This window comes from Dromiciops gliroides, chromosome 2 (assembly GCF_019393635.1).
Source record: "Dromiciops gliroides isolate mDroGli1 chromosome 2, mDroGli1.pri, whole genome shotgun sequence".
Taxonomy (NCBI): Eukaryota; Metazoa; Chordata; class Mammalia; order Microbiotheria; family Microbiotheriidae; genus Dromiciops; species Dromiciops gliroides.
The window spans coordinates 412,745,178-412,816,686 of record NC_057862.1 but is presented as its reverse complement, the minus strand read 5'-3'; the positions used below and the strand labels follow the sequence as shown (position 1 = coordinate 412,816,686).

General features: G+C 46.0%; 1 protein-coding gene and 2 long non-coding RNA genes across 4 annotated transcripts in view; all 3 read right to left on the bottom strand.

The window, feature by feature from the left end:
- URI1 (URI1 prefoldin like chaperone) overlaps positions 1 to 1,405 on the bottom strand; it is a 67,283-nt gene extending 65,878 nt beyond the window's left edge. For both annotated transcript variants that reach the window (XM_043985512.1, XM_043985513.1), the window contains exon 1: positions 985 to 1,405. In XM_043985512.1, the coding sequence (XP_043841447.1) occupies positions 985 to 1,083 (99 nt within the window). In that variant the 5' untranslated portion in view covers positions 1,084 to 1,405. The remainder of the gene's footprint in view (positions 1 to 984) is intronic.
- A 17,251-nt stretch (positions 1,406 to 18,656) lies between these two features.
- On the bottom strand, positions 18,657 to 47,150 carry LOC122744181. Its single transcript, XR_006355058.1, has 2 exons — positions 43,714 to 47,150; positions 18,657 to 36,872 (listed from the first exon to the last, which is right to left on the bottom strand). It is a non-coding gene; the product is annotated as an uncharacterized LOC122744181 (long non-coding RNA).
- A 3,768-nt stretch (positions 47,151 to 50,918) lies between these two features.
- LOC122743743 lies at positions 50,919 to 64,810 on the bottom strand. The gene is made up of 3 exons (XR_006355014.1): positions 64,533 to 64,810; positions 62,962 to 63,128; positions 50,919 to 57,180 (listed from the first exon to the last, which is right to left on the bottom strand). It is a non-coding gene; the product is annotated as an uncharacterized LOC122743743 (long non-coding RNA).
- Positions 64,811 to 71,509: the final 6,699 nt, after the last annotated feature.

Sequence of the window (71,509 nt, the reverse complement as noted above, 5' to 3'; positions counted from 1 at the left end):
AATGTTTAATTATTCAAATACTAATGTTAAAATATTTAATTAAAAACATTTAAAACTACATTTGAGCAATGACATTACTACATAAACTAAGAAAAACTACAACAGGAATTTTCATAGTAACAGGAAAAAAAGCTATAATTTCTTAACCAATTGTCAAACTTTAAAGCTACATCAAACTACCAAAAAAATGCTTAAAAGGGCCCTTTCCCTTAAATTCAAAACAATTTTACAAGGTGATAAAATGTTTTAACTATTCCCTGACCCTTTCATCGGATTAGGATTAAGGCTATAGCCCGGCCCCCTCGTACTTTCCTTCACACACCAGGGTCACCAAACTCTGAAGAGATGAAAACAGAAGCACGTGACACAAGTGAGTCCCACACTTTCTCTTTCCAAACTAAGCGCAGCAGTACAGAGGCCCGGGAGGTGGGGAGGAGGAACTTTGAAGCTGCGGCAAGGAAGCAAGTAAAAAGTTCTTTGACACCTCCACCCCACCCCACCCCCCGAAAAGGAGTCAGAAGTGGATCAACTGTGTTGGGGGAAAGAGAGAATCTACCTAGAGAATAACAAGGGAAGCCTAGGAATCAGACAAGGGAGGAGGGCAGGGGCTGGGGTGCAGCACGGCCCCGAGATTTCCCTAACCACGTGCAAAATGGCACGGACAAAAGAAAGCAGGTGGTTACAACTCCCACCTTCTTTTCACCAGGTTAAAATTGGGTGTGAGGGGAGAAAGGGGTAATCGAGTGCAGGCGTGACCTCCAATTTCTAGGGTTAAAAGGAAGGGGCGGGGCTGCCCCAGCTTCCCCTAGGGGCAGGGGAGGAAGGCGGAAGTAGGGAAACGGGCCACACTGGGTCATGGGTAAATAGACAAGGGGGTACCTGAGGAGTGACTAAGGGGGTGCGGCGGGGGGGGGACTGACTAGGGGCGTGACGGGGGGTGCAGGGAGAGGCCTGGGGAAGGAGAAAGGGCATTTGGTTTTTTACCTTTTCCTGCTCCTCACGGAGCCTCGCCACATGCTCCGAGCGGAGCGGCTGCGTGGAGGAGGCGGCGGCGGTGAGGCTGGGCCGAGGCTGGGCCTCCATGGCCGTGCAGGGGGCGGCTGGGGCTCGGGGAGGACGCGTTAGGAGTGGAGTGGGGGAAGGCCACCGAGGGTCTCCAAGAGGCTACTGAGTCCTAAAGCAGTGTTTATGGAGGCGGCGGCTGCTCCTCGGGGCGCGCGTCCTGCCCCGGCCTCTGCCGCTTCTCCACCTGCAGCCCCGCACGGGCCCCCACGCTGCGCCCGCCGCCGAGGCCGGGGCTGAGGCGGAAGCAGAGGCCGAGTCTGAGGGAGAGAGCGCTTGGGACGGGTTTAGGGCTGCGGCGACCGCTGCTCCTGTCCGAGGTGCCCAGGCCCGCATTTCACACTCTCATTATCGGCCGCGTCGCCACCAGCTCGGGGAAGTCGAGCAGGAGGCGTGGAGTGGGACAGGCCCGAGGGCAGGAGTCGCGGAGGCGGGCAGCAGCCACAGCGGCGTCCACAGCTCCTAGACCCAGGCCCCTCCCTCCTAGCCCCGCCCCGCCCCAAGGCCCCGCCCAAGCACCCGCGCTGCAGGCTGGGTAGCGGCTGCGAGGGCCTGCCTCTGTAGGTCTGGAGCCCGACTCGCCGCCTGGGCTTCCCACTGCGCCTGCGCATTAGCTTTGCTCGCGCAGGCGTCACCAATGACATGCTTTTTTTCGGTCCTGCTTTCCTCTCCAAGTGTTTGTCAGATGGCTGGGAGGAGGGCCTCTCTTGGGCTGTCCTGGAGTGGAGCAACGTTAGCTAATTAATACCTCTGTTTTATGTTAGAGGTAGAGGTGGGAAAACAGACTTTAGATCAAAGGTTCATAACTTGGCTTCACCAGACTCCCAAAGTGGGCCAGGACAAAAAGGTTTTCAGAGCTAAGGAGGAACCTTCTGCTATAACACCCTCCTTTCCCAACAAACACGTTTTACAGCTGGGGAAACTGAGACCCAGAGAGGGACCATAACTCCCCCAAGATGTGTTGTGGATTGGACATATGATGTGGAATGAGAGTGAGGAGTCAGAAGATGACACTGAAGTTGTGGATTTAGGTGACCAGGAGCACTGAGCCCTAGACAGAAATGGGAAGTTTTGAGGAGAGCAAGATAATGTAGTTTGCAACATGGTCCAATTTATATTTGTTCCTAGAGACAATAGAAAAAATATTTAAGTGCTTACTCTATGCAAAATGGTAAATCAACTCATAAATTCTCCAACTCTTCAAATCATTCCTTCCTCTCAGAAATCTTCCATAACACTCCTTTGGTAAAGTCAGATTCACTGGAATAATGAGGTTAGCCAGATAACAGAGGGTTATGAGAAGCCTGTAAGACAAAAGAAAGTAGAAGCAATAATTATGGACAGCTCTTTCTTGGAATTTGGCTGTGAGAGAAAGATAAAAAAAAATATCTTGTGGGATCACAGGGTCTAGTGAGGATTTTTTTAAGAAGGGGAAAACTTGGGTATATTTGTAGGAAGTAGGAAAGGGGCCAATACCTAGGGAGGGATTGGAGAATAGGGAGAGGAAGGATTGTGGAAGCAATCTACTAGAGATGATGGAAAAGAATAGAAGCAGTGGAAGATAGAGAGGGGTTGGCCTTAGAGAGGAAAAGGGCCACCTCTCTGTCAGACTGGAGTTAAAAAGGAGAGAATGAGAGATGACAAAAGATTGAGTAGTCAAGGGGCGATTCCATCGATAAATCAAAAGGCATTTATTAAGTATTTACTAGGTGCTAAGCACTAGAAATACAAATGGAAAAGCAAGACTACCCTGCTCTCAAGGAACTCACATTCTAATTGGGGGAGATAACACAAGTAAGGAGAGAAAACTTCTATTTTTTTAATAAAATATGAGACAAGATCCTCCACTCTAAGGCTGGGGTTTGGTGAACAGTATAGAGGTTTGCTGAGAAAGGAGGTTTGAAAACAGTCGGTATGGGGAGTAGAATTGAGACTCAAATGGAGAAAAATAGAAGGATTTCCTTGCTGCAATGAAGACCCAGCTGAGAGTGTATGATATTAAATTTGTAATGGATCTAATCAACATAGTTCTTTTACTGGATAGTCAGTAATCAGAGGAATCAAAGATTGGGGTTTGACAAGGTGGAAACTGATAACAAAAGGGAATAAGCAAGAGATTTGAAAATAGGATAGTGTAGAGGTTAATTGGTTGAAGGGTTGAGATTTGGTAAAAAGCAAAGTTAAGCCATCGCTAGGGGACTGTCTGAGGGGTATAGGGGTTGGAGGTCAAAGTGTGGATGAAGAGTAGGGTTAGCAGGAGAAAGGCATAGGGAGAGATGGAATGACTGGATGTTATGATTGGATAAAGGAATTTTAGAGTTCTTGATCGGCATAGTAGAAAACTTGGGGGTGGTTTCAGTGCCAAGGATATGTCCATTCTTGTGTGTAACTGAGATAAAATGGAGTAGGTCATGGGAGTTGAGCAAATTAAGGAAATGGGAGATAAAGATGGTAAACTCATTATTCTCTGCCCTCCCCCAAAAAAAATCTATTCCTCTTCTGAACTTCCCTGTGCTGTAAAGGATACCACATCTGGTATTATGCTTGACTTCTCACTCTTACTCCACATATCTAATAATTTGCCAAATCTTGTTAATTCTACTTACAATTTAATTGATAGACCAATCAATAAGTATTTATTAAGTGCCTACTATGTGCCCAACCCTGTGGTAGGTGCTAGAGATACAAATAAAAAGTACCCATTATCTTTCCTTCCTAAACCCTTCTGTCTTTCTAACTTCCCTATTCCTTATTCCCATCATCCTTTGCATATGCCCCTTCTCTTCTCTGACACTACCACACCCTGTTGAAGGCCCTCATTAACTAGACTGTTGGTTGGTCTGTGTGCCTGTTTTAAGTCTCTCCCTGCTGCAGTCCAACCTCTGCCAAAGTGATCTTCCTAAAGCATCGTTCTGAACATACTACATAGCTCTACTCCATTAAACTCCAGTGACTCCCTTCAGGATGCCTCTTTTTGGCATGCAAAGTCCTTCATAGCTTCTCTCCTTTCCCCTCACTCTTGAGTCTTCTTTTTGATCTGGTCACAGTGACCTCCTTGTTATAAATTGAACAAGACACTTTCATCTCTGGACTCCCAGCATTTTCTCTAGCTGTCCCCCATATTTAAAATGCTCTCCTTCCTCATCTTCATACCCTGGCTTCCCTAGACTCTTTCAGAAAAGTCCCTGCTAAAACCCTACCTTCTATGAGACACCTTTCCTAATCCTTCTTAAGTGTAGTGCCTCTCTCTCTGAAATTACCTCCCTTTTATCCTGTTTGTTTGTACATAGTTATCTGCATGTGGTCTCCCCCATTAGACTACAAGTTCCTTGAGAGTAGAGACTGTCTTTTTCAAATCCCCAGTGCTCAGCACAGGGTCTAGCATATAGTAGGTACTTAATAAATGTTTACTGACTGACTAACACAAAACAATTCCTACTTTCAAGGTGCATACCCAACTGGAGGGGAGGAGAGCAAAAAGCAAGTAAGTATATATATATATATATATATATATATATATATATATATATATATATATATATATATATATATAATAAACATAATGAGAATAAATATAAGTGAATACAAGGTAGTTAAATACAGAGTAGCTAAGAAAACCATCAGTTGCTGGAAGGATCAGAAGAGTATTATGTAGAAGGTGGTGCTTATGCTGCATCTTGAAGGAAGAGACATTCTCTGAGGCAGAAGTAAGGAGAGAATATAATCTGGGTATGGGAGACAGCCAGGGCGAAGGCAGAGAGAAAGAGGAAGGAATACTATATATGAAAAACAAAGCTTGGCTTGATGATAGAGTATGGAATGAGGGATAATGTATGGTGAGACTGGAAAAATAGGTTGGGAACAGGCCCGAGGACTTTAAAAGCTAAACTGAGGAGTTCATATTTTATCTTAAAGGCAACAGGAAGCCATGGGACTTTAATAGGTAGTGGAGTGACAGAGATGTTATGGTTAGACATGCACTTCAGGAAAATCACTTTGTCAGCTGTGAGGAAAATAATAGAATGAAGAAAACAGAGATTTGAGGTAGGAAGAAGGCCATCACAATAGTCCAGGTAAAAGATGGTGAAGGGATACCAGTTTGGTAGCCCTGTGAGTAGAGAAAAAGAGAGGGGTAATGTTGTGTTCATACTGGATATCTTAGAGACAACTCAAACTCAACATGTCCAAAACAGAACACATTATCTTTCCTCAAAAAAATATTTCTTTCCTCTTTGAGACTTCCCTGTTTCTGGCAAAAACACTGAAATTTTTCCAATTTTCCAGTGTTGCAACTTCAAAATGATCTTCAATTCCATATTCTCCCTCACCCCATGTAGCTAGTAAGTTGGCAAGTCTTGCTGTTTCTACCTCCATGACATTTGATTGTTTCTTTAATAAATTTATTTTATTCTGAACTTAAGAAATAAAACTATAATTTCCATAACAAAGTGGGATAGAAAAACAGAGTATTGCCCTGAGATTGCCAATTCACTACACACAACTTGCTATTCGTTGCAAATATACTACCCAGTTATGCAACTTTCTTTTTTCCCCCCAAACTTCAAGATGACTACCATTAGACATCAATCTGTATGTGTATACATACACACATATATATGAACCGACACATACATATATATACATATGTGTGTATATACACATCTATATATATGTATGTTTATATATATATATATGTATGTATGTATATATATATAAGAACCCCAGTTAATGGGCATCCCCGTGATCTCTAGGTCATTGCCATTGCAAAGAGAGTGGCTAAAAATATTTTAGAACATGTAGGTTCTTTTACTTTTTCTCTAATCATCTTGGGAAACAATCCTAAGAGTGATATTGCTGGGTCAAAGGGTATAGGCATTTGAAAAACTCTTTGGACATAATTCCATAGCTCTCTCCAAAATGGTTGGATCCACTCACAGATCCACCAACAATGAATTAAGGTCCCAGTTTTTCCACATGAACATTTGTCACTTCCCCCTTCTATCATTTTAGCTAATCTAATAGGTGTAAAATGATATCTCAAGGTTGTTTTAATTTGCATTTCTCTAATCAGTAATGATTTAGAACTTTTTAAAATATGGCTATAAATTGTTTTGATTTCTTTGTTGTTAAACTACCTGTTCATATTCTTTGACCACTTATCAATTGGGGAATGACTCCCATTCTTATAGATTTGACATAGCTCTTTATATATTTGAGATATGAGACTTTTATTTGAGGAACTGTTTACATTTTTTCCAGTTTTCTGCTTTCTTTTTGATCTTGGCTACATTTGTTTTATTTGTACAAAACCTTTTTAATTTAATGTAATCAAAATTATCCATTTTATATCTCATAATACTTTCTATCTCTTATTTGTTCATAAATTCTTCTCAGGTCCATAAGTCTGATAGGTAATATGTTCCATGTTCTTCCAATTTTCTTGTAATATCTCCCTTCATATCCAGGTCATGTATCCATTTTGACTTTATCTTGGTGAGTGGTGTCCTCCATGATATTTCCATCCTTGTCATAGCTACCACCTTAGTTCAAGTGCTCATGATTCGTCCCTAGGCTATTATAATGACCTTCTAATTGGTTTTCCTGCCTCCTTGTCTCTCCCTACTACAGACTATCTTCTACACAGACCCCGGGGTGTTTTTCTTTAAACTCATATCTGACCGTGTCATTCCCCTACCCAATAAACTATAGGTTTTTATGACATTCACTGAGGCAGGAGTATTCTCTCCTAGTTATCCTCCTAACCACTCTTCAATCTCCTTTGCTGGACCTTTATCTAGGTCATACCCACCATCTATGGGTGTTCCCAAGACTTGTCCTAAACCTTCTTCTTTCTCTATACTGTTTCCTTTCTTGATCTTATCAGTTCCCATAGATTCATTCCCCATTGTACTGCTACATGGTGCAATGGATAAAGTACCAGGCCTGGAGTCAGGAAGACTCATTTTCCTGAGTTCAAATCTGGCCTCAGACACTAGCTCTGTAACCCTGGGCAAGTCACTTAATCCTGTTTGCCTCAATTTCCTCATCTGTAAAATGAGTTAGAGAAGGAAATGACAAACCACTCCAGTATCTTTGCCAAGAAAACCCCAAATGGGATCACAAAGAAATGGACACAACCGAAATGACTAAACAGAATTGTATATATCAAGTTGAATATCCTGTAAACATATCAAAATATGGGTTTTTAATAGCACATCAAAAACTGAACTCCTCATCTTCTCCCCTAAACCCTCTCTCCTTTCTGTTATTATAAAAGACATTGCCATACTCCCAGACATTCAGTCACAGAAAATCTAGGTATCATCCTTGACTCCTCATGCTTGAAAACATGGAGGAAGCCCAGTGAAAATGCTTGGAATCAAGAGATAGAATGTCCCCAAATCCAATCTGTTGTGAAGGCCTTTTAATTTTTACCTTTGTAACCTTTCTCACATACCACTCTCCCTCCTCTTACCCTGCAACCACTCTAATGTAGGGCCTCATACACCTAATGGAGTAGCCTGCTGGTGGGTCTTCTTACCCCAAGTCTCTCCCCATTCCAATCCATCTTCCATATAGCTGCTAAAGTGATCATCCTAAAGCATGAGTTTGACCATATAGCCCCCTATCAAGTAAACTACAGTGGTTCCCTATCACTTCCTGTATCAAATATACAATCCTCTGTTTAGTGTTGAAAACTTCAAAACTTGCCCACACACACACACACACACACACACACACACACACACACTACCTTTCTGATTTTCTTACACTTTTTTACTCCCTTCCACATACTTTGTGATCCAGTGACACTGTACTCCTTACTGTTCCTTACATAAGACATTCCATGTCTCCTGATTCTAGCATTTTCACTGGCTTTCCCCCATGCCTTCAATTTTTTTCTTTCTTCATCTCTCTCTCTTGCTCTCCCTAATATCCTTCCAGTCCAAGCTAAAATCTCACCTTTTACAGGAAGCCTTTTCAAATCCCTATTCATGGTTATCTCCAATTTATCCTGTATATGTCTTGTTTGTACTTAGTTGTTTGCATGTTGTCTCCCACATTATAAGAAATGCCTTTTGTACAAGGTGTTCACCTGTTCCTGGAATGTATTGTATTTTTACCCCAGCCTCCTAGGAGCCTTTGTCTCCTTCAGAACTCTACTCAAGTGCCACTTTCTACTTGAAATATTTTCTGATCCTCCCATCTGCTAGTGCCTTCCCTCAAATTGTTTACTTTATATGTATCATATATGTGTGTGTCTGTTATATATAGTTATTTGGGTACAATCTGTCTCCCAGATTGAAAGGAAGCCCCTTGGCTGCAGTGATTGGAATGCAAATCCTTTGAAGGAAGAGCCTATTTGTGTCTTTGGATTCCCAGTGCCTAGCCACAGTGCCAGCATATAGTTAGCATTTAATACATACTTGTTCATTGATTTATTTGAGAGAGCATCAATGTGTTGGTGAAGTATTCCTGTATAAGGTCAGGATGGAGTCCAGGGAAAGACTGTGAATCCCAGGAAAGGAGGCAGATGACCTGGGGTCCGGTGGATAAGTAACCAGGAATTGGAACAAGTGATACACTTCTTAAAGGGGGACAGGTTGCTGAATAATGTCAAGTCTAAAGATGGCAGTGGGAAGCAAGGAGTGTCCCAACTCTCCTTGTAGGACAGAAGATTCAATCAATGCTGGAAATGATGGCCAGAGGTGCCACATCATTGCAGTTGCTGGGAGTCGGGAAGGGGGAGTGGGCCTCTAGCTGTGACAGAGATTGGAAGGAGTGTGAGAGGAAGAGGTCTAAGATGAGGATAGGTTTCTTGATGGAGGGTGGGGCACCATGGAAGGGAGAAAAAAGCTAGAGTGGGACTTGAAGTGGATGGGGATGAGAAAGTGGGCAGTGGGGATTGGGGAGTGGGAAGCTTTACTCTTGGGTAAGCAAGTATTTAGTATCCCCTGGACTGAGAGAGTACAAGGGAGTAGGACATTTGCTTTCTATCCATAAGGAAAGATTCTGGGGGAAGAGTAGCAGTAGATGGGAACTTAACTAACAATAACAGGTGACTAAGTATGTTGGGTGTCTTGGTTCCACCTCAGTAATCACATGGGCTCTACCTCTTTGATGGTGTTGACTTTCCATCTCTGCAATTTTTTTTTTAGTGAGGCAATTGGGGTTAAGTGACTTGCCCAGGGTCACACAGCTAGTAAGTGTTAAGTGTCTGAGGCCGAATTTGAACTCAGGTACTCCTGACTCCGGGGCCGGTGCTCTATCCACTGCGCCACCTAGCTGCCCCCATCTCTGCAATTTTTAAGGAACTGTTTCCTTAGAGTCAAAGGACTGGTTAAGGAGGGGGGGAAAAACTTCCTAATAATTAGACCTATGACAAAGTAGGAGTTACTTTGGGAAGTAGTAGCTTTCCTAATACTGAAGGGCTCTAGAGGATGTGCATTAACTTGTGAGAAGTGGTGATTACAGTTTAGGGAGTAGTTTCATTGATCTTTTCCTGTCCCTTCCACCTCTGAGATTTCCCCCTCTGTTTCCTCTTCTTTCCTTTTCACAGTCCCAAGGAATGAAGAAGCAGTGAAAAGTACTGCGAGTAAAGATAAAAGAAATACCTCAGCCCTGAATAATCCATTACTAGCTGAACAATCAATTCCTCAATAAAAATAAAGAGAAGTTATTTGATCCATTTGGTAAACTGGAAACAAAGAGGCTTCCTTAATCAGAATGTGGCCTAAATGGGAGCACACTAGAACCTTTGATCCAGGATGAGTTTGCCAAAGGAGAAACTGTGCCCCAGGGCTAGAGATTTAAAGGAGAACTGACTGCAATTTTACCTCTCCTAGGAAGGAGCCAGAGTAGAGATGTAGACAGACAGAGCTGGTGACAATGACAGAATGGTGACATGAAAAGCAAAAAAAAAAGCCCTTGTTGGGGGAGCAAGGAATATCTCTTAGGATTTAAGATTAGTGCTGACAGACCCCAACCTTTTGATATACCTTGGGTAGGGAGGGAGGCTAAGGGCCAGGGAAGCTATTCTCCCTACCCTCTCTTCTTAGCCCGTCCAGTGAGCTGCCCTACTCAGTGGCAGTACTCTGCCTTGTTTCTTCAGACATCTTGCTACATGAGGAGTTGGGCCAGCCCAGGGATCAACATCAGTCTTGGAAAAGTTCTCCCCTTCCTCCTCCTCCCTGCCCCTTCACCTCCACCCCACCCTGCCATGCTCATTATCTACTTAAAGAGTGGGGCTGTGACAAGCAACTTTCAGGTATGGGGGAAGGTGGGGAAAGGAAGACAGCACCACATTCCTGATATTAATAATAGCAGCTAAGCTTTATATAGTGCCTACTGTGTGCCCGGCATTGTGCCAAACACACATTTTCTATAATATTATCTCATTTGATCTTCACAACAACCTTTAGAAATAGGTGCTATAATTATTACCATTTTATAGTTAAGGAAACTGAGGCAAACAGAGGTTAAGTGACTTGCCAAGGGTCACACAGCTAGTAAGTGTTAGAGACTGTGCTCTATCTACTGTGCCACCTAATAGCCTTTTCTGCTGAATATGTCTGCCTTCCTAGGGATCACTTCTGCCTTCCTGTCCCAGGCCAGGAATATGTCTTTCCCCCATAGTTTTGCTCTCCAATGCAAATGATCCAAGTTCTACCAGTGGGTGCCTGGTTCAAAGTGTAGTCTGAAGCCCTGTGAGGGGAGAGGAAAGGAGGAGGGAAGACACTTCAAGGAACTTAGGCCCTATCAAAGAAGAAATGTGTCCCAAGGCTCAGGAGTTCTCCTACCTCTTTCAGCATGGTTTGTCCAGGGATGGGGCATTAAAGACCTAGGACAAGATAGGGAGGAAAAGCATCCCCTGAGTCCCAAATCCTTGGGGCATTTTCTTTCGTTCAAAACTTTAAACTTTCCTGGAGAGTGAAGGGGATAGGGCTTGAGCATCAGTCAGGGTGGCCTGGAAGGGTCTAGACATACCTCCCCCCCATCACCTGCCACCACTCTTAGCTGTTTGGACTCAGTGAAAAGTCTTACCATAGCTTCAAAAACTCAACTTCACAAGTTGTTATTGTTGTTGGTCCTTCATTCTCAAAAAGGATCATGACATCGGGGTGATGCCATGACTTTTACTGAATTGGATTTAAGTGAGGGAGGGCTTTGCAAGGTCACCAACCTTACTCTCTCCTCCAGAGCCATCTGGGTCCAGTGGCAAGATAGACATCAGGATGACTGGAGATGGCCCCAGATGTTTAAGACAATTGGGGTTAAGTGACTTGCCCAGGGTCACACAGCTAATAAGTGTCAGAGGTGAGATTTTTAACTCGGGTCCTCTTCACTCCAGGGCCGGTGCTCTATCTACTGTGCCATATAGGATAGGGAGATACGGTTGGATACTACTTTGTTTGAAAAAAGATCTGAGGGTTTTAGTGGACTGCAAGCTCAATATGAGTCAGCAGTGTGATATGGCAACAAAAAGACAAACCAAAGAACCAAAAACCAAATATGAGCTTGGGCTGCCTTAAAAGAGGCAAAGCTTCCCAAAAGGAAAATAATATAGTTCCTTTGTAATCTACCCTGGTCAGACCACATTCAGAGTATGAGGTTCTATTCTGGAGCCACAGTTTGATGAATAAATGAATGAAAATGCATTTATTTATTTATTCATTTGCTTGTTTGTTTATTTATTCATCCATTCGTTTATTTATTTTCCAGTCCACTAAGCACTGGGGGAATACAAATGGAAAAGTGAGACAGCCCCTGCTCTCTAAGAGCTCACATTTTAACCAGGAAGATAGCACAAAACAAGGTTTGGCATTAGTGCAGTTGGAAAGGCCCCAGAATCCTCAGGCTGGAGAGCAGAAAGCAGTGTGCAGGGTCGGGAAGTCACAGGGCATGGTAAGGCAAGGTGGTGCAGCATCTAACCAGAAGGATTTTAGTTGATGACCACCAGCTCAGCAGATTGGTGTATGCAGTCATTCTGCTCCTGAATCCAGGAAACACACAAGGGTGGGGGCAGACTGGTCCAGGGTGGAGTGTGGGGGGGGGGGGTGGAGATATGGACCAGTGCTCCAGTTTCCCTCTTGTGATGAGATGGGTATGGTCAGCATGCATCCAGAAAGGGGAAAAAGGAAAAGGATATTGGCAGCAAGGTGGTGGGGGTGGCAGGGGCAAAGGAAAGATTCCTCTGCCTCTTCTTCTCCCCTTATTCCTGGTGTCATCTATTCGTTGATATGCTGGAGAATATACAGAGGAAGTCAAGTGAGACTTCCATGTCATATGAGGAGTATCCAAAGGAATGAGGAATATTTAGACTGGAAAAGACCCAGGTCAGAGGTCATGAAAGCTGTGGTCAAGTAGTTGAAGGGCTTTCATGTAGAAATAAGATTAGACTTGTTCCGTTTATCCCCAAAGAACAGGAACAGGAGCAGTGGGTGGAATTAGTCTTGGATTGGGAGGATAGGGATAGAGTACATGTGTTTCAAGCCCTTTTTCAGCTTCCTCTCCCAAAGCATCTATCTGTTTGCCAAGGATTACCACTATACCCCTAGTCAGGCCTTGAATGAGGAAGTATGAGGAAGTAACCAACCTTAGCATAGTTCTTGAGAGTGATTAGTTTAAATAGGAAGCTACCAAATGGCCCCATTACTCTGGGAAGTGGAGAAGGAGGACTGTATCCCCAGCAGTAATTTCCTAAGATCCTGGGCTCCTCCTTCCCCCCACCCCATGGTAAGCTCAGATCTACTCAACGTCCAGATGAGGGTGCCTTTGGTGTGGTAGGATGCCTGTTCCAGCCAACTGACAGTATTGTTGCATTAAGAAACAGCCAGAGATGTTCTCACTTTGTGGCCCCCTCTTCAGAATGATGAGTCTCTGCCCTGGACCACTATTTCAAGACTTACCCATTCTGTGTTCACTTCATTCCCATCTGTTTTTCTCACCCTTCTGACTTCTCTGCCTGCCCAGAACCACCCCCACCTACTTTTATATGTTATCTTCCTCTGCTAGAATGAAAGAAGCTCAAACAAACTCCTTGAGGCTAGGCAATATCTTTTTTGCACTTAACACAGTACAAATAGTTCCTGCCTGAAACTAGTTAAGTGCTTAGTAAATGTGCTAAATAATAAATGTGTTTAATAAATGTGCTACCTGGAACTAGGAAAGTGCTAAATAAATCTGTTATTTGTCCATCCATCCATAAATTTCTAGGGTAAACCTTAGGCAAAAGACACGCAAAATGTGAATGATAGCAAGCAACAAGGAAAGTCACCCACAAATCAACTTTAAAAGACAAATGTAGTTGAGAAGAGACCAGTGGGATACGCTGAGGCCACTAGGGGATGAGAGAGGGTGTAGGTTGTCTGGCAAGGAGAGATGTAAGGGGAGGAGGAACCCACTTGAGAAGTAGATGGGTAGTCATTAGATTGTATGAGCAAGGACTGTCTTGCACCTCTCTTTGTATTCCCAGCCTTAGCGTATTGACCAGCATATTTGTTGAGTCATTTTCAGTCATGTCCAGCTCTTTGTGAACCTATTTGGTATTTTCTTGGCAAAGATTCTGTAGTGATTTGCCATTTCCTTTTCCATCTCATTTTACAGTTGAGGAAACTAAGGCAAAGAGGGTTAAGTGACTTGCCCAGGGTCACACAGCTAGTAAATGTCTGAGACCACATTTAAACTCACAAAAATGAATCTTCCTGATTCCAGGCCCTGTACTCTGTTCACTGACTGACTAGTCTGGTAGACTTAGTTTATCTCATTATTCTTGCTAACTAGGTACTAAGATGAGTTGTTTGTGGCTGCATACAAGTAGAGTCTGGGCCAATGAATTTCTGTGTCCCAGTGAAAAGCCCCACCCTAATCAGGACTTTGCCTTCAGGCTTCTTTAAATCAATTAAACAAACAAGGTTAAATTTTAATTTAATTTAGTTTTTATTGTGAACTTAACAGACACAACATCAAGTGAGCATTTCTTCATATATTGTAGAGCAGAAAGAAAAGATTGTATGTAAAATAGTGAATGTCCATTACATAAATTTTGCTTTTATTTTAAAACGTATAAATTCAACATGTAACTTTCAAAGCTGTCTAGCTTCTCTGTGCTCCCATCTGGTCTTCTTTCTATTTTCTTCCCTTATCCCAGCCCTACTGTCTCTCCTATCTACCCGAAAATTGAAATACAGAAAAAGAAAATCCTTAAACAATGCATAGATAAACAAAACTAATTGCCACATTGATGGATTTTGTCCAAAAGTATGTTTCCTTCCTCCTCTTGAGTCCATTACCTTTCTTTTGAGAAGTATGTAGCATGCTTCAGTGTTCTCTGCAAGGATGATTGGTCATTTCATTGATTGGAGTTCTTTAAGTCTTCCAAAGTTTAAACGAACATCTATTAAGCAAATACTATGTACAAAAATTATAGGATAAGAAATTTAGATTCAGATGGAAGAGACTTCAGGGATAACAGTTCAAGCCCCTCATTTTACAGATGAGGAAACTGAGGGACAGAAAGGTTAGGTGATTTTGCTGAGATTATATGGGTGGTATCAGAGGAGGGATATGAACCCAGTTCCTCTGATTTGAAAGCCACTTCTCCCTCCACTGCACCACTAGATGCTGGTATCCCTGCCCGTAAGAAGTTTATGTTCTAATAGTAGGGAAACAGATGACACATAGATATAAATTCAGGGTGAGATCCCCTGGATACCTCATCTCTGTCCTAGCACCTGTAACAACTGACATGGAAGTAACTTAGCCTGCATTTCAGAATCCTATGCTTGTTGTCTTCTTTAATGTGGCTGCTCTTTTTGGTTTTGACCCTCACTCTCTGTCTCTCCATCTAATAGTGAGCTCTGTCTGTGATAATGTTCCCTCCTTCTCCCTCCCCTCCTCTTTAAATCTCACTGCTGCTCCTATCTACTGGGACCCAACTGCTAACTGCAGAACTCCTCCCAATGACTCTAATACAGAAAAGATTCCAGATCCAGCTATCTCTCCATTTGTATTCTGGAGCTGCCTGTGAAGGTTATCCAGCCATTCTAGCCAATGTTTTTTACTTTGTTTTTCCTAGGGGCTCCGGGAGTAGATGTGACAGTTAATCAAAGTAGCTTCACCGGGGGCAGCTAGATAGCGCAGTGGTAAAGCACCGGCCCTGGATTCAGGAGTACCTGAGTTCAAATCCGGCCTCAGACACTTGACACTTACTAGCTGTGTGACCCTGGGCAAGTCACTTAACCCTCATTGCCCTGCAAAAAACAAAAACAAAAACAAAAACAAAAACAAAAAAAAGTAGCTTCACCACTATTCTAGATAATCTAGAACTGTCTTCAAAAAGCAAGCTAGTTAATGCATTGTTGGTGGAGTTATGAACTGATCCAACTATTCTGGAGAGCAATTTGGAACTATGCCTAAAGCCCTGGTTATAGAACTGTGCATATCCTTTGACCCAGCAATATCACTACTAGGTCTGTATCCCAAAGAGATCATAAAGAAGGGAAAAGGACCCACTTGTACAAAAATATTTACAGCTGCTCTTTTTTTGGTGGCAAAGAATTGGAAATTGAGAGCATGCCTATTAATTGGGGAATGGCTAAATAAGTTGTGGTATATGAATGTAATGGAATACTATTGTGCTATAAGAAATGATAAGCAGGCAGATTTCAGAAAAACCTGGAAAGACTTACATGAACTGATGCTGAGTGAAGTGAGCAGAACCAGGAGAACATTGTACACAGTAACAGCAGTATTGTGGGATGATCAACTGTGATATACTTGGCTCTTCTCAGCAATACAATGATCCAAGACAACTGCAAAAGACTCATGATAGAAAATGCTCTCCACATCCAGAAAAAGAACTATGGAGTCTGAATGCAGATTAAAACATACTCTTTTTACATCATTAGTTGTTTTTTTTCCCTTTCTTGTGGGTTTTTTTTTTCTGTTTTGTTCTGAATCTTCTTTCACAATATGACTAATGTGGAAATATGTTTAACATGATTGTACATATATAACCTATATCAGATTGTTTACTGTCTTGGGTAGGTGAGAGGGAAGGCAGGGAGGGAGGGAGAAAAATTTGGAACTCAAAATCTTACAAAATGAATGTTGAAAACTATCTTTACATGTAATTGGAAAAAACACTTCTAAGGAAAAAATAAAATATGTTGATATTATACCATTTTTTAAAAAGCAAGCCAGTTGCTAAAATTTAGGATTCTTAAATGTAGGCTATAATAGAGGCTTTTCCCCAGGGGAACAAAGACCCCCTAGCCTTGTATTCTATAATCTTAGGTTCTGAGGGAATCACATAATCTCAGAATTTGGAGAGACCTTAGACCCATGCAGAGATCCCCTCTATACCATCCCTGACAAGGTCATCCACCCCTTCCTCTCATACCTCCAAGGATAGTGCACCCCTATAGATGCAGCCAATTCCATCGTTGGACTCCTCTGTTAGGGAATTTTTCTCTTTATTGAACCAAATTCTGACACCCTATTACTTACCCCCTCCCCTCAATTGACCCTAGTCATGCTTCCTGGGGTCCAACAGAAAAAAAATTGCTTTATCTTTATAGAGTGTCATATTGGTTCAGTATAAAGATTGTTGTGTATGAAGTTATAGGACCTTGGTTTAATTCCTGGTTTGACCACTTATTACCTGTATGATCAAGGACAAGTCACTTAACATCTCTAGGCCTCAATCCCTCCTGTACAAAAGGAGAGGATTGGAATAGATGACCTCTAAGGTTAATACCAGCTCTCAAGTGTCATGTAATGCATAGGTGCTATTCTGGGGGGGCTGGAAGAGCTTATGTGTGAATCCCCTCTGAGATTCACTAGCTCTGTGACCCTGGGAAAAAGTACTTCTTTTCCTCTTCTGCAAAATGAAGCTAATAATAGTTATAGCACTTACCTTACAGGATTTTTTCAAGGATTAAATGGGACTAAGTATGTTAAACACATTGCAGACCCTCTTTCTCTTATTATCTTTGTGACCTTGGGTAAGTCATCTTGAGCTACAGTTTCTCCATCTGTAAAATGGGTGTCCCAGTTTCCTCATCTGTACATCTATGATCCTGTGGCCTCCTGCATGGTTTGCCTTTAAGTACATAAAGACAGTTATCATGTAACCCTTAAGTCTTCTCTTTTCCAGGCTAAATCTCCCCAGAGTTCCCTTCAGTGGATTCCTGAGTAGTGTCAGAAACAGCTGCAAGTCTGAAAGGGTACGTCTGGGCCACAGCAAAAGGATTTAGTGGCAGGAACTCTACTAATACCTATAACGGAAAAAGGCAACTTTGCCCTGTTCTTTGAGTTGGTTTCCTGGTCAGACCAGAGAAGCCTTTGCAAGCATCACAGTGTCCTGTGAGGGAGAGCAGGGATGTGACTGGCCAGGGTCAGGATGCTGCCAAAAGCTGGGTTATAGTGGTTGGTCCCATTTTTTCCCTCCTTTCTCCTTCAGGGTTATAGGGAGAAGCCCTGACTGGTTTGTCTCCTTAGAAAATAGGCAGAAGCTTTGGTGGTGCATATGTGTTTGCTTTGTTAAAGCTGACCTTGCATCATCTACGAAGCTAGACAAAATACATCTGCGAGAGGATCCAGCAGGTGATGATAGGTCTTCTTGGTTTGGCCTACAGACTGGATGTCAGTCTCAACATGCCCCACTCATTCTACTGGGAAAGAGGTAGGCTTCTCTGTGACCTATGGCATGATTCTGAATCTCATCTCCCATCCTGCTCACCCTTCTTTAGCTGCACTCCAATTTGCCATTGTCCTTCCTAATCTTAGTTCATAGAACTGAGCCCTGTAATCCAGATAGGGTCAACCCAGAGCAGATGGCAGAGGGACATTGTGCTTCCCTCCTTCTCAGTGCTGTCCTTCTACTTATGCTGCCTTGCTTTACATTAGCTTTTTCAGCTGCCCTCCCCCACAACCCCCCTCCCACTGCTGACTGACATCCAACTTTCAGCCAACTAAAACTCTCCCTCATTTGATAGAAGCCTGAGGACCCTTCTCCTCACACCCAGGCCCAGGCACAAACTCATGTTAACACTGAACACCTGGGAGATAGACCTGGAATGGGTTCCAGCCTCCTTTCTGCCACCCAAAGTTCTCTTTTTCAAATTCTGCAATGTCTCCAAATTCTGTAGAGACCCCCACCCTTTCCATCACTGACCACCTGCCTCTCTCTCCTGCTGCACCTGATCCAAGGTACATATATGGTCACTGTCTGACTCCCCACTCCCCAATACACTTCATAACCTTGGCCCCTCAGGTGAGTGTACTCTTGTACATTTCTTTACCAAAAAAAAAGTACTAATACTATATTGATTTCAAGAAGTTGACCGAGGTGATGTTGATTATTTTCCTTGTAAATACTTGAACAGGGAAGTAATGGGAAGATAACAAGAGATCACACCATGGGAAATTTATGCAAGCAAAGGACCATCCCTGTATTTCTTTAACCCCTGGGAGCAACAGGCTCACAGATTGCATGCTATTACCACGTGAAAAGGACTTGCACCTCTAAGAAAGGTGTTTTTATCTACTATCTGAGGCCCAATTCAAAGATGAATTCATTCAGCCAGATAATCATTCAATAAGCATTTATTGAGTATATGCTATTTGCAAGCTATACATAGCCACTGCCTACCTTATGCTTACAATCTACTTGGGAAAATAAGAAATACACACAAAATGACACTAGTAGATAACAAAACAGCATGATATCCTAATACAATAAAGTGCTAAATTATTATGACAAAAGCAACTAGAAAATAACAATGGTGATAATAATAATAATAGCACGCATACAGTCTTATAGTATATGAAGCTCTTTGCTTTTCTCAAAATAATGCTACAAGATATAACAGGATAATATATAGTAAGGTGCTAATCGTGCAGTACAGGCATCCTAACATGGTGATAGGATGCATCGACAAGGAAACAATTCTGCTCAAATCAAAATTTTAACATTGATTAAGTGATTACAGTAGTATTTATGTAGCAGATCAATTTGATGGGTAGATATTAAGATAGATAGTTCTTGCCCTCAAGGAGTTTACAATCTAATAAAAATATGATACATATGCAAATAACTATGATTAAAATAAGAGACAGCAAGAATTGTGAAAGAAGTGAAAACAAAGTGCGATGTGAGGTACTACGAGGGAAAGATCGATCATGGACGATGTTTTTCTCTCAATTTAACAAACACTGATTAAGCACCTACTCTGTGCAATTTATTAAATGCCTACAATGTGCAATATTTGAAAGCACCTACTCCGTGCAATATTGATTATTAAGTACCTACTATGTGCAAACCATTAAGCGCATACTACATTGCCACATGCAAAAGCTAGAAAGGTAGGCTTTCTCAACTATATTCCATATTGATCAGGCCTTATTCAGAGACGAAAATTACTTTTTGTGGGCCTTTATTTTAAAGGAGAATGAGAACATGAGGAGAACAGCACCGGGTTGAAAAAAGGTGATGGAACTTGCTTAATCTAGAAAACATGCTGAGGAATAACTTGCTAATGTAATTCAACTCTATGAAGATATGTTTCACAAATCTATACTTCCATTTTGGGGAACAATCTTATGGGAAATGGCTTGAAGTTATTTAGAACAAAAAGTGACATTATTAATAATCAAGGTTGTGAAACATTAGAGGATAAAAAAAGTTTTCCTGAGAGGTTGTAAAGCCTCATGCCCGATAAGATGGCAGAGGACTGGCATGGCTTAGGTGGTCTCTTGTCTGCAGGAAGGGCTACATAACATAGCTGAGCTCATAGAACTTAGATCTCAGGAAGTCTCCCAATTCCATTTTTCTAGGCTCCCAATGAAATGAATAACCCTCTAGCATTCTTTTATACCAGTCCAACCAAACTTTGGACCTGTCAACAATTGAATTTTATAATCTCTATAATGGGGGTTCCTGATAAAATTAACTAGGTGAGGTAAATATACTTTGTAGCAAAGAAATAGAAACAACCCAAGTGCCCTTTAAGATATGGTGAAATTAACCAGTGTGGGTACTATGATAGTGAAATTGTACTGAAATAAAGGATGTATTGCATTGAAATAAAGAAGTATGAAGACTTCTGAGTACCATGAAAAGATTTCTATGAGATGATATATGGTGAATTTAGCAGGAGCTGGGAAATAAGAAAAATGTAATGATCTGGGGAAAAACAAAAGACAGACTTAAATGAACAGAACTGAAAATGCCAAAAACAGAGTTCAAGATTAGAAAGAATAAAATGTACCCCCTGTATTGTCAGAAGACAAAGACCCTTCAAGTAAGGGGTTATTGAAATGACTTTAACATTGGGAGCAGATTAGAAAATTTGGATTATGAGACTATATGATGGTGAAATCAGTAAAGTACAAATCAGATGTTGTTTTATTATGCTAGCCAACAAGGAAAGTACCAAAGAAATGTGAAGAAGGAAAGATAAATATTTGATGTCCCCAATTTTCAAGGGTTTGTTTTTCTTTTGTTTTGTTTTTTTGAAGAAATTATGATTGCCTTCCCCACAGTCAAAAACCTGGTAAGAATCTGAGGCCAAATTAAAACATAGGATCTTCTGACTCAAGGGGCCATACTCAATATGGAAATTTATGTTTTTTAAGGACCATTTATTAGGGACTCACAAGAAAACATAAAATTTGAATCCATTGTTGAATCACCAGTCAAATAGTGACATAAAATAGGAAAATTAATCCCTGATTATATTTCTGTAAGAAAAGGCATGTTTCAATGTGACAGAAAGAGAAACCCAAATTATGATACTTATATATTACTTAAAGGATAAAAGATTTAAAAAAAACAACAGAAAATAATGTCTGAGAAAGAAGAAAGGAGATAACGTATACTTAAGATGATCATATAGAAAACTTAATTAATATCTGGGGAAAATGTGCAATATGAAAAGCACCTAGTAAACAAGATGAAGGTTAAGCAGCATGACTTGCAGGGAGGTTCCTTGGCTACAGAGAGCTGGCAAAGGAATCACATGCATTGGGCTACTGCCCAATGCAAATTTGCCCTTCCCCAAGCTGGACTGGAATCCCTGAGGGGCGCAGGATGGGAAAAGAACAAGGGGAACTGCCGCTGGTGAATGGATGACCAACACAGAAACATCCACTGCTGAAATCCCAGGCACTGACCAATGGAGAGAGGAGATCTGCCCTCTGACTAACTGTTAAGACCCAACTTGGCCTCAGAGAGCAGGTTTCCATGTTGGGCCCCAAATCTGTGCTCAGAGCTGGGACCATGTGGGTAAAAGGTGGTGCTTCCCCTAGCAGACAGGGATCCATGGTCTGCTCTTGGCTGGAGGGCCAATGCCAATTTGAACGTAAATGGAGTGGAGCCCCATGCCCATTTGCCCTTGAAGTAGTTGAATGGCCTATCCTCCCTAGCAAAGAATGAGAAACAACCTGGGACAGCCTTGGGATGGAGAATGGCAGACAACCCTTGTCCATATCTGTTAAAAGACTTGCCAGTGAGAAATGGTGGGAGAAACCCTGCCCTCTGACTAGGTATCACAACCCTGCTTGGTCTCCAGAGAGCAGGGTAGCAAGTGGGTAACTGTACTTAGGGGAGGCAGCTAGAGGTGAAATGGGCTGCCTCCCCGAGCAGACAGGCTCAGCTGGGAGCTGGTTCTGGACTCAGTGGGTTTTCTGATCTAGAAGACCAATGCTAGGGCAAACAGGTCGGAGAGAGCTCCATACCCATTTCACTTCCATGCTAGTTGAATGGAAACCCTCCCTGCTCAAGTACTGGTAAAGCACCTAGGGGCTAGTGTCAGAATAGAATGTCTAATACACCACAGTTTATGTAGGGGACTTTGTTTCTGTGTCACTCTGTGTGGAATAAATGTTCCCCAGGGGTGTGTGTGTGTGTGTGTGTGTGTGTGTGAGAGTGAGTGTGTATGTGTGTGTGTGTCTGTGTCTGTGTCTGTGTGTGTCTGTGTCTGTGTGTCTGTGTCTGTGAGTGTTTCTTCATGGCAGGGGAGAGCACTGATTATAGAGAAAGAAATCAGGAAGGCAAAACTGATGATTTAGGCCTGAGATTGAGTGAGCATTAAAGATAGGAAAATGTAGGGAAGAAAAGATTTCCCCTCCCTTGGGCTGCGAGGTGGGGTCTATAGGTGCATGATGGTGTTTACCCTGTCAGACAGAGTTCCATTTTGGCTAACTGTGGGAAGAGTGAATTTTCTTTGCCACAGGGCTGGGGAAAAGAGGATCACACAGCAGGGCAGACATCCATGTCGATTCCCCCTTGACCCTGCTGGAAGGCAAGCCCCTTGGAACAAAGAAGTGGGTACAAACCGGGGGGCCTGCAGATGCTGAATGGCTGAGAAACCTTTGTCACAAACTGAGGGTTGTGGTTCAGAGGCCAAAGGAGAGAGAAGGAAAGCCTCTGGATGACTCTTTAGCATGAGTAGCAAGGTTATCAAAAAGGACTGGAAAACATGCCCACACCCCTGGCATGTGAGGTGGGGACCTACAGGTGTAGAGTGGTGTTTACCCTGTCAGACAGGGTTCCATTTTGGATAACTGTTGGAGAGTGAATTTTTTTTGCTACAGGGCTGGCTCAAAGAGGATCACTCATGGCGGCAGACAACCATGTGGATTCCCCCCTGACCCTGGTGGAAAACAAGCCCCTTCAACAAAGAGGTGGTTACAAACTGGGGGCCGTGCAGGTGCTGAATGGCTGAGAAACCGTTTTCAGGAAGCTGAGGATTGGATTTGGAGGCCAAAAAGGAGAGAAAAAAGGCTCTGTATGAATTGATAGACTGACTTCTAGGGACCTGAGAAAGTGCTCCAAAAGCTTGCCCCCAGCCCTGGGCTGTGAGGCGGGGGACTACAGGTGCATGATGGTGTTTACCCTGTCAGACAGGGTTCCATTTTGGCTAACTGTTGGGAGGTTGAATTTTCTTTGCCACAGGGCTGGGACAAAGGGGACCACACATGGGGGCAGACAACCATGTGGATTTCCCTTGACCCTGGTAGAAGGAAAGCCCCTTGGAACAAAGAAATGGCTAGAAACTGGAGGCCCTATGCTTGCAGAATGGCTGAGAAACCTAGGTGTGTACTCTGAGGATAATGGGGGATGGAGGCAAAAGGGCAAAAGGAGCAAGGCTCTGCTTGAGGCCTCAGACTGGATGAGAGGCTAGAGAGAAAGCTGAGTAGGAATCCTGGTGCCCCTGATGGGGAGAGAGTTGGCAGCCTACAAGTGCAATGTGGCATCTTCCCTGGCATTCAGGCTGACTATTAGGTGGCTTGTGATCTCAGTGAGTTCCTTCCTACAGGATATCAGCAAGGTCTACTGTACACTGGGTGCAGCCCAATGTTCCTTTTCGCCCTTATCCTGGATGGAATGGATGCCCTGAGGGGCCCAGAATGGGGACAGAAACAGGGGAACTGTAACTGTTCAATGGCTGACCAACCTAGAACCACCCATTGCTGAAATCCTGGGCACTGACCAATGGAGAGAGGAGACCTGCCCTCTGATTGGCTATCAAGACCCACCTTGGCCTCAGAGAGCAGGCTGCCATGTTGGGTACCAACTCTGTGCTCAGAACTAGGACCCTGTGGGTGAAAGTTGGTGCCTCTCCTGGAGGACAGGGATCCATGGTCGGCTCTTGGCTGGAAGGCCAATGCCAGCTGGAACTTAGATGGAGTGGAGCCCCATGCCCATTCTCCCTTGATTTAGCTAGATAGCCTGTTCTCCCCAGTAAAGACTGGGAAACAACCTGGGACAGCCCTGGGGTGGAGAATGGCACAAAACCCTTGTCCATGCCCAGATGGAAGACTTGCCAGTGAGAAATGGTGGGAGAAACCCTGCCCTCTGACTAGGTATCACAACCCTGCTTGGTCTGCAGAGAGCAGGGTAGCAAGTGGGTAACTGTGCTTAGGAGTGGCAGCTAGAGGTGAAATGGGCTGCCTCCCTGGGCAGACAGGCTCAGCTGGGAGCTGGTTCTGGACTCAGTGGGTTTTCTGAGCTAGAAGGCCAAGGCAATGGCCAGCATCCTTTGGGGAGGGCCCCGTACCCATTCCACTTCCATGCCAGTTTGAATGAGAGCAGTCCCTGCCCAAGTACTGGTCAAGGACCTAGGGGCTGGTGTCAAATTAGAATGTCTAATAAACCAGGGTCTGTGCTGTGGACGTTGTTTCTGTGTCACTCAGTGTGGATCAAGTGCTCCCCAGGTGTGTGTGTGGGGGGGTGCATATGTGTGTCTGTGTCTGTGTCTGTGACTGGGGCTGGGTCTGTGTCTGTGTCTATGAGTGTTGATTCATGGCAGGGGAGAGCACTGATTATAGGGAAAGAAATCAGGAAGGCAAAACTGATGATTTAGGCCTGAGATTCTATGAGCATTAAAGACAGGAAAATGTAGGGAAGAAAAGATGTCCCTACCCCTGGGCTGCGAGGTGGGGTCTACAGGTGCATGATGGTATTTACCCTATCAGACAGGGTTCCATTTTAGCTAACTGTGGGGAGAGTGAATTTTCTTTGCCACAGGGTAGGGTCAGAGAGGAACACAGAGGGGGGCAGACACCCATGTGGATTACCCCTTGACCCTGCTGGAAGGCAAGCCCCTTGGAACAAAGAAGTGGGTACAAACCGGGGGGCCTGCAGAGGATGAATGGCTGAGAAACCTTTGTCAAAAACTGAGGGTTGTGGTTCAGAGGCCAAAGGAGAGAGAAGAAAAGCCTCTGGATGATTCTTTAGCATGAGTAGCAAAGGCTATAAAAAAGGACTGGAAAACATGCTCACACCCCTGGCATGTGAGGAGGGGACCTACAGGTGTAGGGTGGTGTTTACCCTGTCAGACAGGGTTCCATATGGGGTAACTGTTGGAGAGTGAATTTTCTTTGCTACAGGGCTGGCTCAAAGAGGATCACACAGGGGGGCAGACAACCATGTGGATTCCCCCTTGACCCTGGTGGAAATCAAGCCCCTTCAACAAAGAAGTGGGTACAAACTAGGGGCCCTGCAGGTGCTAAATGCCTGAGAAACCGGTATCAGGAAGCTGAGGATTGGGTTTGGAGGCCAAAGAGGAGAGAAAAAAAGCCTCTACATGAATCAATAGAGGGACCTGAGAAAGTGCTTAAAAAGCTTACCCCCAAACCTGTGCTGTGAGGCAGGGGACTACAGGTGCATGATGGTGTTTATCCTGTCAGACAGGGTTCCATTTTGGCTAACTGTTGGGAGGTTGAATTTACTTTGCCATAGGCCTGGGTAAAAGAAGACCACACATGGCGGCAGAAAACCATGTGGATTTCCCTTGACCATGGCGGAAGGCAAGCCCCTTGGAACAAAGAAGTGGCTAGAAACTGGAGGCCCTATGCTTGCAGAATGGCTGAGAAACCTAGGTGTGTACTCTGAGGATTATGGGGGATGGAGGCAAAAGGGCAGAAGGAGGAAGGCTCTGCTTGAGGCCTCAGACTGGACCAGAGGCTAGAGAGATAGTTGAGTAGAAACCCTGGTGCCCCTGCTGGGGAGAGAGTTGGGAGGCTGTAGGTACAATGTGGCACCTTTGCTGGCATTCAGGCTGACTGTTAGGTGGCTTGTGGTCTCAGTGAGTTCCATCCTACAGGGTGTCAGCAAGGTCCAATGTACACTGGGTGCTGCCCCATGTTCCTTTTGCCCTTATCCTGGATGGAATGGATGCCCTGAGGGGCCCAGGATAGGGACAGAACCAGGGGAACTGAAGCTGTTCAATGGCTGACCAACCTAGAACCACCCATTGCTGAAATCTTGGGCACGGACCAATGGAGAGAGAAGACCTGCCCTCTGACTGTCTATTAAGACCCACCATGGCTTCAGAGAGCAGGTTTCCATGTTGGGCCCCAACTCTGTGCTCAGAACTAGGACCCTGTGGGTGAAAGGTGGTGCCTCCGCTGACAGACAGGGATCCATGGTCGGCTCTTGGCTGGAGGGCCAATGCCAGTTGGAACTTAGATGGAGTGGAGCCCCATGCCCATTCTCCCTTGATGTAGATGGATGGCCTGTCCTCCCAAGCAAAGACTGGGAAACAACCTGGGATAGCCCTGGGGTGGAGAATGGCAGACAACCCTTGTCCATGCCCAGATGGAAGACTTGCCAGTGAGAAATGGTGGGAGAAACCCTGCCCTCTGACTAGGTATCACAACCCTGCTTGGTCTCCAGAGAGCAGGGTAGCAAGTTGGTAACTGTGTTTAGGGGTGGCAGCTAGAGGTGAAATGGGCTGCCTCCCCGGGCAGACAGGCTCAGCTGGGAGCTGGTTCTGGACTTAGTGGGTTTTCTGAGCTAGAAGGCCAAGGCAAGGGCCAGCATCCTATAGGGAGTGCCCCATAACCATTCGAGTCCATGCCAGTTGGAATGAGAGCAGTCCCTGCCCAAGTACTGGTCAAGGACCTATGGGACTTAGAATGTCTAATAAACCAGGGTCTGTGCTGTGGACTTTGTTTCTGTGTCACTCAGTGTGGATCAAGAGCTCCACAGTTCTGTGTGTGTGTGTGTGTGAGAGTGGGGGTGTGGGGGTGTGGGGGTGTGGGTGCATGTGTGTGCCTGTGCGTGAGTCTGTGACTGGGGCTGGGTCTGTGTCTATGTCTATGAGTGTTGATTCATGGCAGGGGAGAGCACTGATTATAGAGAAAGAAATCAGGAAGGCAAAACTGATGATTTAGGCCTGAGATTGAGTGAGCATTAAAGACAGGAAAATGTAGCAAAGAAAAGATGTCCCCACCCCTGGGCTGCGAGGTGGGGACCTACAGGTGTAGTGTGGTGTTTACCCTATCAGACAGGGTTCCATTTTGGCTAACTATGGGGAGAGTGAATTTTCTTTGCCACAGGGTAGGGTCAGAGAGGATCACAGAGGGGTGCACACACCCATGTGGATTACCACTTGACCCTGCTGGAAGGCAAGCCCCTTGGAACAAAGAAGTAGGTACAAACCCGGGGGGCCTGCAGATGCTGAATGGCTGAGAAACCTTTGTCACAAACTGAGGGTTGTGGTTCAGAGGCCAAAGGAGAGAGAAGGAAAGCCTCTGGATGATTCTTTAGCATGAGTAGCAAAGGCTATCAAAAAGGACTGGAAAACATGCCCACACCCCTGGCATGTGAGATGGGGACCTACAGGTGTAGGGTGGTGTTTACCCTGTCAGACAGGGTTCCATTTTGGGTAACTGTTGGAGGGTGAATTTTCTTTGCTACAGGACTGGCTCAAAGAGGATCACTCATGGCGGCAGACAACCATGTGGATTCCCCCTTGACCCTGGTGGAAATCAAGCCCCTTCAACAAAGAAGTGGGTACAAACCAGGGGCCCTGCAGGTGCTGAATGGCTGAGAAACCGTTTTCAGGGATCTGAGGATTGAGTTTGGAGGCCAAAGAGGAGAGAAAGAAAGGCTCTGCATGAATTGATAGATGGACTTGTAGAGATCTGAGAAAGTGCTCAAAAAGTTTGCCCCCATCCCTGGGCTGTGAGGCGGGGGACTACAGGTGCATGATGGTGTTTACCCTGTCAGACAGGGTTCCATTTTGGCTAACTGTTGGGAGGTTGAATTTTCTTTGCCACAGGGCTGGGACAAAGGGGACCACACATGGGGGCAGACAACCATGTGGATTTCCCTTGACCCTGGTGGAAGGCAAGCCCCTTGGAACAAAGAAGTGGCTAGAAACTGGAGGGCCTATGCTTGCAGAATGGCTGAGAAACCTAGGTGTGTACTCTGAGAATTATGGGGGATGGAGGCAAAATGGCAGAAGGAGCAAGGCTCTGCTTGAGGCCTCAGACTGGACCAGAGGCTAGAGAGATAGCTGAGCAGGAACCCTGGTGCCCGTGCTGGGCAGACAGTTGGGAGCCTATATGTGCAATATGGCACCTTCCCTGGCATTCAGGCTGAGTGTTAGGTGGCTTGTGGTCTCAGTGAGTTCCTTCCTACAGGGTGTCAGCAAGGTCCAATGTACACTGGGTGCTGCCCAATGTTCCTTTTCATGTTTATCCTAGATGGAATGGATGCCCTGAGGGGCCCAGAATGGGGACAGAACCAGGGGAACTGAAGCTGTTCAATGGCTGACCAACCTAGAACCACCCATTGCTGAAATCCTGGGCACTGACCAATGGAGAGAGGAGACCTGCCCTCTGACTAGCTATCAAGACCCACCTTGGCCTCAGAGAGCAGGTTGCCATGTGGGGCCCCAACTCTGTGCTCAGAGCTGGGACCCTGTGGGTGAAAGTTGGTGCCTCCCCTGACAGACAGAGATCCATGGTCGGCTCTTGACTGGAGGGCCAATGCTAGTTGGAACTTAGATGGAGTGGAGCCCCATGCCCATTCTCCCTTGATGTAGCTGGATGGCCTGTCCTCCCGAGCAAAGACTGAGAAACAACCTGGGACAGCCTTGGGGTGGAGAATGGCAGACAACCCTTGTCCATGCCCAGATGGAAGACTTGCCAGTGAGAAATGGTGGGAGAAACCCTGCCCTCTGACTAGGTATCACAACCCTGCTTGGTCTGCAGAGAGCAGGGTAGCAAGTGGGTAACTGTGCTTAGGGGTGGCAGCTAGAGGTGAAATGGGCTGCCTCCCCGGGCAGACAGGCTCAGCTGGGAGCTGGTTCTGGACTCAGTGGGTTTTCTGAGCTAGAAGGCCAAGGCAAGGGCCAGCATCCTATAGGGAGTGCCCCATACCCATTCCAGTCCATGCCAGTTGGAATGAGAGCAGTCCCTGCCCAAGTACTGGTAAAGGACCCATGGGGCTTGTGTCAAATTAGAATGTCTAATAAACCAGGGTCTGTGCTGTGGACTTTGTTTCTGTGTCACTCAGTGTGGATCAAGAGCTCCACCGGTATGTGTGTGTGTGTGTGTGTGTGTGTGTGTGTGTGTGTGTGTGTGTGTGTGTGTGTGAGTGGGTGTGCATGGGGGTGTGGGGGGGGGTGTGTGTGGGTGCATGTGTGTGCCTGTGCCTGTGTCTGTGACTGGGGCTGGGTCTGTGTCTATGTCTAAGAGTGTTGATTCATGGCAGGGGAGAGCACTGATTATAGAGAAGGAAATCAGGAAGGCAAAACTGATGATTTAGGCCTGAGATTGAGTGAGCATTAAAGACAGGAAAATGTAGCAAAGAAAAGATGTCCCCACCCCTGGGCTGTGAGGTGGGGACCTACAGGTGTAGTGTGGTGTTTACCCTATCAGACAGGGTTCCATTTTGGGTAACTGTGGGGAGAGTGAATTTTCATTGCCACAGGGTAGGGTCAGAGAGGATCACAGAGGGGGGCAAACACCCATGTGGATTACCCCTTGACCCTGCTGGAAGGCAAGCCCCTTGGAACAAAGAAGTAGGTACAAACCCGGGGGGCCTGCAGATGCTGAATGGCTGAGAAACCTTTGTCACAAACTGAGGGTTGTGGTTCAGAGGCCAAAGGAGAGAGAAGGAAAGCCTCTGGATGATTCTTTAGCATGAGTAGCAAAGGCTATCAAAAAGGACTGGAAAACATGCCCACACCCCTGGCATGTGAGATGGGGACCTACAGGTGTAGGGTGGTGTTTACCCTGTCAGATAGGGTTCCATTTTGGGTAACTGTTGGAGGGTGAATTTTCTTTGCTACAGGGCTGGCTCAAAGAGGATCACACAGGGGGGCAGACAACCATGTGGATTCCCCCTTGACCCTGGTGGAACACAAGCCCCTTCAACAAAGAGGTGGGTACAGACTCTGGGCCCTGCAGGTGCTGAATGGCTGAGAAACCGTTTTCAGGAATCTGAGGATTGAGTTTGGAGGCCAAAGAAGAGAGAAAGAAAGGCTCTGCATGAATTGATAGATGGACTTGTAGAGATCTGAGAAAGTGCTCAAAAAGCTTGCCCCCATCCCTGGGCTGTGAGGCGGGGGACTACAGGTGCATGATGGTGTTTACCCTGTCAGACAGGGTTCCATTTTGGCTCACTGTTGGGAGGTTGAATTTTCTTTACCACAGGGCTGGGTCAAAGAGGACCACACATGGGGGCAGACAACCATGTGGATTCCCCCTTGACCCTGGTGGAAATCAAGCCCTTGGAACAAAGAAGTAGGTATATACTGGGAGCCCTGCACATGCTGAATGGCTGAGAAACCTTTGTCACAAACTGAGGGTTGTGGTTCAGAGGCCAAAGGAGAGAGAAGGAAAGCCTCTGGATGATTCTTTAGCATGAGTAGCAAAGGCTATCAAAAAGGACTGGAAAACATGCCCACACCCCTGGCATGTGAGGTGCGGATCTACCGGTGTAGCGTGGTGTTTACCCGGTCTGACAGGGTTCCATTTGGGGTAACTGTTGGAGATTGAATTTTCTTTGCTACAGGGCTGGCTCAAAGAGGATCACACAGTGGGGCAGACAACCATGTGGATTCCCCCTTGACCCTGGTGGAAATCAAGCCCCTTCAACAAAGAAGTGGGTACAAACCAGGGGCCCTGCAGGTGCTAAATGCCTGAGAAAGCGGTATCAGGAAGCTGAGGATTGGGTTTGGAGGCCAAAGAGGAGAGAAAGAAAGCCTCTGCATGAATCAATAGAGGGACCTGAGAAAGTGCTTAAAAAGCTTGCCCCCAAACCTGGGCTGTGAGGCAGGGGACTACAGGTGCATGATGGTGTTTACCCTGTCAGACAGGGTTCCATTTTGGCTAACTGTTGGGAGGTTGAATTTTCTTTGCCACAGGGCTGGGACAAAGGGGACCACACATGGGGGCAGACAACCATGTGGATTTCCCTTGACCCTGGTGGAAGGCAAGCCCCTTGGAACAAAGAAATGGCTAGAAACTGGAGGGCCTATGCTTGCAGAATGGCTGAGAAACCTAGGTGTGTACTCTGAGGATTGTGGGGGATGGAGGCAAAATGGCAGAAGGAGCAAGGCTCTGCTTGAGGTCTTAGACTGGACCAGAGGCTAGAGAGATAGCTGAGCAGGAACCCTGGTGCCCATGCTGGGCAGACAGTTGGGAGCCTATATGTGCAAAATGGCACCTTCCCTGGCATTCAGGCTGAGTGTTAGGTGGCTTGTGGTCTCAGTGAGTTCCTTCCTACAGGGTGTCAGCAAGGTCCAATGTACACTGGGTGCAGCCCAATGTTCCTTTTCATGTTTATCCTAGATGGAATGGATGCCCTGAGGGGCCCAGAATGGGGACAGAACCAGGGGAACTGAAGCTGTTCAATGGCTGACCAACCTAGAACCACCCATTGCTGAAATCCTGGGCACTGACCAATGGAGAGAGGAGACCTGCCCTCTGACTAGCTATCAAGACCCACCTTGGCCTCAGAGAGCAGGTTGCCATGTGGGGCCCCAACTCTGTGCTCAGAGCTGGGACCCTGTGGGTGAAAGTTGGTGCCTCCCCTGACAGACAGAGATCCATGGTCGGCTCTTGACTGGAGGGCCAATGCTAGTTGGAACTTAGATGGAGTGGAGCCCCATGCCCATTCTCCCTTGATGTAGCAGGATGGCCTGTCCTCCCCAGCAAAGACTGGGAAATAACCTGGGACAGCCTTGGGGTGGAGAATGGCAGACAACCCTTGTCCATGCCCAGATGGAAGACTTGCCAGTGAGAAATGGTGGGAGAAACCCTGCCCTCTGACTAGGTATCACAACCCTGCTTGGTCTGCAGAGAGCAGGGTAGCAAGTGGGTAACTGTGCTTAGGGGTGGCAGCTAGAGGTGAAATGGGCTGCCTCCCTGGGCAGACAGGCTCAGCTGGGAGCTGGTTCTGGACTCAGTGGGTTTTCTGAGCTAGAAGGCCAAGGCAAGGGCCAGCATCCTATAGGGAGTGCCCCATACCCATTCCAGTCCATGCCAGTTGGAATGAGAGCAGTCCCTGCCCAAGTACTGGTAAAGGACCCATGGGGCTTGTGTCAAATTAGAATGTCTAGTAAACCAGGGTTTGTGCTGTGGACTTTGTTTCTGTGTCACTCAGTGTGGAACAAGAGCTCCACAGGGTGTGTGTGTGTGTGTGTGTGTGTGTGTGTGTGTGTATGTGTGTGTACCTGTGTGTGTGTGTGTGCCTGTGCCTGTGCCTCGGTCTGGGTCTGGGTCTGGGTCTGGTTTTGTGTCTATGAGTGTTGATTCATGGCAGGGGAGAGCACTGATTATAGAGAAAGAAATCAGGAAGGCAAAACTCATGATTTAGGCCTGAGATTGAGTGAGCATTAAAGACAGGAAAATGTAGCAAAGAAAAGATGTCCCCACCCCTGGGCTGTGAGGTGGGGACCTACAGGTGTAGTGTGGTGTTTACCCTATCAGACAGGGTTCCATTTTGGCTAACTATGGGGAGAGTGAATTTTCTTTGCCACAGGGTAGGGTCAGAGAGGATCACAGAGGGGGGCACACACCCATGTGGATTACCACTTGACCCTGCTGGAAGGCAAGCCCCTTGGAACAAAGAAGTAGGTACAAACCCGGGGGGCCTGCAGATGCTGAATAACTGAGAAACCTTTGTCACAAACTGAGGGTTGTGGTTCAGAGGCCAAAGGAGAGAGAAGGAAAGCCTCTGGATGATTCTTTAGCATGAGTAGCAAAGGCTATCAAAAAGGACTGGAAAACATGCCCACACCCCTGGCATGTGAGATGGGGACCTACAGGTGTAGGGGTGGTGTTTACCCTGTCAGACAGGGTTCCATTTTGGGTAACTGTTGGAGGGTGAATTTTCTTTGCTACCGGGCTGGCTCAAAGAGGATCACTCATGGCGGCAGACAACCATGTGGATTCCCCCTTGACCCTGGTGGAACACAAGCCCCTTCAACAAAGAGGTGGGTACAGACTCTGGGCCCTGCAGGTGCTGAATGGCTGAGAAACCGTTTTCAGGAATCTGAGGATTGAGTTTGGGAGGCCAAAGAAGAGAGAAAGAAAGGCTCTGCATGAATTGATAGATGGACTTGTAGAGATCTGAGAAAGTGCTCAAAAAGTTTGCCCCCAAACCTGGGCTGTGAGGCGGGGGACTACAGGTGCATGATGGTGTTTACCCTGTCAGACAGGGTTCCATTTTGGCTAACTGTTGGGAGGTTGAATTTTCTTTGCCACAGGGCTGGGTCAAAGAGGACCACACATGGGGGCAGACAACCATGTGGATTTCCCTTGACCCTGGTGGAAGGCAAGCCCCTTGGAACAAAGAAGTGGCTAGAAACTGGAGGGCCTATGCTTGCAGAATGGCTGAGAAACCTAGGTGTGTACTCTGAGGATTATGGAGGATGTAGGCAAAAAGCCAGAAGGAGCAAGGCTCTGCTTGAGGCCTCAGACTGGACCAGAGGCTAGAGAGATTAGCTGAGCAGGAACCCTGTTGCCCCTGCTGGGCAGACAGTTGGGAGCCTCTATGTACAATGTGGCATCTTCCCTGGCATTCAGTGTGACTGTTAGGTGGCTTGTGGTCTCAGTGAGTTCCTTCCTACAGGGTGTCAGCAAGGTCCAATGTACACTGGGTGCAGCCCGATGTTCCTTTTCATGTTTATCCTAGATGGAATGGATGCCCTGAGGGGCCCAGAATGGGGACAGGACCAGGGGAACTGAAGCTGTTCAATGGCTGACCAACCTAGAACCACCCATTGCTGAAATCTTGGGCACGGACCAATGGAGAGAGAAGACCTGCCTTCCTATGGGATATCAAGACCCGCCTTGGCCTCAGAGAGCTGCCTGCCATGTGGGGCCCTACCTCTGTGCTCAGAGCTGGGACCCTGTGGGTAAAAGGTGGTGCCTCCCCTGGCAGACAGGGATCCATGGTTGGCTCTTTACTGAAGGGCCAATGCCAGTTGGAACTTAGATGGAGTGGAGCCCCATGCCCATTCTCCCTTGAAGTAGCTGGATGGCCTGTCCTCCCCAGCAAAGACTGAGAAACAACCTGGGATAGCCCTGGGGTGGAGAATGGCAGACAACCCTTGTCCATGCCCAGATGGAAGACTTGCCAGTGAGAAATGGTGGGAGAAACCCTGCCCTCTGACTAGGTATCACAACCCTGCTTGGTCTCCAGAGAGCAGGGTAGCAAGTGGGTAACTGTGCTTAGGGGTGGCAGCTAGAGGTGAAATGGGCTGCCTCCCCGTACAGACAGGCTCAGCTGGGAGCTGGTTCTGGACTCAGTGGGTTTTCTGAGCTAGAAGGCCAAGGCAAGGGCCAACAGAGGTTGAGGAATGCCCCATACGCATTATACTTCCTTGTGAGCCAAATGGAAGCACTCTGTGCCCAAGGACTGTTAAAGGACCTAGGGGCTTCTCTCAGATTGGAATGTCTAATAAACCAGAGTCTGTGCTGTGGACTTTGTTTCTGTGTTACTCAGTATGGAACAATTGCTCCCCATGTTTGTTTCTGTGTTTGTGTGTCTGTCTGTCTGTATCTGTGAGTGTTTCTTTGTGGCAGAGGAGAGAACTGATTATAGAGAAAGAAATGAGGAAGGCAAAACTGATGATGTAGACCTGAGATTGAGTGAGCATTAGAGATAGGAAAATGTAGGGAAGAAAAGATGTCCCCACGCCTGGGCTGTGAGGTGGGGTCTACAGGTGCATGATGGTGTTTGCCCTGTCAGACAGGGTTCCATTTTGGCTCACTGTGGGGAGAGTGAATTTTCGTTGCCTGAGGGCTGGGAAAAAGAGGTTCCCACAGGGGGCCAGACACCCATGTGGATTCCCCCTTGACCCCGGTGGAAGGCAAGCCCTTGGAACAAAGAAGTAGGCACATATTGGGAGCCCTGCACATGCTGAATGGCTGAGAAACCTTTGTCACAAACTGACGATTGTGGTTCAGAGGCCAAAGGAGAGAGAAGGAAAGCCTCTGGATGATTCTTTAGCATGAGTAGCAAAGGCTATCAAAATGGATTGGAAAACATGCCCACACCCCTGTGCTGTGAGATGGGGACCTACAGGTGTAGGGTGGTGTTTACCCTGTCAGACAGGGTTCCATTTGGGGTAACTGTTGGAGATTGAATTTTCTTTGCTACAGGGCTAGCTCAAAGAGGATCACTCATGGCGGCAGACAACCATGTGGATTTCCCCTTGACCCTGGTGGAACACAAGCCCCTTCAACAAAGAGGTGGGTACAAACTGGGGGCCCTGCAGGTGCTGAATGGCTGAGAAACCAGTATCAGGAAGCTGAGGATTGGGTTTGGAGGCCAAAGAGGAGAGAAAGAAAGCCTCTGCATGAATCAATAGAGGGACCTGAGAAAGTGCTTAAAAAGCTTGCCCCCAAACCTGGGCTGTGAGGCAGGGGACTACAGGTGCATGATGGTGTTTACCCTGTCAGACAGGGTTCCATTTTGGCTCACTGTTGGGAGTTTGAATTTTCTTTGCCACAGGGCTGGGTCAAAGAGGACCACACATGGGGGCAGACAACCATGTGGATTTCCCTTGACCCTGGTGGAAGGCAAGCCCCTTGGAACAAAGAAGTGGCTAGAAACTGGAGGGCCTATGCTTGCAGAATGGCTGAGAAACCTAGGTGTGTACTCTGAGGATTGTGGGGGATGGAGGCAAAAGGGCAGAAGGAGGAAGGCTCTGCTTGAGGCCTTACAATGGACCAGAGGCTAGAGAGATAGCTGAGTAGAAACCCTGGTGCCCCTGCTAGGGAGAGAGTTGGGAGGCTGTAGGTGCAATGTGGCACCTTCCTTGGCATTCAGGCTGACTCTTAACTGGCTTGTGGTCTCAGTGAGTTCCATCCTACAGGGTGTCAGCAAGGTCCAATGTACACTGGGTGCTGCCCCATGTTCCTTTTGCCCTTATCCTGGATGGAATGGATGCCCTGAGGGCCCAGGATAGGGACAGAACAAGGGGAACTGAAGCTGTTCAATGACTGACCAACCTAAAACGACCCATTGCTGAAATCCCAGGCATTGACCAATGGAGAGAGAAGACCTGCCCTCTGCCTGTCTATCAAGACCCACCTTGGCTTCAGAGAGCAGGTTTCCATGTTGGGTACCAACTCTGTGCTCAGAACTAGGACCCTGTGGGTGAAAGTTGGTGCCTCTCCTGGCAGACAGGGATCCATGGTCGGCTCTTGCCTGGAGGGCCAATGCCAGTTGGAACTTAGATGGAGTGGAGCCCCATGCCCATTCTCCCTTGAAGTAGCTGGATGGCCTGTCCTCCCAAGCAAAGACTGGGAAACAACCTGCGACAGCCCTGGGGTGGAGAATGGCAGACAACCCTTGTCCATGCCCAGATGGAAGACTTGCCAGTGAGAAATGGTGGGAGAAACCCTGCCCTCTGTCTAAGTATCACAACCCTGCTTGGTCTCCAGAGAGCAGGATAGCAAGTGGGTAACTGTGCTTAGGGGTGGCAGCTAGAGGTGAAATGGGCTGCCTCCCTGGGCAGACAGGCTCAGCTGGGAGCTGGTTCTGGACTCAGTGGGTTTTCTGTGCTAGAAGGCCAAGGCAATGGCCAGCATCCTTTGGGGAGGACCCCATACCCATTCCACATCCATGCCAGTTTGAATGAGGGCAGTCCCTGCCCAAGTACTGGTCAAGGACCTCGGGGCTTGTGTCAAATTAGAATGTCTAATAAACCAGGGTCTGTGCTATGGACTTTGTTTCTGTGTCACTCAGTATGGATCAAGAGCTCCACAGTCGTGTGTGTGTGTGTGTGCGTGTGTGTGTGTGTGTGTGTGTGAGAGTGGGGGTGTGGGGGTGTGGGTGCATGTGTGCACCTGTGCCTGTGTCTGTGACTGGGGCTGCATCTGTGTCTATGTCTAAGAGTGTTGATTCATGGCAGGGGAGAGCACCGATTATAGAGAACGAAATCAGGAAGGCAAAACTGATGATTTACACGTGAGATTGAGTGAGCATTAAAGACAGGAAAATGTAGCAAAGAAAAGATGTCCCCACCCCTGGGCTGTGAGGTGGGGACCTACAGGTGTAGGGTGGTGTTTACCCTGTCAGACAGGGTTCCATTTGGGGTAACTGTTGGAGAGTGAGTTTTCTTTGCTACAGGGCTGGCTCAAAGAGGATCACTCATGGTGGCAGACAACCATGTGGATTCCCCCTTGACCCTGGTGGAACACAAGCCCCTTCAACAAAGAGATGGGTACAAACTGGGGGCCCTGCAGGTGCTGAATGGCTGAGAAACTGTTTTCAGGAAGCTGACGATTGAGTTTGGAGGCCAAAGAGGACAGAAAGAAAGGCTCTGCATGAATTGATAGATGCACTTGTAGAGATCTGAGAAAGTGCTCAAAAAGCTTGCCCCCATCCCTGGGCTGTGAGGTGGGGGACTACAGGTGCATGATGGTGTTTACCCTGTCAGACAGGGTTCCATTTTGGCTAACTGTTGGGAGGTTGAATTTTCTTTGCCACAGGGCTGGGACAAAGGGGACCACACATGGGGGCAGACAACCATGTGGATTTCCCTTGACCCTGGTGGAAGGCAAGCCCCTTGGAACAAAGAAGTGGCTAGAAACTGGAGGGCCTATGCTTGCAGAATGGCTGAGAAACCTAGGTGTATACTCTGAGGATTGTGGGGGATGGAGGCAAAAAGGCAGAAGGAGCAAGGCTCTGCTTGAGGCCTTAGACTGAACCAGAGGCTAGAGAGATAGCTGAGCAGGAACCCTGTTGCCCCTGCTGGGCAGACAGTTGGGAGCCTGTAGGTGCAATGTGGCACCTTCCCTGGCATTCAGTGTGACTGTTAGGTGGCTTGTGGTCTCAGTGGGTTCCTTCCTACAGGGTGTCAGCAAGGTCCAATGTACACTGGGTGCAGCCCAATGTTCCTTTTCGTGTTTATCCTAGATGGAATGGATGCCCTGAGGGGCCCAGAATGGGGACAGAACCAGGGGAACTGAAGCTGTTCAATGGCTGACCAACCTAGAACCACCCATTGTGGAAATCTCGGGCACGGACCAATGGAGAGAGAAGACCTGCCCTCTGACTGTCTATCAAGACCCACCTAGGCCTCAGAGAGCAGGTTGCCATGTGGGGCCCCAACTCTGTGCTCAGAGCTGGGACCCTGTGGGTGAAAGGTGGTGCCTCCCCTGACAGACAGGGATCCATGGTCGGCTCTTGGCTGGAGGGCCAATGCCAGTTGGAACTTAGATGAAGTGGAGCCCCATGCCCATTCTCCCTTGAAGTAGCTGGATGGCCTGTCCTCCCCAGCAAAGACTGAGAAACAACCTGGGACAGCCTTGGGGTGGAGAATGGCAGACAACCCTTGTCCATGCCCAGATGGAAGACTTGCCAGTGAGAAATGGTGGGAGAAACCCTGCCCTCTGACTAGGTATCACAACCCTGCTTGGTCTCCAGAGAGCAGGGTAGCAAGTTGGTAACTGTGCTTAGGGGTGGCAGCTAGAGGTGAAATGGGCTGCCTCCCCGGGCAGACAGGCTCAGCTGGGAGCTGGTTCTGGACTCAGTGGGTTTTCTGTGCTAGAAGGTCAAGGCAAAGGCCAACAGAGGTTGAGGAATGCTCTATATGCATTCTACTTCCATGTGAGCCAAATGGAAGCACTCTGTGCCCAAGGACTGTTAAAGGACCTAGGGGCTTCTCTCAGATTGGAATGTCTAATAAACCAGAGTCTGTGCTGTGGACTTTGTTTCTGTGTTACTCAGTATGGATCAGTTGCTCCCCATGTTTGTTTCTGTGTGTGTATGTCTGTCTATCTGTATCTGTTAGTGTTTCTTCATGGCAGGGGAGAGAACTGATTATAGAGAAAGAAATGAGGAAGGCAAAACTGATGATGTAGACCTGAGATTGAGTGAGCATTAGAGATAGGAAAATGTAGGGAAGAAAAGATGTCCCCACCCCTGGGCTGTGAGGTGGGGTCTACAGGTGCATGATGGTGTTTGCCCTGTCAGACAGGGTTCCATTTTGGCTCACTGTGGGGAGAGTGAATTTTCTTTGCCAGAGGGCTGGGAAAAAGAGGATCCCACAGTGGGGCAGACACCCATGTGGATTCCCCCTTGACCCTGGTGGAAGGCAAACACTTGGAACAAAGAAGTAGGTATATACTGGGAGCCCTGCACATGCTGAATGGCTGAGAAACCTTTGTCACAAACTGAGGGTTATGGTTCAGAGGCCAAAGGAGAGAGAAGGAAAGCCTCTGGATGATTCTTTAGCATGAGTAGCAAGGCTATCAAAAAGGACTGGAAAACATGCCCACACCCCTGGCATGTGAGGTGGGGACCTACAGGTGTAGGGTGGTGTTTACCCTGTCAGACAGGGTTCCATTTGGGGTAACTGTTGGAGATTGAATTTTCTTTGCTACAGGGCTAGCTCAAAGAGGATCACTCATGGCGGCAGACAACCATGTGGATTCCCCTTTGACCCTGGTGGAACACAAGCCCCTTCAACAAAGAAGTGGGTACAAACTGGGGGCCCTGCAGGTGCTGAATGGCTGAGAAACCGTTTTCAGGAAGCTGAGGATTGGGTTTGGAGGCCAAAGAGGAGAGAAAGAAAGGCTCTGCATTAATCAATAGATGTACTTGTAGGGACCTGAGAAAGTGCTCAAAAAGCTTGCCCCCATCCCTGGGCTGTGAGGCGGGGGACTACAGGTGCATGATGGTGTTTACCCTGTCAGACAAGGTTCCATTTTGGCTAACTGTTGGGAGGTTGAATTTTCTTTGCCACAGGGCTGGGACAAAGGGGACCACACATGGGGGCAGACAACCATGTGGATTTCCCTTGACCCTGGTGGAAGGCAAGCCCCTTGGAACAAAGAAGTGGCTAGAAACTGGAGGGCCTATGCTTGCAGAATGGCTGAGAAACCTAGGTGTGTACTCTGAGAATTATGGGGGATGGAGGCAAAAAGGCAGAAGGAGCAAGGCTCTGCTTGAGGCCTCAGACTGGACCAGAGGCTAGAGAGATAGCTGAGCAGGAACCCTGGTGCCCGTGCTGGGCAGACAGTTGGGAGCCTGTAGGTGCAATATGGCACCTTCCCTGGCATTCAGGCTGAGTGTTAGGTGGCTTGTGGTCTCAGTGAGTTCCTTCCTACAGGGTGTCAGCAAGGTCCAATGTACACTGGGTGCAGCCCAGTGTTCCTTTTCATGTTTATCCTAGATGGAATGGATGCCCTGAGGGGCCCAGAATGGGGACAGAACCAGGGGAACTGAAGCTGTTCAATGGCTGACCAACCTAGAACCACCCATTGCTGAAATCCTGGGCACTGACCAATGGAGAGAGGAGACCTGCCCTCTGACTAGCTATCAAGACCCACCTTGGCCTCAGAGAGCAGGTTGCCATGTGGGGCCCCAACTCTGTGCTTAGAGCTGGGACCCTGTGGGTGAAAGTTGGTGCCTCCCCTGACAGACAGAGATCCATGGTCAGCTCTTGACTGGAGGGCCAATGCCAGTTGGAACTTAGATGGAGTGGAGCCCCATGCCCATTCTCCCTTGATGTAGCAGCATGGCCTGTCCTCCCCAGCAAAGACTGGGAAACAACCTGGGACAGCCTTGGGGTGGAGAATGGCAGACAACCCTTGTCCATATCTGTTAAAAGACTTGCCAGTGAGAAATGGTGGGAGAAACCCTGCCCTCTGACTAGGTATCACAACCCTGCTTGGTCTGCAGAGAGCAGGGTAGCAAGTGGGTAACTGTGCTTAGGGGTGGCAGCTGGAGGTGAAATGGGCTGCCTCCCTGGGCAGACAGGCTCAGCTGGGAGCTGGTTCTGGACTCAGTGGGTTTTCTGAGCTAGAAGGCCAAGGCAAGGGCCAGCATCCTATAGGGAGTGCCCCATACCCATTCCAGTCCATGCCAGTTGGAATGAGAGCAGTCCCTGCCCAAGTACTGGTAAAGGACCCATGAGGCTTGTGTCAATTAGAATGTCTAATAAACCAGGGTTTGTGCTGTGGACTTTGTTTCTGTGTCACTCAGTGTGGATCAAGAGCTCCACAGGGCGTGTGTGTGTGTGTGTGTACCTGTGTGTGAGTGTGCCTGTGCCTGTGCCTGTGTCTGGGTTTGGGTCTGGGTCTGGTTTTGTGTCTATGAGTGTTGATTCATTTCAGGGGAGAGCACTGATTATAGAGAAAGAAATCAGGAAGGCAAAACTCATGATTTAGGCCTGAGATTGAGTGAGCATTAAAGACAGGAAAATGTAGGGAAGAAAAGATGTCCCCACCCCTGGGCTGCGAGGTGGAGTCTACAGGTGCGTAATAGTGTTTACCTATCAGACAGGGTTCCATTTTTGCTAACTGTGGGGAGAGTGAATTTTCTTTGCCACAAGGTAGGGTCAGAGAGGATCACAGAGGGGTGCACACACCCATGTGGATTACCTCTTGATCCTGGTGGAAGGCAAGCCATTGGAACAAAAAAGTGGGTATATACTGGGAGCCCTGCAGATGCTGAATGGCTGAGAAACCTTTGTCACAAACTGAGGGTTGTGGTTCAGATGCCAAAGGAGAGAGAAGGAAAGCCTCTGGAGGACTCTTTAGCATAAGTAGCAAGGCTATCAAAAAGGACTGGAAAACATGCCCACACCCCTGTGCTGTGAGATGGGGACCTACAGGTGTAGGGTGGTGTTTACCCTGTCAGACAGGGTTCCATTTTGGGTAACTGTTGGAGAGTGAATTTTCTTTGCTACAGGGCTGGCTCAAAGAGGATCACTCATGGCGGCAGACAACCATGTGGATTCCCCCTTGACCCTGGTGGAAAACAAGCCCCTTAAAGAAAGAAGTGGGTACAGACTCTGGGCCCTGCAGGTGCTGAATGGCTGAGAAACTGTTTTCAGGAAGCTGAGAAATGGGTTTGGAGGCCACAAAGGAGAGAAAAAAGGCTCTGCATGAATTGATAGATGGACTTGTAGAGATCTGAGAAAGTGCTCAAAAAGCTTGCCCCCATCCCTGGGCTGTGAGGCGGGGGACTACAGGTGCATGATGGTGTTTACCCTGTCAGACAGGGTTCCATTTTGGCTAACTGTTGGGAGGTTGAATTTTCTTTGCCACAGGGCTGGGACAAAGGGGACCACACATGGGGGCAGACAACCATGTGGATTTCCCTTGACCCTGGTGGAAGGCAAGCCCCTTGGAACAAAGAAGTGGCTAGAAACTGGAGGGCCTATGCTTGCAGAATGGCTGAGAAACCTAGGTGTATACTCTGAGGATTGTGGGGGATGGAGGCAAAAAGGCAGAAGGAGCAAGGCTCTGCTTGAGGCCTTAGACTGAACCAGAGGCTAGAGAGATAGCTGAGCAGGAACCCTGTTGCCCCTGCTGGGCAGACAGTTGGGAGCCTGTAGGTGCAATGTGGCACCTTCCCTGGCATTCAGTGTGACTGTTAGGTGGCTTGTGGTCTCAGTGAGTTCCTTCCTACTGGGTGCTGCCCCATGTTCCTTTTGCCCTTATCCTGGATGGAATGGATGCCCTGAGGGCCCAGGATGGGGACAGAACCAGGGGAACTGAAGCTGTTCAATGGCTGGCCAACCTAGAACCATCGATTGCTGAAATCCCAGGCACTGACCAATGGAGAGAGAAGACCTGCCCTCTGACTAGCTATCAAGACCCACCTTGGCCTCCGAGAGCAGGTGGCCATGTGGGGCCCCAACTATGTGCTCAGAGCTAGGACCCTGCGTGTGAAATGTGGTGCCTCCCCTGACAGACAGGGATCCATGGTCGGCTCTTGGCTGGAGGGCCAATGCCAGTTGGAACTTAGATGGAGTGAAGCCCCATGCCCATTCTCCCTTGAAGTAGCTAGATGGCCTGTCCTCCCCAGCAAAGACTGGGAAACAACCTGGGACAGCCTTGGGGTGGAGAATGGCAGACAACCCTTGTCCATATCTGTTAAAAGACTTGCCAGTGAGAAATGGTGGAAGAACCCTGCCCTCTGACTAGGTATCACAACCCTGCTTGGTCTCCAGAGAGCAGGGTAGCAAGTTGGTAACTGTGTTTAGGGGTGGCAGCTAGAGGTGAAATGGGCTGCCTCCCCGGGCAGACAGGCTCAGCTGGGAGCTGGTTCTGGACTCAGTGGGTTTTCTGAGCTTAGAAGGCCAAGGCAAGGGCCAACAGAGGTTGAAGAATGCCCCATACCTATTCCACTTCCATGTGAGCCAAATGGAAGCACTCTGTCTCCAAGGACTGTTGAAGGGCCTAGGGGCTTCTCTCAGATTGGAATGTCTAATAAACCAGAGTCTGTGCTGTGGACTTTGTTTCTGTGTTACTCAGTATGGATCAGTTGCTCCCCTTGTTTGTTTGTGTGTGTGTGTGTGTGTGTGTGTGTGTCTGTCTGTCTGTCTGTCTGTCTGTCTGTCTCTGTCTCTGTATCTATGAATGTTTCTTCGTGGCAGGGGAGAGAACTGATTATAGAGAAAGAAATCAGGAAGGCAAAACTGATGATGTAAACCTGAGATTAAGTGAGCATTAAAGATAGGAAAATGTAGGGAAGAAAAGATGTCCCCACCCCTGGGCTGCGAGGTAGGGTCTACAGGTGCATGATGGTGTTTACCCTATCAGTCAGGGTTCCATTTTGGCTAACTGTGGGGACAGTGAATTTTAATTGCCACAGGGCTGGGTCAAAGAGGATCACACAGGGGGGCAGACAGCCATGTGGATTAGCCCTTGACCCTGGTGGAAGGCAAGCCCCTTGGCACAAAAAAGTGGGTACAAAGTGGGTGCCCTACAGATGCTGAATGGCTGAGAAACCTTTGCCACAAACTGAGGGTTGTGGTTCAGAGGCCAAAGGAGAGAGAAGAAAAGCCTCTGGATGATTCTTTAGCATGAGTAGCAAGGCTATCAAAAAGGACTGGAAAACATGCCCACACCCCTGTGCTGTGAGATGGGGACCTACAGGTGTAGGGTGGTGTTTACCCTGTCAGACAGGGTTCCATTTGGGGTAACTGTTGGAGAGTGAATTTTCTTTGCTACAGGGCTGGCTCAAAGAGGATCACTCATGGCGGCAGACAACCATGTGGATTCCCCCTTGACCCTGGTGGAACACAAGCCCCTTCAACAAAGAGGTGGGTACAGACTTGGGGCCCTGCAGGTGCTGAATGGCTGAGAAACCAGTATCAGGAAGCTGAGGATTGGGTTTGGAGGCCAAAGAGGAGGGAAAGAAAGGCTCTGTATGAATTGATAGATGGACTTGTAGAGATCTGAGAAAGTGCTCCAAAAGCTTGCCCCCATCCCTGGGCTGTGAGGCGGGGGACTACAGGTGCATGATGGTGTTTACCCTGTCAGACAGGGTTCCATTTTGGCTAACTGTTGGGAGGTTGAATTTTCTTTGCCACAGGGCTGGGTCAAAGGGGACCACACATGGGGGCAGACAACCATGTGGATTTCCCTTGACCCTGGTGGAAGGCAAGCCCCTTGGAACAAAGAAGTGCCTAGAAACTGGAGGCCCTATGCCTGCAGAATGGTGGAGAAACCTAGGTGTGTATTCTGAGGATTATGGGAGATGGAGGCAAAAAGGCAGAAGGAGGAAGACTCTGCTTGAGGCCTCAGACTGGACCAGAGGGTAGAGAGATAGCTGAACAGGAACCCTGGTGCCCGTGCTGGGCAGAGAGTTGAGAGCCTGTAGGTGCAATGTGGCACCTTCCCTGGCATTCAGGCTGACTGTTAGGTGGCTTGTGGTCTCAGTGAGTTCCTTCCTACAGGGTGTCAGCAAGGTCCAATGTACACTGGGTGCTGCCCCATGTTCCTTTCACCCTTATCCTGGATGGAATGGATGCCCTGAGGGCCCAGGATAGGGACAGAACCAGGGGAACTGAAGCTGTTCAATGGCTGACCAACCTAGAACCATCCAATGCTGAAATCCCAGGCACTGACCAATGGAGAGAGAAGACCTGCCCTCTTACTAGCTATCAAGACCCACCTTGGCCTCAGAGAGCAGGTTGCCATATGGGGCCCCAACTCTGTGCTCAGAGCTGGGACCCTGTGGGTGAAATGTGGTGCCTCCCCTGGCAGACAGGGATCCATGGTTGGCTCTTGACTGAAGGGCCAATGCCAGTTGGAACTTAGATGGAGTGGAGCCCCAAGCCCATTCTCCCTTGATGTAGCTGGATGGCCTGTCCTCCCAAGCAAAGACTGGGAAACAACCTGGGACAGCCTTGGGGTGGAGAATGGCAGACAACCCTTGTCCATGCCCAGATGGAAGACTTGCCCGTGAGAAATGGTGGGAGAAACCCTGCCCTCTGACTAGGTATCACAACCCTGCTTGGTCTCCAGAGAGCAGGATAGCAAGTGGGTAAATGTGCTTAGGGGTGGCAGCTAGAGGTGAAATGGGCTGCCTCCCCGGGCAGACAGGCTCAGCTGGGAGCTGGTTCTGGACTCAGTGGGTTTTCTGTGCTAGAAGGTCAAGGCAAGGGCCAGCATCCTTTGGGGAGGGCCCCGTACCCATTCCACTTCCATGCCAGTTGGAATGAGAGCAGTCCCTGCCCAAGTACTGGTAAAGGATCTAGGGGCTTGGGTCAGATTGGAATGTCTAATACACCATGGTTGTGTGCAGTGGACTTTGTTTCTGTGTCACTCATTGTGGATCAAGTGCTCCACAGGGGTGTGTGTGTGTGTGTGTGTGTGTGTGTGTGCGCGCGCCTGGGTCTGGGTCTGGGTCTGGGTCTGCGTCTGTGTCTATGAGTGTTGATTCATGGCAGGGGAGAGAACTGATTATAGAGAAAGAAATCAGGAAGGCAAAACTGATGATTGAGGGCTGAGATTGAGTGAACATTAAAGATAGGACAATGTAGGGAAGAAAAGATGTCTCCACCTCTGGGCCACGAGGTGGGGTCTACAGGTGCATGATGGTGTTTACCCTATCAGTCAGGGTTCCATTTTGGCTAACTGTGGGGAGAGTGAATTTTAATTGCCACAGGGCTGGGTCAAAGAGGATCACACAGGGGGGCAGACAGCCATGTGGATTAGCCCTTGACCCTGGTGGAAGGCAAGCCCCTTGGCACAAAAAAGTGGGTACAAAGCGGGTGCCCTACAGATGCTGAATGGCTGAGAAACCTTTGCCACAAACTGAGGGTTGTGGTTCAGAGGCCAAAGGAGAGAGAAGAAAAGCCTCTGGATGATTCTTTAGCATGAGTAGCAAGGCTATCAAAAAGGACTGGAAAACATGCCCACACCCCTGTGCTGTGAGATGGGGACCTACAGGTGTAGGGTGGTGTTTACCCTGTCAGACAGGGTTCCATTTGGGGTAACTGTTGGAGAGTGAATTTTCTTTGCTACAGGGCTGGCTCAAAGAGGATCACTCATGGCGGCAGACAACCATGTGGATTCCCCCTTGACCCTGGTGGAACACAAGCCCCTTCAACAAAGAGGTGGGTACAGACTTGGGGCCCTGCAGGTGCTGAATGGCTGAGAAACCGGTATCAAGAAGCTGAGGATTGGGTTTGGAGGCCAAAGAGGAGAGAAAGAAAGGCTCTGCATGAATTGATAGATGCACTTGTAGAGATCTGAGAAAGTGCTCCAAAAGCTTGCCCCCATCCCTGGGCTGTGAGGCGGGGGACTACAGGTGCATGATGGTGTTTACCCTGTCAGACAGGGTTCCATTTTGGCTAACTGTTGGGAGGTTGAATTTTCTTTGCCACAGGGCTGGGACAAAGGGGACCACACATGGGGGCAGACAACCATGTGGATTTCCCTTGACCCTGGTGGAAGGCAAGCCCCTTGGAACAAAGAAGTGGCTAGAAACTGGAGGGCCTATGCTTGCAGAATGGCTAAGAAACCTAGGTGTGTACTCTGAGGATTGTGGGGGATGGAGGCAAAATGGCAGAAGGAGCAAAGCTCTGCTTGAGGTCTTAGACTGGACCAGAGGCTAGAGAGATAGCTGAGCAGGAACCCTGGTGCCCGTGCTGGGCAGACAGTTGGGAGCCTGTAGGTGCAATGTGGCACCTTCCCTGGCATTCAGGCTGACTGTTAGGTGGCTTGTGGTCTCAGTGAGTTCCTTCCTACTGGGTGTCAGCAAGGTCCAATGTACACTGGGTGCTGCCCCATGTTCCTTTCACCCTTATCCTGGATGGAATGGATGCCCTGAGGGCCCAGGATAGGGACAGAACCAGGGGAACTGAAGCTGTTCAATGGCTGACCAACCTAGAACCATCCAATGCTGAAATCCCAGGCACTGACCAATGGAGAGAGAAGACCTGCCCTCTTACTAGCTATCAAGACCCACCTTGGCCTCAGAGAGCAGGTTGCCATATGGGGCCCCAACTCTGTGCTCAGAGCTGGGACCCTGTGGGTGAAATGTGGTGCCTCCCCTGGCAGACAGGGATCCATGGTTGGCTCTTGACTGAAGGGCCAATTGCAGTTGGAACTTAGATGGAGTGGAGCCCCAAGCCCATTCTCCCTTGATGTAGCTGGATGGCCTGTCCTCCCAAGCAAAGACTGGGAAACAACCTGGGACAGCCTTGGGGTGGAGAATGGCAGACAACCCTTGTCCATGCCCAGATGGAAGACTTGCCAGTGAGAAATGGTGGGAGAAACCCTGCCCTCTGACTAGGTATCACAACCCTGCTTGGTCTCCAGAGAGCAGGATAGCAAGTGGGTGAATGTGCTTAGGGGTGGCAGCTAGAGGTGAAATGGGCTGCCTCCCCGGGCAGACAGGCTCAGCTGGGAGCTGGTTCTGGACTCAGTGGGTTTTCTGTGCTAGAAGGTCAAGGCAAGGGCCAGCATCCTTTGGGGAGGGCCCCGTACCCATTCCACTTCCATGCCAGTTGGAATGAGAGCAGTCCCTGCCCAAGTACTGGTAAAGGATCTAGGGGCTTGGGTCAGATTGGAATGTCTAATACACCATGGTTGTGTGCAGTGGACTTTGTTTCTGTGTCACTCATTGTGGATCAAGTGCTCCACAGGTGTGTGTGTGTGTGTGTGTGTGTGTGTGTGTGTGTGTGCGCGCGCCTGGGTCTGGGTCTGGGTCTGGGTCTGGGTCTGCGTCTGTGTCTATGAGTGTTGATTCATGGCAGGGGAGAGAACTGATTATAGAGAAAGAAATCAGGAAGGCAAAACTGATGATTGAGGGCTGAGATTGAGTGAACATTAAAGATAGGACAATGTAGGGAAGAAAAGATGTCTCCACCTCTGGGCCACGAGGTGGGGTCTACAGGTGCATGATGGTGTTTACCCTATCAGTCAGGGTTCCATTTTGGCTAACTGTGGGGAGAGTGAATTTTAATTGCCACAGGGCTGGGTCAAAGAGGATCACACAGGGGGGCAGACAGCCATGTGGATTAGCCCTTGACCCTGGTGGAAGGCAAGCCCCTTGGCACAAAAAAGTGGGTACAAAGCGGGTGCCCTACAGATGCTGAATGGCTGAGAAACCTTTGCCACAAACTGAGGGTTGTGGTTCAGAGGCCAAAGGAGAGAGAAGAAAAGCCTCTGGATGATTCTTTAGCATGAGTAGCAAGGCTATCAAAAAGGACTGGAAAACATGCCCACACCCCTGTGCTGTGAGATGGGGACCTACAGGTGTAGGGTGGTGTTTACCCTGTCAGACAGGGTTCCATTTGGGGTAACTGTTGGAGAGTGAATTTTCTTTGCTACAGGGCTGGCTCAAAGAGGATCACTCATGGCGGCAGACAACCATGTGGATTCCCCCTTGACCCTGGTGGAACACAAGCCCCTTCAACAAAGAGGTGGGTACAGACTCGGGGCCCTGCAGGTGCTGAATGGCTGAGAAACCGGTATCAGGAAGCTGAGGATTGGGTTTGGAGGCCAAAGAGGAGAGAAAGAAAGGCTCTGCATGAATTGATAGATGCACTTGTAGAGATCTGAGAAAGTGCTCAAAAAGCTTGCCCCCAAACCTGGGCTGTGAGGCGGGGGACTACAGGTGCATGATGGTGTTTACCCTGTCAGACAGGGTTCCATTTTGGCTCACTGTTGGGAGGTTGAATTTTCTTTGCCACAGGGCTGGGACAAAGGGGACCACACATGGGGGCAGACAACCATGTGGATTTCCCTTGACCCTGGTGGAAGGCAAGCCCCTTGGAACAAAGAAATGGCTAGAAACTGGAGGGCCTATGCTTGCAGAATGGCTGAGAAACCTAGGTGTGTACTCTGAGGATTGTGGGGGATGGAGGCAAAATGGCAGAAGGAGCAAAGCTCTGCTTGAGGTCTTAGACTGAACCAGAGGCTAGAGAGATAGCTGAGCAGGAACCCTGGTGCCCGTGCTGGGCAGACAGTTGGGAGCCTGTAGGTGCAATGTGGCACCTTCCCTGGCATTCAGGCTGACTGTTAGGTGGCTTGTGGTCTCAGTGAGTTCCTTCCTACAGGGTGTCAGCAAGGTCCAATGTACACTGGGTGCAGCCCAATGTTCCTTTTTGTGGTTATCCTAGATGGAATGGATGCCCTGAGGGGCCCAGAATGGGGACAGAACCAGGGGAACTGAAGCTGTTCAATGGCTGACCAACCTAGAACTACCCATTGCTGAAATCTCGGGCACTGACCAATGGAGAGAGAAGACCTGCCCTCTGACTGGCTATCAAGACCCCCCTTGGCCTCAGAGAGCTGCCTGCCATGTTGGGCCCCAACTCTGTTCTCAGAGCTGGGACCCTGTGGGTAAAATGTGGTGCCTCCCCTGGCAGACAGGGATCCATGGTCGGCTCTTGGCTGGAGGGCCAATGCCAGTTGGAAATTAGATGGAGTGGAGCCCCATGCCCATTCTCCCTTGATGTAGCAGGATGGCCTGTCCTCCCCAGCAAAGATTGGGAAACAACCTGGGACATCCCTGGGGTGGAGAATAGCAGACAACCCTTGTCCATGCCCAGATGGAAGACTTGCCAGTGAGAAATGGTGGGAGAAACCCTGCCCTCTGACTAGGTATCACAACCCTGCTTGGTCTGCAGAGAGCAGGGTAGCATGTGGGTAACTGTGCTTAGGGGTGGCAGCTAGAGGTGAAACGGGCTGCCTCCCCGATCAGCCAGGCTCAGCTGGGAGCTGGTTCTGGACTCAGTGGGTTTTCTGACCTAGAAGGCCAATGCAAGTGTCAACATAGTTTGGGGAGTGCCCCATACCCATTCTCCTTCCTTGCCAGTTTGAATGAGAGCCAACACTGCCTAAGTACTGGTAAAGAACCTAGGGCCTTGTGTCAGATTGGAATGTCTAATACACCATGGTTGTGTGCAGTGGACTTTGTTTCTGTGTCACTCTGTATGGATCAAGTGCTCCCCAGGTGTGTTTGTGTGTGTGTGTGTCTGTGTGTGTGTGTGTGTGTGTGTGCCTTTGTTTGTATTTGTTTCTGAATGTTTCTTTGTGGCAAGGGAGAGAACTGATTACAAAGAAAGAAATCAGGAAGGCAAAAGTGATGATTTAGGCCTGAGATTGAGTGAGCATTAAAGACAGGAAAATGTAGCAAAGAAAAGATGTCCCTACCCCTGGGCTGTGAGGTGGGGACCTACAGGTGTAGGGTGGTGTTTACCCTGTCAGACAGCGTTCTGTTTTCGCCCACTGTTGGGAGAGTGAATTTTCTTTGCTACAGGGCTGGCTCAAAGAGGATCGCTCAGGGGGCAGATAGCCAAGTGATTCCTACTTGACACTGTTGGAAGGTAAGTCCCTTGGAACTAAGACGTGGTTACAAACTGGGGGCCCCGCAGATGCTGAATGGCTGAAAAACCGTTATCAGGGAGCTGAGAATTGCTTTTGCAGGCCAAAGGGGAGAGAAAGAAAGGCTCTGCATGAATCGATAGAGGTACTTGTACAGAATGTCTAAGAAATCTATATTTGAACTCTGGGGATTATGGGGGGTGGAGGCACAAGGGCAGAAGGAGCAAGGCTCTGCTTGAGGTCTTAGAGTGGACCAGAAGCTAGAGAGATAGCTCAGTAGGATCCCTTGTGCCCCCATTGAGCAGAGTTTTGGGGGACTGCAGGTACAATGTGGCACCTTCACCTTTGTTTCTTCCTCTTTCATTCCTATGGAATGGTAGCCTTTTCAAGAATAAATAGAAACAAATTTTTCGATATTTTGAGGTAGAATGACTGAGGAACATTCTTTTCTACACTAAGGACTGTGCAATAGAGGTAGAAGAGTTTTTAGAGGAAGTGTTTCATCAATATACTAGAGCTGGCAAGAGGGCATTGAGTAATTTTTTTTTTTTTTTTTTTTTTGCAGGGCAATGGGGGTTAAGTGACTTGCCTGGGGTCACACAGCTAGTAAGTGTCAAGTGTCTGAGGCCGGATTTTAACTCAGGAACTCCTGAATCCAGGGCCGGTATTTTATCCACTGCGCCACCTAGCTGCCCCGAGTAAATTTTTAAAAATACATGCCACCTGGTTTGTTTTATATGTGGGCCACTTCAGCTTCAATAATACTCACCCTAGAAGAGATGCTTACTTTTTCCTTTGTTACTTTTGAAATATTTTTCTTTGTCAATGACCCAATTTAAAGAATTCCATATCCAAATGTATCCCTCTTTTAATCCTTTTTCCTTTAACTAGACTTATTTGATTGCCCTTAGTATCAATGTAACAACACCTATCTAGTGATTTTTTTACATTTATTTTTGTTTGATAAGTAAGATCAAGTAGTTCTCTGAGTTTTGGGTTCTTTCTTTTTTATCGTTAACATTATTGTTTCCTGTGACTTAGTTAGGAATCTTTTTTCCTTCTATGTGCAGAGATTTAAGGCAATTTGAATCCAAATAATCCCCTCTCTTTCAGACTTGGTCACTTTTTCCTGAGCTATTGATTAATTTTTTCTTCTTTTTCTATTAATATTCAAGGTGTCAGTTACATAAGTGTAAACAACCTTGCTCATTTGACCTTTTTAAGTCAGAATTAATATACTTTCTGACTACTATGTGGAATTGAGCTGGAGTCCCTAAATCCGAACAATTCTGGACAGCCAGTTTTTGTCTGTACAGTGGTTGCTTTTGCTAACGGATAAAGAGACAAAAAAACAAACTGTGGACTGAGTAATTATATCGACCTCTAGTTTCCAACACAGTGTCTAGTTTGTATGTGATAGAACAGGTAAAAGGCAACAAGAAATTCCCCTGGAATGACACCTGGGGTTCATTCCTTTTAAATTTTGGTGCCTTTTTACTCATATGGGTTCTCTTTTGCTGTGATTTTTTTTTCTCACCTCTTTTGTTTGTTTTGCTAAAGGGCAGGTTCATGGTGGTACATGGGAATGGCCTCCTCCTACCTGAATCAAGATTTTGTTAATGTATGCTCAATCATAGAAGTGGAAACAAACCAGTAAGCCTTCTAGATGAAGCATGATTGATAGATTTCTGCCCACATATTGACTACACTATATAAAAGGAAGAAAGAATGAAGAAGAATTCCTTTCCTGTGTATTTACAAAGAATAATTTAGATTCCAAAGAACAAATAAGAAAACATGACACCTTCCTCCCTGTGTGTTGAGACTTGGGTGGAGCTTTGTTTACTTTTTTCCCCCTAAAACTATTGTCAGTTCAATGAATGCCATAAGTAGGTAAAGGAAGAGAATATTTTGAGGAAGCCTTTCTTTATGATTATAACACAATACTATTTCATAAGAAGATTATGAAAAGGTCAGGAATTTTGAGAATCCCTGGAAGATTTTTAACAAACATATAAAGAATATAGGTATAAAATAAAAATATATTCACCATTTACAGTAATATATAAGTAAAAAAGAAACTAAGCTCTGTGTAATTTTCAAGACCTTTTTTTTCCCAATAGTAGATATTGAACCATGCCTTTCTCTTTTGGTCTTAGAGTTTGGGCTCAACAATTTCACTCTTTTTACATTCGTTGCCTGACAGGGTCACCCTTTGGGTTGTTGTTGCTTCAATTTTTCTTTGCTACAAGGCATGTTCACGATGGATTTCCAGTGGGGACGACCATACCTGCTCTTTCTACCTTTTTATAGGTGCTGTCAATATACTTTGTAGTAAAGAATTGGAAACAACCCGGGTGCCTTCCCCTAGAGGAATGGGTGAGTAAATCATGTCCTCACGTACGAACGTAACATATTATTGTACAGGAAAAAGGAGTAATATTAGGACATCAAGAAACACTTAAAGAATTCTTTGATCTTATGAGTGAAGTAAGCTCAATGAGGAGCAGAATATATACAATGACTACAATCATCTAAATGGAAAAACAAACACCAAAAAGAAGCTAACCTCTGGCAAATTGTAATGACCTGCCTTGATTGTAGAAAGCAGATAATGCACTATTCTTCCCCTCCTTGGGATGAGAGGTTTGGGTCTATAGTTACATACTATTGTCTACACTGTCAGCCAGGGTGACTTTGGAGTTGCTAATGCCTAACTGTTTTCCCCTACTACAAAGCAGATTTAGTGTGGAACTGCAATGGTTCTGATCATGCCCATTTCACCTAAACTTGATAGAGGAGCTGTATATTTGTTTTTAAGTACAGAATGGAAAATATACTACGTGCCCTTCATTCAGGGAATGGCTGAAGAAACTGTTTTCCAGTACCCATGTAATGTGAAATTGTTGTGTCATATGAAAGAACTAATGCAAGGAATCCCAAGAAACACGGGAAGACCTCTAGAAACTGATGCAATCAAGTGAGCGTATTCAAGAGAAGAATATATATATATATATGCATATATATGTATATACAATAAATGAAAAGAATGAAAAAAGGAACCCAAACTCTGCATAGTTATAATGACTCTTCTTGGTTCCAAAGACCAGATACTGAAATATGCCTTCCTCTCTTGGCTGAGAATTGGACAGCTATGGGCACAGCATGTTGCATTCCCTCTCTGAATCAATCAATTAATGGCTATTTTTTGTTTCTCTTGGTTACAATGAATTGTTTAATGCTGAAACAGAAGAAGGTCGACTATTGCTGCTTCTTCTACCTTGAAGTAGGTGTTTTAAATATCCCTAAGGTGGTAGGTATGAACTTGATGCGCTCCCTGGATGAAAGAAACTCACTGAATACAAGTTGCAATACTATTGGTATATACAACCAAACTCCTATATCTTGCTGGTGTTAAAAAGGAAGGATAGGCTAAAACCAGCAGTCCAAAAGGGAGAAGGCACAAGGCTAATGCTTACTTTCTATACTAATCGGATTCTACCAGATTTCTGCCCATAGCTGGTGTCAGGAGGCATGGCTTGACTTGCAATTTTTGAAAGAATGACCTCTTCTTATAATAGGTGCTGTCCTTGTTATCATGGTCAGATTGGCTTTCAGGACCAGGGGAGGACCCTTTTCTAGGTAGGAGAGTCTCCTGCTCCTCCTTTGCTACTCATATCCCCGGCCCAAGAAATCTTGTTGCCTTTGCAGCCACCTGGAAAGTCACACATGCCAGTGTCACAATATTCCCAAAGAGGGGCAAGAATCACGTCTCTGATTGCAGAGGCTTGGTTATAGGTGTCTTGGGCCATATTCTAGCCAGTGCCTTTTCAAGCACAGCCCCTGAACAAATTGGAAAGTCCTTCCAAAAAGGAGCTCAACCAGGGAAGAGCGAGCAAAGAGGAGGCGGGAAGGGGGAGACGGAGAGATGTCCAGCTGTCAGTCCTCAGACAGCAGCAGCAAGCTTGGTGCTGTTGGAGAGATTTTTTTGTCTCCCTAAAAAACAACCCCCTTCCCTTATTCTAGAGTCCAAGCAAAGCCCTTGGCTTGTGGACTTTCCTTTCTGTGATGGCCCAGCTCTGCCCCTCACAACTGCTGAATGCTGTGACATATCACAGGACACTCTGTCATGTGTCCCTTATTATAAAATCGGAGACTCTCAGGACAGGCTCCTGTGCAGTACCATAGGTCTGTTGGCTGAGGAACATCTTACAAATTTGCCCACAGCAACTCTCTAAAGACCCGCTTCTAAGTTTGTAGCGGGGTCACAACATTTGTTGGGAATACCCACAATATGTTTGAAGGGTTTAAGTAAAGACTCAGAAGTGGGAAGGATTTTTGAAGTGATCTAGTCCATCTTCCCACTCTATGATATTGCTGGGGGGTGGGGTGGTGGAAGGGGAGCTTCTCTGAGCCTCTGTTTGAATACTTCCAGTGTCAGGAAGCTTACAGTCCTTCCTGAGGCCTGTTGATCCACTGCAGGCCAGCTCTGACTGTCAGGAATGTTGTTCCTTGTACCAGGCTACAATATTTCTCCCTGTCACTTCCACCCAATGGTACACATTCACTTGGCACAGTCTTCCCACAACCATTTTCCCTCCATCGTACATGCCTCTCTTGCTAACAAGGAAGGACTCAATCCCAAAGGGAAATACAGTTCAGCAATGTTGAAGATTCCAAAGGCTGAGATGTTTATGAGCTTCTCTAAGGTCCAGAAGAAAGTATTTTACTTTTAGGACCTTAACCAAAGAAATAATAACCCAGCCTAAAACAATAATAACAATAAGTATCAACCCAAGAGAACTATGTGCCTAGCCCAATGCTAGACTACATTCACCCTGGGAGCTACAAAGACATATAAAGCACGTTCCCGGCCCTCAACACAAGCTGGAGCTCACCATTTGGAAAGGGAGCCCAGGCTCACACATAGGTTAAGCTGAGTAACAATACAAGACAACAATAGAACACTCACTGGACAGTATATGATGTGAGTGCCAAGCAAACAATACAGTACAGACAAGTGCTGTTTGAGTTCAGAAGAGGGAGAGGTCCCCTGAGACTGTGTGGGTCAGGGAAGGCTTCATGGAGGATGTAGGGCTTGAGCTGAGCCTTTGAAAGATGATAAGGTTCCTCTGTGAAGCTCAACTCTAGTCACCCTCTTCAGAGGTCTCATGCAGAAGGTGACTGGGAATCCTTGAAGTCTGTGCCCCAGGGGCTAGGGGGACAAGCTCCCCTGCCAGGTCTCCAAGGATGGGCCACGCATGGACCATCGTCTGAGGACCAGCCAAGCTAAGTTCATTAAGACTTAGGGCCAGGTTGGCCTTATGGTGATGAAAGTTTTTGGAAGCAGTACTTCTCAAAGAGCATCAGCTAAGCCACAGAGGGAGCTACAACTTGTATCAGTGGAAGGAGTTCCCACACCAGTGAAATGACAGATCCTTGAAGTGTTGAATCATTTGAAGGAAGGGAGCTAGGGTTGGAAAAGAGAGTATGGGACTGCAGTGTGGCCCACAGCCTAACGAATCTGGATTTGATCCTGCTAGGAATAGGGAACCACTGGAAAGTCTGAACGGGGAAGTGACATAATGAATGAAATCAGTAGTCTAGTGACAACTCTGGCATTATCCCTCCCTCTCCCTGAGCAACCGACTCTTTAACAGGCTTCACTCAGCCGTCCAAAGAGGGAGTTCAGCCTACAGTGTCTGTGACTCCAGAGCCCCTCCCGGAGCATACCTGGAGCCACTCGGAGCCAATGCCCCGTTAGGCACAATGGTTTCTAGGAGCCAATGCCCCATTAAGCACAATCGTTTCTAGGAGCCAATGCCCCATTAGGCACAATGGTTTTCAGGAGCCAATGCTCCATTGAGGAAAATGGTCTTGGGCCGAAAAATAGGGTGTGGCTCCCTGGAGAGACCACATTGCTCCATGGTCCTGATTCCTTTCACTGCCTGGCAGCTGCCTGAGCCCAGAGTAGCAGTGACACCAAAGCTGCTCACCCAGTTTAGACAAAATGATCTGTCTCTATCTTTAGAAATGCCAGGAAATCAAATGCTTTAGACCCAGGTACATGTATTATTTGTAAGCATGCTGGGATGCTTACTTCTACAATAGAGCCAATTAGTAGCAGACCAGGAGCTCAGGCCATTTTGCCCTAAAGGCCTCAGGTTCACCAGCTGCAAATTTACAGAGTAGGACCAGAGTATCTCTAAGGTCCCTTCAAAATAACCTTGGACTTGAAGTCAGAAGACTGAGTTCAAATCCCACCTTTGCCCCATTTGTGATTTTTGGGCAAGTAATTCCCAAGATGGATTCTCCATCTGTTAAATGAGAGGGGGTGGACTTAATAGTCTTGTAAGAACTACAGAACAGCTCTCTTACTGAGGATTGATGACCTTATTCCAGGCCATATTCTCCTGAGGGGTTACAGAAATCATCACTCAGCTTGTCAGTGTAGAAATCACCTGCTCAGTTTTTGTAGGATTTTAGGGATGCTTCCCCAAATCCTCCTTATATTTCTTGTCCTCCTTTTGATCTTCTCTCAAGACCCCAGATGAGCTAAGGCTAGACACTAAGGCATTGATTAACGCAATCGAGGGGCTGTTACTGTAGAATATTTGACCGACCTTTGTAACCATCTTCGAAGAATGTTCTTCCAGTTGGGCTTCCTTTTCCGCTTCTTCTTCCTCTTCTTCTTTCTCTTCCTTTTGCTTTTCCTTTTACGCATCCTGATCTGGTCGATCTGGTCCCTCTCACATTGTTGACTCACTTCTGGTCCTGAAAGGAAAAGAACAAAATCATCAAAGCAAAGTCTAACGATGCTTTTCTTCTATCAACTGAGATGCACAGCTCTTACTTTGCACTAGGTAATCATTTGTCCAATTTTTTTTTTTAAGACTATCACCTTTCATTAGGGAAAGAATAGACTAGAAGAAAAACAGAAACTTCTACCTCACAGTAATGACAACCTCACAGACAATGCTTGGGACAGTTAGATTTTAGCATTTATTTTAATGAACACAGCTGGGTCTTTCCTTTCCTCATACATGCAAAGGCAGATCTTTTGATCCTCAATAGAAAATAAAGGAGGGTCAGGGTTCTGGGATGGACACGTGGACCTAGGTCATGTTATAAGTTGGAGGCAGCCCTTTATGCCCTTCTAGGAAGAAGATCCTTTTGCCTGGTAGGAAGGAGATTGCTCTTAGGATTCTTAATGGTCCTCATCAGTGAGGGTAGGGCACTCCACAGGTGAATTTCACTTTGTGTGATCACCACATTCCAGGAAAGTTATTAGTAAATCAAATCTATAATGATGGAAGCAACTATAGGTTTTTCCAAATAAATATTTTAAAAATAGAATTCCGTTTTAAATGTGTGGATGGAGCTGATTATCTAAGGAGAACCTGCAGTGTGGATTTTGGCAAAGGAAGGGAATTTTGGAAACATTTTATCCAAAATGTTGCTAAAAACTGGCAGCTTATTATCCAGATCTTGGACTCCTAAAGATTTTAGGATTCAGTTTCTATGTGGCCTGGGGATGAGGCAAACTGGAAAACCATTTTAAAAAGTGTTCACTGGGCAGCTAGGTGGTGCAGTGCATAAAGCACTGGGCCTGGAGCAAGGAAGACCTGAGTTCAAACTTTACCTTATACACTTTCTAGTGTGATCCTGGGCAAGTCACTTAACCTCAATTGCCCCTCCCCCCACAAAGTGATCTCCATTAGGCACACTAATTTAGAGGAAGGGGCTGCCATTGAAGACCACACGGTGGCATGTATTATTATGAGAACAAGGTTTCCTGGAGCTATCAGAGCCAATCCTACTCTCTGCTGCCACTATCATTTTATAAAATGGATGGTTTGTCAAAAGACACTTGAGTGGCTTATTCAGATGCTCTGTAGCTGGTTTGGTTTTTTTTTTGGGGGGGGGCAGGACAGTGAGGGTTAAGTGACTTGCCCAGGGTCACACAGCTAGTAAGTGTCAAGTATCTGAAGCTGGATTTGAACTCAGGTCCTCCTGAATCCAGGGCCAGTGCTCTATCCACTGTGCCACTTAGCTACCCCCTGTAGCTGCTTCTTTTTAAAAATTTGTTACTTAAAAATCTGAGCTTGTCTGTATATAGTTAATAGTGAGAATAAGCCAGGTTCAGAATATTCTTTTCAATTGTGCTGCGTGATTTTTAATTGTACAGCAGGAAGGGCCTCTGAAGAGGGATTCCTGACATTCTTCCCTTTGATAGCATATGTGAATGCTAGATATAGAATGTAGAATTTTAGAGCTGGGGAGACCTTAAAGGTCACTTTATCCAATGTCCTCTTTTAACAACTTGGGAAATTGAGGCCAGAGAGGGAGTGATTTACCCAAGGCCAAATGAGTGACTAAACTAGCAAACAGGTGTGCTTACTTTAAAGTCCAATACTCTTTCCACACCATATTAGCTCTCTTTCCAGCTCAAGGGGACAGAAGTCTAGTCTAAGCCCTTTCTTCTTTTCAGAAATAAAACCAATTAAACTTATTGACTTTTTAAAAAAATAAATACATGGTACCAAAGTGTGCAAGGGAAATATTAAAAGATCTAAGGCTTTTTTTTTAGTATATTTTCTTTCTTGCCTTTCTCATCCCCTTTCTCCACCCCAATTCCTGTGGAAGCTTATAATTTTATGAGGAAGTTGATTGTTTATCTGAAATCACCTTTAAAAACATTCTAGAGGGGGCAGCTAGGTGGCGCAGTGGATAGAGCACTGGCCCTGGATTCAGGAGGACTTAAGTTCAAATCCAGCCTCAGATACTTGACACTTGCTAGCTGTGTGACCCTGGGCAAGTCACTTAACCCTCACTGCCCCGCCCCCCCCCCAAAAAAAAACATTCTAGAAACAAGTTAAATCTACACATGTCACAAGCTGTAACTTCAGGGCCTTGCCAGTGTGTCTCTTAGCACATCCCCTCTCCCCAGAACCTTAACAAAAATGTTTCCACTAAGGGCAAGCTTCATAAAGTATGAGTAGTAGAAAATGCACCTTGAAATCAACTTTTTAAAACCAAGTTCAGGTGGGGCAGAAAGGCTAGGACATAGTCTTGTTGGGAAGGAGGTGGAACATGAAAGGCACTTACCTGGGGTAGAGGAACTAGGGGAGATAAGCGGGTACCTTTTGGTAGCTTCCTAATTTAACAGGTTGTGCTTACAATTAACTAGGTGGTAAACGCAGGTATATCTATGCTGCTGAAGGAGTTGGAATGCAACTGGTGCCCTCTATATGTCACCTCTATAGAGTAAAGCTCAGACTGCCCCATCCTAGTTCTATCTCTGAAACCCACTCCTCTTTTCAAATACCAGTTTATTTTTGTTTTTTGTTAAGATACTACGGACTACTTTAGGTTGCTCCTGGGCTGCAAGGAAGGGCATGAAAATGACCTTAGATAAGACAAGCTTTCCTTCCTTCACTAGACTCCTCAAGGGTTCACTTTGAGGTCACAGGACAGTAGTGAAAAATGCCCTGGATTTGACTTCTTTTTTTGTTTTTGACTCCTCAGTATCCATCCAGCCTAGTGCCTGGCACAGAGTGCCTCGATTTAATATATACTTGTTGATGGATTGATTATTGTAGTTCAAGGACCTGGATTAGAATCCCACTTTAATCAAGTTATTTTCTGGGTCTCAGTTTCCACATCTGGAAAAAGAGGAGATTGGGCTTGATCGATAAGGGTCCCTTCCTACGAGCAACAGCAAGGGGTATAAGGAATAATCAGTGAAGAATGAAAATATTCTAAGGCAAGGTCCATTTTAAACTTCCACTATAGGGAAGAAGGGAAGCAAGGCCAATTTGTTCTGCGATGATTGGATAGAGGGTTGCTCCCCACCCCAACCCTGGTACAGGGTACCAACAGGGCCACTGTTACTGGTGACTCTCCAACCTGTGAAGTCTGTAGTGCTAAAACATATTATAAGGTCTGCAGCACCTCGTTAGCACTGGTGAGAAAAACTCCCTGGGAGAAGTAATAGCCCCTTAAGAGACTTAAAGAGCCCAAGGCTGGAGAATCAGTAGAACTAGGTTCTAATTCCCACCCTATGGCTAATTCACTGTGTGAACTTGGATGAGTGAGTCTCTTCCTCCCTCTGGGCCTCAATTTCCTCAAATTGTAAAAGAGCCTTTTTTTTGAGGGCTTTGACTCTATGAATCTGAATTTCCCTCAACATGCTTGCCCTGGATCTACTTCACAAGGTTGGTCTGAGAGCAAATGAGATCATGGTTTCCCAAGTGCTTTGTAAATAAATATTCCTGACCCACATTTATATAGTGCTTTAAAGTTTACAAAGTGCCTAGAGCTGTGCAAGTGTAAGACACGTTATTTTTATAAAATCTGACTTTCAAAGCAAGCGGCTACCTAGCCCAGAAACTGGGATCAAAAAGTGATTTGTTTTTACATACATTTTGGAAAATAAAATTCTATTCAATAAAAAAAAATACTTTGGCAAAAAAAAAAAAAGCGACGGCAAGTTTGTATGTGCCCCTCCCCCGATCAGATTGCTTTAGTTCCCCCTGTCCCCCATCATGCTCTGCTAACTATTGAGGTAGGGGGAAGAGTTGGAAGGACAAAGTCTGCTGTTTGGACAAGGGGTGTTCCCTTCAACTAGGTTTATCACCCACAAAACGGTTACATATTGACACTGGAAAAAAGTAGTGTACCTTTTTCTGCCTGTTAGCTCATGACCCCAGGCAAACATTGGAAAAGGAGTAGTTTCAATATTTGGGGCATTGTGTACAGAACTGAACCTTGTATACAAGTAGCATATAGTTGTGTATTCTGGCTTCTATCATAATTCACCTCAACTTCTCCGGGAAGTTTCTGGAAGAATGGAAGGACAAGGGAAAAAAACTGTGGGTTTCTTGAGAACAGGGATTATATTTGGGGGGCATTTTGGGTGGGAACTTTATTTGTATTCTTGGTGCTTAATAAATTCTTGTTGATTTGAATTGACTTGGAGGGAGAGGAGGATAAGGAGCCATTAGGAAAATAGAAAAATTGGGTGGATTTACTCCTTCCTTTTGAAAAAACAAAAAGAAGCGGAACAGATATCCCATTCCTTGCTTGTACTCCCTTGGGTATAGACATTGTGATATTCATAATGGCTATGATAAGGGTTTAGGGCAAGGGTTCCCAATATACATACCTTTAGAAGGTATGAAAAACTTTTCAAAGGAGTATGGAGAATATTTGGGAAATAACTACTATCTTAACAAAATTCATTCATTCTCCTTATTTCTCATTTAATTATTTATTTTTATATGCATTGGAGTTATAAACTCTAGCAGTTATTTCTTTTCATGTTGAAAAGGGGGTTCCAGAAGGTTTGCTGAAAGCCAAGGGGATATCCAATTGAAAAAGGTGGGACAGAAGGGTGATGGGTGATCCTTGGTTTACATGGAACACATGGGGTTTGGGGGCTGGCTGGATCCTTGGGAGCCTTTTGCATTGAAGGCACCTTTGGTGCTTGGGGGCCAGAGGGTCCAGGGTGTGGTCCACCAGCTGAATGGCAGGCATTGGCTCTTAGGGCTAATTTTTGGCTCTAGGCCCTGGTTGGGGAGGGGTTTGAGGGTGGGGGTGAGGAAGTAGCTCCTATTTCTATAGGGTTTTAAGATTTACAAAACATATTTTTTTTTCACAATCACTCAGTTAAGTAGATAGAAGTAAAGGATTCTCATCCTGATTTTACATGGGAAGAAACAAAGACTTAAAGAAATGTCCAGGGTCACACAGCTAGTCATGGACAGGATTCATATCCAAATCTTTCCCAGAATCTAAATCTAGAGCTCTTTACACCACGCTAAAAGGGGCCCTTATGTTTCTTTCTAGGTTGGCCCGTCTAGTCCCCCTAGAATAGGAAAGGAAAAGGGAATTGGGCAAAGACTGACTGAAGCTGTAACCCTCAAGAACCTGAGCACAGTGGATGAGGTATGAGAGTGAGAAGTCCTCTCAGTGGCCAAAATACCTACCCCACCATCCTGTTGTGGATACCTGAAACGCCACAATTAAAAGATCCAGTTGAACGAAGAAACTGTCTCCTGTTAAAAAGCATGTTAAGCCCTTACCGCATCTCATGTATCAATAACAACTTAGTGTGAATTAGTCTAAAAGATGCTTTTCCAAAGTGAGAGCTGCTGGAATGAGATACTTGACAAGTTAGTTTTGATAAGGGAGATTGTGGTGAACTAGGTCTAGAATACAGATATGGTATGGGTGAGGTAAGTGGATACCAAAGAGAGAACTGGGCAACTTTTGACAATGGCCACGCCCTAGTTGGTGATACTCTTAGATCTGGCCAAAGGGAGAACTGAGTCCAAAAATGGCCAGATCTGGGTGGAGGGAGGGGGAGGGGGAGGGGGAGGAGATCTGACTTCGGATAAGCTCAAACCATAAGTTCAGTGCCACTCCTTCACCCGCATTTCTAGCAGAACTATATACAAAATGGGGAAGGTATCCCACACCCTGAATTCACTGCCTCTTTCTCAGTGACTCTCTGACATGCTCATAAAGCAAAGGAGGCTAGTTGTAGCTCACCTGAACTGCTGAGCTAGGTGGGGCAGATGTTTCCACATGGTTTCAATGCTCATTTTCAGAGCAACCGCTCTAATTTTATCTGCCAACGTGGATGATTTACTCTACCAACGTATATGATTTTCTGCGTCAAAATAGATGATTTTCTCCATTCAGGAGACCTGAAGTTCCTGTAAGGAAGAAGAAGAAAGACCTTTAAAATTCTCAGGCTAATAGCCCCTTACCCTGTCCCTTTATGAGTTATTAAAAACATATAGATTCAACAACCATCAAGTCATCTGTACACGCAGTGGGGAAAACATTGTCTTTCTTTAACTTGAACAACCGCCAAGTGCTAGAATTCACATTATCAGTACTCCTCATGAGATATTTTACTTTGCTTTGGGATATTTAGAACGCTTATTTTAGTGATACGACTTTTACAAAACACCAGGATCTAGTATATAGGTCTCTATATGGTGACCTTGTATTCTTTTTTCAAACTTGGACTTCCCTTTGCATTTCATTCTCTAACTCAAAGTCAATCCCCTGGTAGAAAAGTTACACATTATTCACATGCTTACCAGAATTCAAGGGCTCCAGTTATCTACTCTACAGAGTCAAAGTGCAAGACTTTTTTTTTAAAGTGTATATTGTATTGACCTGGCTCTGGGAGCTTTCTGACCTTCCCTGTACTGTAGCAATCCACACAATCTATCATGATCATGAAAAAATTGCTATGGAATTAAGTCTTTGCATTACTCCATACTTCTCTTAATCAATTCTGTTTATATAATGCATTTTCTAAGATGACGGGAAGTCGGCACCCTAAAATGAACCCAGATAACAAAACAGTAGAATCTTTGAGGGGGAACCAGAAGACAGGAGCATTTCAAAATAAGGTTTATCCCCCTTTTACAGATGAGGAAAACTGAGGGCGCTGCCAAGTTGAATGATTTATTTGCCAAATGGGTGGGCAACTTCTCTGTTTCTCCAAACAGAAAAGAGACAAGATTCTGTGTGGGCAAAGCCTTTCTACTTTGTAATTCCTAACAAGGTTGGGCATCTGGACTGGAACACTTCTGCTGGATTGTGCCACCACGCTATTGCCCAGGAAATTGCCCAAATTATTATACAGATGACATTAACTGGCTTTGTTAAGAATACTTGCTATACAGTACCATACGACGCAAATTTTACATGGAGAATAAGTTTCATACCCACTTCTTGCTAAAAGACAGATTGTACTTTTTTTAAACCAAATTTTAAAAGCCGCACTTTATGAGAGTTAAAAGATCTGGCTTCTAATTCTAGCAGAGATTTTTTTTTTCTTAACCACTCCGGACTCACTGAAATAACTATTTACTTTAGAGCGGATTTGGTGGGTTCATTTTGGATCCCATCCAAGAATTTAGTTACTAAAGTAATTTTTAAAAACCCTATTATGAGCATGTCTCTCCTGTAAAGCTGAGTATCTGGACCCCCCACCTCTAAAACAATAGGATTATAAACTCCCCAAGGGCAGGGACCCTGCCTGCTCCTTCCCTTCCTCCTTTCCCCCACAGCGCCTAGCACGGCGAGCGCCCCATACATACTTATTGACGGGTTGACAGCGTCTCCGATGCATAGCACATCAGTTTCGCGAAGTTCCCGGAGTGTCCCACGAAGTCTAAACTCGCCGAGGAAGAGAGGGGAGATTCGGCCGTCGTCCAGATGTTCTTCTTCCGTAGCGTGAGCTGCCGCCGAGTCACTGCACTCTCTGCAGCCAGAGGGTCTCTGCAGAGATGAAACAGGAGACTTTGGAAGAGTCAGGGGCTGGTGTTCGCCCCGTGAAATAACTCATCCATCCTAGCGTCTCTGCAGACGCAGGAGTTGCTCCTGATCTTAGCAGTGGTGACTGCTCTGTGCGCAGCCCCTTTTAAATGGTGGGTCCTGACTCACCTTCCCTCTTTCCTCCCACAATGCCCAATGAGAGATTGTTAACAAGACGAGATCCCAGGGTCTGTTTTCGGAGCAGATGGAAGCCTGCCAAACACGGAGGAGAGACTCGGCTTGCCTCCCAGCTCCCTCCACACAAGCTCACTGTCCCGGCAGAGCCAAACACCAAGAGCAAACTCCGGCATCCTCCCTCCTCCAAACTCCTCGAACTTCCAGTCCTAGTCTCGCAGCAAATTGGACCCCAGGTGAGTTCTCCAGTCCCCAGAGGAGGAACAAGTCAGCCCCTTAGAGGCCAACTCTTCTATTCAGAGCCTGCTGGGGAAATGTATGAGCCTCCCTTTGCTGAGAGGCCTCCAACTGGCTGGAAAAAACAGGGGGATCTTTTTTTTTTTAATTTAAGTTTTATTGTTGATTAAACGATAAGATATTACCAGAGATTGCTTGCAGAAGAAAAACAAAGCCCTGTTGAAGTCACCGGCTATCTACCCAAAGATACTAAAGTAGCCCCTCTATGTCATTAGTCTCATACAGAATCCCCACATACCACAAAGAGGGTATATGTTGTCTTAAAAGGTATATAGCTGTATACAGTGGGGAAAGCACCTCAATATAGGAAGGAGCACAGGACCAGAAATCAGGAGATATGAGTTCATTAGAAATTGTGTCACTAACTTGTGTGATCCCCTACTTTGCCCCCAACTCACTGTCCCTTGGATAAATCACTTCACTTCATTTGCCCTCAGTTTCCCATTCTGTAAACCGAGGACCTTGAACTAGATGATCTCCATGTTCCCTTCCAGTTCTCTGATCTATGATTCAAAGAGTCAAAGCCACTTCATTCTTCCATGCCTCAGCTCCTCATAAGACTTGCTGCAGTTTTGGGGAGGATCAAAAGAAATAAGAAAGCGCTTTACAAAACCCTTTGCACTTTGTATAGACCTATGTAGGTACACACAACAATCATTTCTAAGCCCTTTTTGAGCAGAAGAAAGACCCCTAACAACCTCCTGATCCAACTGGGAGCTTTCTAGTTCTAAGTTACTTCTCGGTTTTATGCCCTGATGATGGAAGATCAGAGATGAAGAACAACTTTATCTTTCATAAAATCTTAGCAAGTAAAACTATGGAAAGATTATTACCCAGTGCTACTTTCCTTCCCCTGTGATCAGGGAGGCTCCCTTGGGGCTGCAGCTGCAGTGGGGTGTTTCCCAACCTTTTTCAATCAGAGCCCCACCTGTGAACATGCTGGGACACACTATGCCCCTACCCACCTGTCTTAACGTGTCCATCCTTCACCATTCCCTGACACCTGTCTATCTACACTTACCACTGCTCACACATAAAAGGCTATCCTCAATCCTCTCCTCAAAATAACTGCTATCATTCTATCCAGCCACCCCCCCTCATCACCATGTTTCCCTGAGCACTCAAAAGTTGACAGATGGAAGTAAGGACACAAAACTTACCCACCCTTCAAAGACCAGGAATTCCCCAGGGCCTCTATGAAGCCTCCCCTGACCACTCTAACTTCCACTGATTTCTCAGTGTAGAATGTTCATAACATTTTAGCATCTCTGCCACACAGCAGAACTCCTAATTATGTTCTATCTATATTGCTTTCTGTTGTTTAAGATTACAACTAGACTCAATGATCCTTAAGGATACTGTCTTATATTTCCATCTTCACCAATATAAGCTATCAAAGGGCTAGATAACATAGTGGGTACCCCCTTCTCCCCCAAAACCTCCTAAGTTATTAGATTAATTGATTCTTTACAATAAACCAAAGTGCCCTGATGCCTTCCTTTAGTCTCTTTTGGCTTATGTCCCTAATCTAAAATGAAGTAAAATTTTCAGATTAATTCCTTCCCTGACAAGATAGGTGAGACAGTGACCTGGAGGAGAGAAGTGTTGAAATAGAAGGGTGGGATGGGTGACTAAATTGCTAATAACAAATTTATGGACTTACCGTAATGTCCATAATTTAAGTATTGCTACAGCTTCAAAACTAGAAAAAATGCAAGATTTGCCATTATGCACTTTGTGGTGGGGGAAGTTGGGGTATAGAAGGTATCAGATTTGAAATGAATTTTCAGAGAGTAGCAGTAACCTTATCCCAGCCTGAGGACATGGTCAGATTTGTATCAGCTCATCTAGACATCCTCCAGAACCTGTTTGTTCAACCGTGCCCTCAGAGCAGTCCTTCATAACCTTTTTGTGTTCCACAAACCCCTTTGCCAGCCTGATGAAGCCCAGGTACTCCATTTTCAGAATAATGCTTACAAATGAATATAAATGAATAAAAATTAGATAGGATGACAGAGATTAAATATGATGATCAACATATTTTAAAAACAAGTTCATGGAGCCCACCGTAGAGAAAATGCTGCCTCTGATAGTATATGAAGAACCACAGGCACGCCAGGCTGGCTATAAGAGAATTAGGCATGTGGGTCCAAAATTGACCCCTACAAGATTTACATGTTTAACATATTAGTTTTATTAAGTTCCCCTGAGTCATATTTCTATCTTTACAGCCCACCTAGTTCCTGTTAATGAAGCCTGCAGGACTAGCAATCAGGCAAAGTCAAGTCGGGAAATGCCCACCTTATTAGTAGAAATTTTCTTTTGACTTTGATTGAATGATAACTCCATAAGTCTATGGAATGACCCTCAGATCTGATGAAAAAGACTTATATCAATTACCCTGGTGAGGTCCCCAAGAACAGTATGGAATGAACACCCTTGTAATCTCTGAATATCTTGTACCAGTTGTCAGGGCTATGTTCTTATCTCATCTGCTCTGGTTTCCTCATTGAGGTAGGGTCCCTAGTGCCAGAGAAACCAGCTAGTATGTGTATCCTTGGGAAGGGTGAGGAGAGGAACAGAAAAGCCAAAGGAAGTTCAGTTTTCTTGCCCTTTCACTGGAAAAGCACTGGAAGGATGGTGTAGGGAATCAGCACATCAGCCGACTTAGCAAGTTTCGGCTTCGGCTATGATTTTCAAAGACTAAGGTCCCCAATCTTTCATAAAGACAAGCATGAAGAAAAGTCAGAAAGCAGATTTTTTTTTAAAGTACTTAAAAACAAAAGTACAAATATAGGGTCATGAATATGGAAAATCATCTTATTTGAATGAACTGAATGATTGATTATAGAAGCTTTAATTTCCTGTATATGAATTTACGTGAAGACCAAAAATTCAGGGAATCCTGTTTAAATCTTTTAGGAGAGCTGATCCCTTTAAAAAAAAACCTAACTCATTTTTTAAAAGTGACTTAGCCCATAATTTTAGGTTTTAAACTCTAACTGTAGATTTTGTAAATATCCCATACATTTTCTATTAAAAATTTTAAAAATCATATCTACAGTACTTTAGTACCTGACTTGTATATTTATGTGACTATTGTTAGAAGTGACTAATTGGGTTTGATTAGCTTCATCATTAATATTCTGTCCATAATTTAACATGCTTCAATAAAATACCCTAAAGCAGTATAATGATTAGATTTCAGGAATATGTGTTTTGCAATTAAGTTGCTCTTGATTTTGATATGCAGATTAAGAAATGGTGGTCTCATTTAAAAAAAAAAACTGCCCTTATTAACTCAGCAGTATACTCTGAAGATTAGGTAAGAAATCCAAGATTTTCTCTTTGTATATGCTAGTTAAAATGTATTTCAATCAAGCGTATGTGGGCAAATCAGATTTGATTAGTTTAAGTTCACAGTCATTCTATCTAAATGAATAATGTGTCACCTAACATTGCAAAAATTTGATTAATAGTTTATCAGTTAATTAAAAACGAGGTTTAATTTTTCTTTTTTAGGAAAATGCAAGGTAGATATTCCTTGTGTTCATCATAAATGCAAATTATTTCAGCTCGAATCTATTGTTCCTTGTTCCCTTCTAAGCCAACTAGCAAGAAAAATAGAGCTCTTCAAATTATCTCTTGCAGAGAGTAGTAAAACTTTGTTTGCTTCCACATATGGTTGCCACTTGTCTCAGGCTCAGAAAAGATTTTCATTGTGGGCTGAGTCAGAGCAACCTCAACTTTTTTCCCAAGCCTTTCCCGGTCCCAGCCCCACGGCTCCTTCTGTCTCCTCTCCTTTCCTTCTTACTACCAGTTTTTTTGTTTGTTTATTTGGTTTTGTTTATTTGGTTGTGGGTTTTTCTTGTTGTTTTGTTTTTTGGGGGTGTGTTTTTTTGGAAAGACAATTTTCATCTAGTTATTTTGTTTGCCTACTAGTACTGCAACTCTCTCACCCTTCATTACTTCATAGAATCAACTTTACTAGTCACCTCTTAGAAATAGCAAAGAATCAACACCTTGACCTACCAATATACATGTATTGATTCCTTCTGAATTTGGAGGCTGACTTTTCATTCTTTGACATTGGAGGACAAGTCACTAAATCTTGGGTCTCAATTTTTTCATTTGTCAGATGAGGTTAATTCATTCCCTTCCAGCAGCTCAAATTCTATGCTCGACTTGGGCTATTCCTAAAACCATCCAGCTGGGTCAACCAGAACCAGTCATTTAATGTCATCTAAGAGGCTTTGTAAATTGTATTGCCTGAACACAAATGTGGTATCCTTCTAGTTACTGGGTATTGATTTGCACATGATCTGAGGGAATCTGTGGGCAAATATATTTGACTTTGTCAATGAAATGATCTGAAACAGTCGACATCAATTTTTACAGAAGCCTTTGGTATCTAAGACTCTAAAGGTATCTAAAGCCCTCATTTGAGAATGTGAGCTTCTTGAGGTCAGAGGCTGTTTCTTTTTTATTTTCTTTTCTTTTTTCTTTTCTTTTTTAATTCATATACTCAGTACAGTGACTGGCACATAGTAGGTGATGAATAAATGTTTGTGGGATTGAAATGAATTAAATTAGGGGAAATTGGATATGGACATGAATAATTATAATAAAAGACACTTTATGGTGCTATCAAAAGAGATAGCATCAGTTATGCAGGAAAATTCAGGGAATCAAAAACTGGGGTGGGGTGGGAATAATTGGTTAAAGCCCTTAGCTTCCTTCCAGTCACCTTTAAGCCATTTTTCCATTAATTAGGTTAATTATATGAAGCATAAGCATCATGGAACAACATAGAGTTGGGGTTTTTAGAGTCCTTCAGATGAGGGAGATCATTTAACAAGCAGTAAGAGAGCTCTGACCACTGGGGTGGTGCCCAGGGAGAGGCTGGATCCCAGGGCAATTGCTGAAGGGACAGACAACAGAGCCCAGGAACAAAAGAGAACATCCTTCTTCTACTGAAGAGCTGGTCTCAATAAATACTAAAATGAATTTAATTTAAAATAAAAGAGCTGATGGCCCAATTCTGCCCTTTGGAGTCATGGAGGAAGCTACAAAGATCTAAGATCCAGAGGAGTGGAAACCACCCTTCTGCCCATCTTGGAGGCTCTCTCTGGCCCTGGTAGCCACACATAGCCTCTTGATATCATTTCAAAACCAGCCCCCCAAAAGCTAACTGAATCCTTCCCCCACACATACACACAACTCTGCCCCTCCTCCCTCTACCACACCCATACCTTCCAGGCCTTCCTATTGGGTCAAGACGGGGGCAGAACTGGTGGGATATTCTCCTGTCCCCCTCAAGCATGAAGCTGCTCCTCTTCACTTAACAAAATCAATCCTTCAAGGCTCAGTTCATCTCACACCTGCCAGAAAGTCTTCCCTGATTTACAAAATCATAAAATTAAATCTGGAAAAGACCTTAGAGACCAATAAGTCCAATCCTCTCATTTTTCCAGATGCAGAAACTGAGACCCAGAGAAGGTAAGCAACTTGACCAGAGTCACACAGCTAGTAAGTATCTGAGCCACAATCCGAATTCACTTCTTCTTGACTCCAAGTCGAGTGCTCTACCCATTATGGCACACTACCTTTCCAGTCTACCTTTATTTCTTATAATCAGTATCCCACAAGCCAGGTTATATCATTGTTCTCTAAGTGCTTTTGTGAGAATTTTGTGCCCTAGGTAGATGTCATGAGAACAGGACTCTATCTTCTATTCCTGCTTCCCTGAGCACTCGGTGGGGGATCGGGAAAGACTTGTTGCCTTAACCTGAATTGATTCTTAAAATCTCCCTGCCCCCAACCTCCATGTGAGCTAATGATGCATAGAAGCCTGATTTTCCTGCTGGGGAAGAGAGAGGGCTAGAAGGTTGAGGGGGAGAAAGAAGAAAATAAATCACTCATTTTAAAATTGTTTGTAAAAGCGTGTTCAAGGATAAGTCTCCAACTGGCTGTGAGATAAAAGATGCCCATGTAGTTTTGTTTTCTTTGGGGTCCCAACCTATAATTTCATCAATATAGACAGCTCATCTGTAACTCACAGAGATTGTCCTGGGTCACTGAGAGTTGAAGGGCCAGTGGGTTCCAGAGGCAGAAATTAAGCCTAAGTCTTTCTGACTCCAAGGCTGATTCTCTCCGGGGTCAATGGCTGAATAGTATCGGTTTAAAAAGTCATCAGAAACTTCAACAGGAGCTTTTGCTCACTACCCCCGCCCCACTCCATCCCCAAACAAAAACATTCCACAGCAAGATTAGGGACATAATTGTGCCACCTTTTAGGGTTCAGAATGTCCAAGCAAATATGTCTTTT